A 72089-nucleotide genomic window follows, 5' to 3' on the forward strand; every position below is an offset into this window, starting at 1 on the left:
TAAGACGCTTTTCTGTCCCCCACTCGTTACCTGTATGAATGGCACCTGTTTGAACTCATCATCTGTATAAAAGACACCTGTCCACAGCCTCAAACAGTCAGACTCCAAACTCCGCCATGGCCAAGACCAAAGAGCTTTCGAAGGACACCAGGAAAAGTATTGTAGACCTGCACCAGACTGGGAAGAGTGAATCTACAATAGGCAAGCAGCTTGGTGTGAAAAAATCAACTGTGGGAGCAATCATCAGAAAATGGAAGACATACAAGACCACTGATAATCTCCCTCGATCTGGGGCTCCACGCAAGATCTCATCCTGTGGGGTCAAAATGATCATGAGAACGGTGAGCAAAGATCCCAGAACCACACGGGGGGACCTGGTGAATGACCTGCAGAGAGCTGGGACCAAAGTAACAAAGGTCACCATCAGTAACACACTACAACGGCAGGGAATCAAATCCCGCAGTGCCAGACGTGTTCCGCTGCTGAACGCCAGTGCATGTCCAGGCCCGTCTGAAGTTTGCCAGAGAGCACATGGATGATACAGCAGAGGATTGGGAGAATGTCATGTTGTCAGATGAAACCAAAGTATAACTTTTTGGTATAAACTCAACTCGTCGTGTTCGGAGGAAGAAGAATACTGAGTTGCATCCCAAGAACACCATACCTACTGTGAAGCATGGGGGTGGAAACATCATGCTATGGGGCTGTTTTTCTGCCAAGGGGACAGGACGACTGATCCGTGTTAAGGACAGAATGAATGGGGCCATGTATCGTGAGATTTTGAGCCAAAACCTCCTTCCATCAGTGAGAACTTTGAAGATGAAACGAGGCTGGGTCTTCCAACATGACAATGATCCAAAACACACCGCCCGGGCAACAAAGGAGTGGCTCCGTAAGAAGCATTTGAAAGTCCTGGAGTGGCCTAGCCAGTCTCCAGACCTCAACCCCATAGAAAATCTGTGGCGGGAGTTGAAAGTCCGTGTTGCTCGGCGACAGCCCCAAAACATCACTGCTCTCGAGAAGATCTGCATGGAGGAATGGGCCAAAATACCAGCTACTGTGTGTGCAAACCTGGTAAAGACCTATAGTAAACGTTTGACCTCTGTTATTGCCAACAAAGGTTATGTTACAAAGTATTGAGTTGTATTTTTGTTATTGACCAAATACTTATTTTCCACCCTGATTTACGAATAAATTCTTTACAAATCCTACCATGTGGATTCATGGATTTTTTTTTTCACATTCTGTCTCTCACAGTTGAAGTGTACCTCTGGTGCAAATTACTGACCTCTGTCATCATTTTAGGTGGGGGAACTTGCACAATCGGTGGCTGACTAAATACTTTTTTGCCCCACTGTATGTGTAATGAGAGTGTGAGTAATGTGAATGTCTAAGTTGTGGGATAAAATTGAGGCAGGGGCAGCCAGAAGGGGACGGGGGGGGGGGGGGGGGGGGGGGGGTGGCCTCCTCTGCACCCTGGTGACATACCCCTACTCCAAGGTCCTGCATGTGTGGGTGGTTGTGATGGAGCGGGAAGAGGGAGGCAGCTGGAGATGGGGATGGAAGGAAGGGAGGGGCAAGTGACCCCTCCCTGGGGCCAGCTCCCCCTGCTGACCCCAGTAGGCACCCCCATACTCCGCGACCCACCAGGGAAAGGGGGCCCAGGCCCATCCAGACCGGGGCCCAGCGCAGCAGCGCCTCCCGGCCCCACAGAGCCCAGGACAGTCCACCCAACCCCACCACAGAGAAAACTGCACCCACCCCACCATCCACTCTTCTTCCAGACTACATAAGACAATAAACACCCAGGCTGAGATCTTCCTCCACCTCTCCTGTATCTCCCCCTCCTGTAGAGAGAGCCCCTGAGGAGAGGAAAGCTCCTGCAAGATGTGACAATCTTCCCCACCAGTTGAAGAGCCCCCCAGGTGGCTCGATGCACCGGCGGCACCCTGCTCCAGGGCTGGGCCCCCATGCTCCCACCCGCCCACAACCCCGGCAACACACCAACCAGGACCCAAGCCCCCGAGGCCTGGGCCCCAGCCCAGAGACGGAGCGCCCCCAGAACCTCACGCCCATCCCGGACCCACCCAGGGGCAGCCAGGCTACCAGGTCAGTAACCCACGTCCGTCAGCACAGACCCTCCCCTAGTCCCGCTGCACGCAGCCGCGAGGAAACAGTCACCTGAGAGCCAACAGAGCCCCTAACCGGACATGACCGCTACCCCGGGTTGAGCCCCCCAAGGAATATGCCTCCGGGGAACCCCCCGACGCCCTAAGCCTGTCCCTGTCCAAACCAGGTTTTCTAACCAGGAGGTTCCAATTTAACAAAAATATTTTGGTATTGTGTGTTGAGCTAGAAAAGTTCACGTTTGAGAGATATGTAAATTCATCACACTGGAAAATGTCAGGGATATCATTTACATTAACTGCCAATTTGCATATATATATAAATAATTAAATGAAAGCTATAAAATTATATACAACAGTTGTAATGAATCACTAGCTTATTTATCAATCATTCATACCCCGTGGTAACTCTGGCCAGCTGGCAAGTTTCTACTATTGTATCTATATTTTTTTATACAAATGATATTTTAATGTATATGGATAGTATCACTTAAAACTTAACAATGAGTTGAGATTTTCAAAAAAGGCCGATGCGGGTTGAAACATTAGCATCATCAGTTCACTTTTTGTTGATGTCGACATCAGATGAGTTGTTGATTTTTTTTGTCACTAGGGCTGCTGTTTTTGCATTTTAGGAAAAGTAATAAAATATGAGATTATGGGGTTTTATTTGATTGAATTGACATGATTTTTAAAATACCAAAGAGTCAAAATGATTCCCTAGGCAGTTCTAGCAGATAACTTGTAAGATGGGGATGAAACGACATTGCGCTAATTTAGAAGCTCTTCAGCCTGGAAAAATAGCTTTTTCCTTTATTAAAAAAGGAAAAAAAAACATAAAGCTAGGACATACCATCTGCCAATGATTGAGAAAAAACACCCGGTTTTCTTTTCAGCACTGTAGCCAGGCTGACCAAGAGTCAAAGCTCTGTTGAACCAACTATTCAATTCTAATTAATTCAGTTTTATTTATACAGTGCCAAATCACAACAATAGTCGCCTCAAGGTGCTTTATATTGGTATGGTAGACTCTACAATAATAAATACGCAGAGAAACCAATCAATCATATGACCCCCTATGAACAAGCATTTTGGTGACAGTGTGAAGGAAAAACTCCCTTTTAACAGGAAGAAACCTCCGGCAGAACCAGGCTCAGGGAGGGGCCACCATCTGGCTTGAGGGGAGGGGAGGGGGACTGGCTCTCTTCCACATCATATCTTTTGTTCTGAAATTTATAACAAGTATGCAGAGACATTACATAGTAAGTAAGAAAAGTGACTGAAGAAGAAATACTCAATGTATCATGGGAATCCCCCAGCAGCCTACACCTATTGGAGCATAACTAATAACTAACTAAACGCCAGGAACGCCTCCTACAACGCGGGTTTCGCCACTGGCGATATGAGCGCCTACAAAGCGGCCTCATACGGCGTGCAGCGCGCGGTGAGAGATGCCAAACGCTGGTACCGGGAACGTGTGGAGTCCCGCTTCCACCAGGGCGACACACGGAGTATGTGGCACGGACTACGCACCATTACGGACTACAAAGCCAGGGACACTGCGCCGATCAACGCCGACTCTGCATTCACCAACGAGCTGAATCGGTTCTACGCCCGTTTCGAGGTTAGCCAGGCGGCTAATGCTATCTACCGCCTGACTACCGAGGACAGTGACGTCATCAGCGAGAGACCGGTGACCAGCATCGCGGAGCATGACGTCCGAGCGGCACTGAGGAGAGTGAACACAAGGAAAGCGGCGGGGCCAGACGGCATCACCGGCCGTCTGCTGCGCTGCTGTGCTGACCAGCTAGCAGGTGTGTTCACTTACATCTTCAACGAGTCCCTGGCGAAGTCTGTGGTCCCCACATGCTTCAAAAGATCCACCATCATCCCTGTGCCCAAGAACAGCAAACCCTCATCCCTGAACGATTACCGGCCAGTTGCACTGACCTCAGTAGTAATGAAGGTGTTTGAGAGGCTGCTGAAGAACATCATCTCCTCCTCCATCCCAGACACCACAGATCCGCTGCAGTTCGCCTACAGATCCAACAGATCCACAGAGGATGCCATCGCCCACGTCCTACACACCACTCTCAGCCACGTGGACAAGAAACAGGGTAACTATGTGCGAATGCTGTTTGTTGATTACAGTTCATTGTTTAACACAATAGTGCCCTGCAGACTGTTCACAAAGCTGAGGGATCTGGGACTTAACAGCCGTCTGTGTGCATGGGTGTTGGACTTCCTCACTGGCAGACCTCAGGTGGTGAGGGTGGGCAGGTGCTTCTCCAACAGCATCACCATCAACACAGGAGCACCTCAGGGATGTGTCCTCTCGCCACTGCTCTACTCCCTCTACACTTCAGACTGTGTGGCCACCCATGGCTCCAACACCATTGTGAAGTTTGCTGACGACACAGTGGTGTTGGGTGCCATCTCCAACAACGATGAGGCGGCCTACATGGATGAAGTGAAGAATCTGGCATCGTAGTGCCAGGACAACCACCTCCAGCTGAACGTCAGCAAGACCAAGGAGCTGGTGGTGGACTTCAGAAGGGGTCAGCACAGAGACTACAAGCCCATTATCATCAATGGAGCTCCAGTGGAGAGGGTGCAGTCCTTCAAGTATCTTGGTGTCCACATCTCCTCAGACCTGACATGGGCTGCCCACATTCAGGTCCAGACCAAAAAGGCTAGGCAGCGCCTGTATCACCTACGACAACTGAGGAAGTTCAGGGTCTCTCCAAAGATCCTCAGGATTTTCTATACAGGCGCTGTGGAGAGCATCCTCACACAGAACATGACATCGTGGTTCGGGAACAACTGTGTGAAGGACCAAAAAGCTCTCCAGAGAGTGATCCGTACAGCAGAACGCTGCTGCAGGATTGCTCTCCCCCCGCTTCAGGACACCTACACCAGGAGATGCCGGACTAGAGCAGCGCAGATACTGAAGGACCCGTTCCATCCTGGCAACAAACTGTTCCAACTTCTGCAATCTGGTAGAAGGTTCCGCATCTTCCGGGCAAGGACAGAGAGCGACTCAAGAGGAGCTTCTATCCCCAAGCCATCCGTGCCCTAAACACACACACCCGCCCTCTCACATCATCTATAATTGACTGAGACAGGACTCTTCCAGATACTAAACCAAGGCACAATGTACATTTCAATTCCTTTAATTTTAAATATGTTTATATTGTCTATCCTGTAAAATAGTCAGATGTCTATTCATATTAATGTACAGAATTCACCTGCTTATATATATATATTTTTTGCACATGTCGAGGAGCGTGTCAGGCTACATTTCACTGTGTGTTATACTTGTATAACACACAAATAATAAAGAACCTTGAACCTTGAACCTTGAACCTAATGGAGGATTCAGGGTCACCTGATGCAGCCTTAATTAGATGCTTTATCAAAAAGGAAAGTTTGAAACCTAATCTTAAAAATAGAGATAACCCTAGCGGAGCCCTTAGCCGCATTGCCGGCTATGCAGAACAAGCGCTTGCAACGGTTGTGTAGGGATCGAATGGCCCGTAGCAACTGGCCAGACACCCCATACTCCTGGAGCATCCCTGACAGGACACCCTGAGGAACACGGTCAAATGCTTACTCCAACTCCACAAAACACATGTAGACTAGTTGGGGAAACTCCCATGCACCCTCAAGTATCCTTGAGAGGATGAAGAGCTGGTCCAGTGTTCCAAGATGTGGACAAAAACCGCATTGTTCGTCCTGTATCCGAGGGTCGACTAACAGACGGCCTCTCCTTTCCAGCACCCTGGCGTAGACTTTTCCAGGGAGTCTGAGGAGTGCAATCCCCCTATAGGTGGAACTCACCCTCCGGTCCCCTTTCTTACAGATGGGATCCACCAGCCCGGTCTGCCAATGGTAAATGGTAAATGGACTGGTTCTTATATAGCGCTTTTCTACTCTGTCTGAGCACTCAAAGCCAATCCAGAGATACTACTCCTGATCTCCACGGCGTGTCAACAAAGACAGCCCTACAACATCCAGAGCCTTCAGGAACCTACACCTATTGCAGCATAACTAAGAGAGCTCTGCCACCAAGGAGTTGTTTAACTGCCTCAGTGACCTCGCCCCCGGAGATTGTCGGGTCATCCCCTTCGTCCCAGACCCTGCTTCCTCCACGGAAGACGTGCCAGTGGGATTAAGGAGGTCCTCAAAGTATTCCTTCCATCGCCCGACAATTTTCTCAGTTGAAGTCAGCAGTGCTCCACTCGCACTATACACAGTGCAGGTAGAACGCTGCTTTCCCCTCCTGAGTCACCTGACGATTTGCCAGAATCTCTTTGAGGCAGTCCAAAAGTCTTTTTCCATGGCCTCTCCGAACTCCTAACACCCCCGAGTTTCAGCCACTGCCTGCGCCGCGTTCCGCTTGGCCTGTTGGTACCTATCAGCTGCCTCCAAAGTCCCACAGACTAACCAAGCCCAACAGGACTCCTCCTTCAGCTTGGTGGTTCCCCTCACCTCTGGTGTCCACCATTTGGTTCAGGGGTTACCACCAGGACAGGCACCAACCACCTTGCAGCCGCAGCTCAGTGCAATGGAGATGCTGAACATGGTCCATTCTGACTCAATGTCCCCAGTCTCCCTCGGAATGCTGTTGAAGCTCTGCTGAAGGTGTGCATTGAAGATCTTGTGGACTGGGGCCTCTGCTAGATGTTCCCAGCACACCCTCACTATACGTTTGAGCACGCCAGGTCTGTCCAGCATCCTCCCCTGCCATCTGATCCAATTCACCACCAGGTGGTGATCAGTCGATAGCTCAGCCCCTTTCTTTACCCCGGTGTCCAGAACATATGGCCGCAGGTCTGGTGATACGAATACAAAATCGATCATCGACCTGCAGCCTAGAGTGTCCTGGTGCCACGTGCACTTATGGACACTCTTATGTTCGAACATGGTGTTCGTTATGGCCAAACTGTGGTTAGTACAGAAGTCCAAAAACAAAACACAGCTCGGGTTCAGATCTGGATGTCTAGATAGTTAATTGCAGATGAGAAATGTTGGTTCAGCATTTCTCATCTGCAATTATCCTGACTTCTTACTTGACAGGGAACCACTACACTTCAGGTCTTGGATATCAAAAAGAATCACCTGTCTCATATCACATCCAATAATACCCTATTATTGCTACTTTGATCTTGCTTTTGATGAATGACTGTTTGAAATATGGCACAGACAACAATCACTTTTTTGAATATTTACAATTTTAAAACTATCATTCTTGAACTCAACCCTCAACCCTCAAATTACGGATATAATAAATCGCAAATTAACAATATGTAGAAAATAATAAACCAATTTGATATTTTAATCTCATTATCCACAAAACAAGAATAATAGTAATTTTCATATGAGCGATAGATTCTAATACAAGAATTATTAATTTTGACACCGATTTCAATAGTAATTCATTCTAGATACATTAGACAACCATATTTGCACTTTTTTGCACTGCAAAGCTGTCCAAAACTTCTAGAAAAAAATCATTGCATTGTCTTCTCTACTTGACTATCACTGTGCCTTTGCCTCGCAAGAAACATTTCACAAGAAAATAACTGAAAAAAAGAATAAAACAGCTTCTCATAGCTTATAACTGTAAAGTCCTCAGTCATTATGTATAAGTTACAAAAGCATATGTTACAAATAACATCCTCTCCATTTTGCTAGTATGAAATTGCTAAAAGATGAACGCAAATAATGTATAAATATATGGTTATTCACACATGTGATAGAGACATTTGGGCCTAATCCATGCTACTTTTGACACTTACTTCTCAGTTACTCATCAGGTGGACTTGTTGCAGCAGATATTTTGTACAACTAATGAGATCCAAATGTCAGGTCATGCGGATCCCCTGCATCATATGAGATGGACCTTGACTTACATCGTTGACAGTGAGTAATTGCTGGCTATATACAACAGCTGAGGTAGGCCACATTTATTACTTATGTGTGCAGCTGTACATTACCATATAGTAGTGTGAAAAGTGTTTACCACTTCCTCATTGCCTATGTTTTTTTATATGTTTATCATACTTAAATAATAATAATAATAATAATAATAATAATAATACATTTTATTTGAGGGCGCCTTTCAGAAACCCAAGGTCACCTTACAAAAAACACAATTAATAAAAGGAACAGTAGTCATAAAATACATAAAATAAGTTAAAATTACAAAACAGAGCGTGACAACAGATAAAATCAGCATTAAAGCGAATAAGCCAGTTTAAACAGATGTGTTTTGAGCTGTGTCTTAAATACGGAGAGGGAGTCAATATCTCTTAGTGCAGGAGGAAGAGAGTTCCAGAGCCGGGGGAGCAGAGCGACTGAAAGCTCTGTTCCCCATCGTAATAAGGTGTGAGGACGGAACTGTAAAATGAATAGCAGATGATGATCTGAGAGGGCGGGAAACAGTGGTGATATGGAGCAGGTCACACAAATATGAGAAGTGGAACGAAGATCATACATGATTCCAAACATTTTTTTACAAATAAATAACTGAAAAGTGGGGTGTGCGTAATTATTCAGCCCCCTGAGTCAATATTTTGTAGAACCACCTTTTGCTGCAATTACAGCTGCCAGTCTTTTAGGGTATGTCTCTACCAGCTCTGCACATCTAGAGACTGAAATCCTTGCCCATTCTTCTTTGTAAAACAACTCCAGCTCAGTCAGATTAGATGGACAGCATTTGTGAACAGCAGTTTTCAGATCTTGCCACAGATTCTCGATTGGATTTAGATCTGGACTTTGACTGGGCCATTCTAACACATGGATATGTTTTGTTTTAAACCATTCCATTGTTGCCCTGGCTTTATGTTTAGGGTTGTTGTCCTGCTGGAATGTGAACCTCCGCCCCAATCTCAAGTCTTTTGCAGACTCCAAGAGGTTTTCTTCCAAGATTGCCCTGTATTTGGCTCCATCTATCTCCCCATCAGCTCTGACCAGCTTCCCTGTCTCTGCTGAAGAGAAGCACCCCCAGAGCATGATGCTGCCACCACCATATTCGACAGTGGGGATGGTGTGTTCAGAGTGATGTGCAGTGTTAGTTTTCCGCCACACATAGCTTTTTGCATTTTGTCCAAAAGGTTTCATTTTGGACACATGTTTGCTGTGTCCCCCACATGGCTTGTGGCAAACTGCAAACGGGACTTCTTATGGTTTTCTGTTAACAATGGCTTTCTTCTTGCCACTCTTCCATAAAGGCCAACTTTGTGCAGTGTGCGACTCATAGTTGTCCTATGCACAGATTCCCCCACCTGAGCTGTAGATCTCTGCAGCTCATCCAGAGTCACCATGGGCCTCTTTGCTACATTTCTGATCAGTGCTCTCCTTGTTCGGCATGTGAGTTTAGGTGGACGGCCTTGTCTTGGTAGGTTTACAGTTGTGCCATACTCCTTCCATTTGCAGTTATTTATTTGTAAAAAATGTTTGGAATCATGTATGATTTTCGTTCCACTTCTCAAGTGTACACCACTTTGTATTGGTCTTTCACGTGGAATTCCAATATATAAAATTGATTCATGTTTGTGGCTGTAATGTGACAAAATGTGGGAAAGTTTATGGGGGCCAAATACTTTTGCAAGCCACTATATATATATATATATATGTATATGTATATATGTATTAGGGGTGCAACGATACCCGTATCAATATTGAACCGTCCAGCACCACGCACGGGGCGATCCGCGGTAGCTCGTTAACGGAGATTTGCCGTGTTGTGGCGTTAACGTCATTTCAACGAGATTAACGCTGACAGCACTAGTGGGAACACAACGAATGTGACTGCACATTTACGCCGACATCATCCTAGTGCAAAGACAAGTGGAAGCAGACAAAAAACAACAAGCACGCATGCTACAAACTTTACCCGAGTCATTTAGACAGCCGTTAGCACATGATTCTCCTCATGGGGCCCTGATATGTTTAATATGCTGCTGAGAATATACCCCAGAAGAAGCGTATAGTATAGCTTTTATTTTGGAAAGAGCCATTTCTATGTAATAAACTCTCTTTTCCAAAGATGAGTGATTTCTCGATCAGATAGATTTTTTTTTATTACTTTGTTGTTTCAGCAACATTAAATGTAAAAACTGTACTTTTGAGTTAAAATATATATTTATAATTTTAATAAATGACAAATTAAAAAAGCATGAACTTTTTTTTGTATCGAAAAAATATCGAACCGAGAATTTTGTGTATCGTTGCACCCCTATATATATATATATATATATATATATATATATATATATATATATATATATATATATATATATATATATATATATATATATATATATATATATATATATATATATATATATATATATATATATATATATATAATCTGTATATATATAATCTGTATGTACTTCTTCATTTGGTGTGGCACACTTACAACACCAGTCATTAATTTACAATGTCCTCCTAGAAGTCAGACGAACAGCAACATCTCTGTCACAATAAATAACTTGGACAGCAGAGAGAAACAAATCTCCGGAGGCCTCTCAGTGTGCTTTGGAGGCACTGAGCTAAGTCAATTTAAATTTAAATTTCTGGCAAGACAAAGGGCGGAACTTAAGTTGTCAGGAGTTGATGTAAAGTCACGGCCAGCTACTGAGGAGTGGGGGGAGAACAGCTGCACTCAGTGACATCAGCTCGAAGTGATGATATTATGTTGAAGTCTGTGCAAAGGAAAACATGCTCAGCAGAGCAGGTACATAGTAGGTGGAAACAACAAGGCAGGCGGCCCACATGAATGCATTAACAACGCCATCATCATTTCAACTATACAACCTTTACTGCAATCGTCTGAATCCTCTTCAGGTGATGGTTTCACTGTGTGGTTTCTCCTCACTCCTCACAGTGTTGGCTAATTAATCAAATTGCTGTCATTGCCAAATTGTTTTCACCTAATGGACTCTTTCAGTGATGCAGACACATGAAGAAGATATATAAATGCACTCATAAAATAGAGGCATGAGAAGACAGTTAAGATGGAGTAAAAGGGAAAAGCTACACTAAAAGATAAAAAAGAGAAAACTCAAAAGAAGTTGAGAAGAGCCAGTGAGAAAAAAAAAAGAAATAGGAAATTAACAGAAAACAAGACTGTCTTAGGAGGAGATAATTAAGTGAGATTTAATTAGGAACTACAACTACTTATCAACACCAAGATTTATGTTCGAGCTCTGCAAACCAGCTGATTACCTTTATTGGTTCACATTCAAATCAATTTAGAATTCTCTTTATTCCCAAAGGTAGGTCTGCAGTTATTGCCGCACATTTCTCACTCTCCTCACTGCTGCCTCCCCCCCCCGCCCCAAACAAAATAAAAATGTGTGTAGTAATGGATAGGTTATAGCATCTCTAATTATGAAATTAACCACCAAGAGAAAATTGTCATACTGTCATAATGTTGTATGATACTATGACTGAGACTCTAATTAGACACGTTAATTAGGACTGAGTTTCCTAATTAATGTGATTACTCCAGTTTTCAAACTCAAAACAGCTGAGTCTTCATCCCTTATGGAAGTTTTAAGAGTTACTGTAACAGATACATGGGATATGTTTTCTGCATTTATTTAGGCTACCACCAAGCTTAGTACCAAAAACATGCGCTTGTCCTTGAGTGTGATGGATGTGCATGGCAGTGGTTCTATGATTTTGCTCTTTTGTTTCTGTGCCTGGCTGAGCCCCAAGTCTCAAGGCCCAACAACTGTTCCTTTGATTTTGCAATTTCACTTCTTTGAGATTTGGAACACTTGAGAACAAGTCAATGCGCCTCCAACTGACTTCTAAATCTGGAGTTCTGCTAGATGGGCTAGACGGATGTGAAGCTAGATTTATGGCCATATGCTCATGACCATTTGTTTAGTTCCATGGCTAAAAAGAGAGAAGAACAACTCAATTGTATCTAGTTCTCTTAAAATCCATTGGCATGTTATCTGCAATTTCAGATGAAAGCTAATTTTTTGAAAAGTTGGCTTGAACCGGAATGGGAACAACTATAGCACATTTCAGAACAATTAGAAACAAGCGCAGAAAAAAATGTCTGCAAAATGTCTACAACAGTAAATCACAACACTAATCTGAGGGAATTTTAATCATTACAATTCTGGATCATATCACATTATCTTATAGATATACACAGTAACATTTATACACAAAGAGACAACTGTTAATGCTGTGTACACAAATGCATTAATGATATACTAAAAAACCTATACAAACCCTGATGATATACATTTTCGTGTTTTTAGACAGAAAATGTGGGCCGTTGTTAGTCGCAAATAAGGTTATAAATCTTCACAGACTTACCTAAGATAGATCTGTTACAAGACAAGACAAGCACATACACTCTATTAGTAGCACATTTGTCAAAGCCAGACCTAGTTCCAGACCTAGGAGCTGAGTTGCCAGAGCTTGAGATGAACTGCCAGTCATGTAAAATTTCCAAACATTCTAATTCCACATTGACAATTTCTGGAAGTTCATCTTGTGCAGTCAGAAAACTGAACTTACACAGGAAACAACATTTTACTGCTTACTGAAAGCTGTGGTACTGTTACTGCAGTTTTCAGTGTATCTGACAGTGTACAGTATTAAGTGTTGGAAAACTGGAAAATTGATCCCTCATGTCTTCTATACTACTGTCTTCCTTTCTTCATCCTTCACTTCCCCTCACCCCTTCACATCACGCCTTCCGTTAAACCCAACTTCTCATTTTTTTCAGTTACAGTTTAATTCAGTCGCTGCTCTTGTTTGCCTGCCACTCCCCTCTCTCCATGTCTCCCATTATGCTGCCATTTAATGTGACAAGCTTTTTCCTGGAATAATGAAAGTTAAAGCATGCCTCACTCCCCAATACTACACTTGTTAAACAGTGTTATCTCTCCTCTGTGATAGCGTGTGTGTGTGTGTGTGTGTGTGTGTGTGTGTGTGGGGTTGCAGAGGCTGACGAGTGATGTGCGGATCTGTATGCCCCCTCAGCTATTTTAAATGATAGCGTGACTCATAATCTTTGTACATGCCCTGAATATGAATTACAGGCACACATTTATCTCTAGTCCTTTACATGGGGAATTAGTTGTACTCAGTTTGAATGAAAAGTGTGCTAATGCCTGAGGATTACAGCAGCTTTTCACTCAAGCACATTTTTGTACAAGAGAGGGAAGGTTACGATCGTGGTTGGGAAGTAGTTTAGCATAGTATCTTGTATCAGTTTTTTTTTTTCGAGTGTCTTTCTGCATGCAATCCCAATAAACAACATTTACTATTCACCTGTGAAATCTAAATTGAGTGAAACATCGTAACACACAACAACACGTTAAGGAAGGTGTGCCTGAAGTGGAGTACTATATAAACTCAATTCTATGATACTATATTGAGCTAGACACTTAAATTTTGCATGACAGACTGTGACCCTTTAAGGGGAAACATTGACTTGGATCGTGTGCTGAAGACATTTATCTGCATAATTTAAAGTTTGAAGGATAGGAAAGTGAAATAAAACTGGGAAAAATGCACTGTCAAAATTAAAGAGAACACCTACTGATGGTGGAATTATTCCTTGCCAAATGGCAACATAATGCATCAACATATGTTGATTGTCTTTAAATGCTCAGCCCAGACCTGTCCATGATCCCCCTACCAAACGGCATCACAGCATTTTCCTGACAACCATGTTGGGTTTTCAATTTTTTTTCTTTGTAGTCATTAGTATTACACTTAGATACTAAAAGCAGACAAATACCTGTTTGATTAATGATGGGAGGGCCTTCCGAAATTAGCCTTGACACTCTAATGGCAATCAGACAGAAAGTGAACTATAAAATTCTCATCGTAGCCCACTATGTAACAATTCCAATGACTGTAATGGTGGCGTAAAGTGCAGTGGTAATAGCGATAATGGCTGAGGAAAGAAGTGGCTGAATAATATTATCCATTGTGGATCCACAACAAATGCAAAGAGATTGCTGATTAAAATTTCATACAGTGGCAATTCAGTTTACTGACATTTTTTTACTGCATCTCTTTGATTGATGCTGACACCCCACTACACAAAAACAAACAAACAAAACAAGAAACAACACAAATAGTCACACCAGTGGATGGAAGATTAATATCCAATACTTGTTACTTTAGTTTTAAATTCTTCTGTCCAGTGTAAACCACACATCATTACCGACAGTTGTCTCTAAACAGCCTCCACTTAAACGAAGTAATGGGACTCATTACACAGAGTATTACACATGCAAATATAACAGTACACACACAAACCCACCCACAGACAAATTCTCCTTATAGTTAAAATAGTCATTTACACTCAGCACAACTGTTTACTCATTTTCATTACTTTAGACATTAGCATTCAGCAAGCTTAGGCCTTAGTCACATGGCCCTAAGATACTGGGCACTGACGATCTGGCAGTCAGTAGCTGCTAAGAAAAAAATGTGCATTTCCCAACTGAGTGGTTGCTCGAGGTTGCAGGCAGTCACTAGGTAAAATCGGCTGCCCACAGAATGCTGCACCAAAAACCTTGTGATTGCTTTGCTAGAAAATTTCTGTAGCCGCTTGTACACCGACTTGACTGGAAACACTTGCCATTTACTCTCTGAACTGTTGTGGAATTTGAAAAACTGTCATGCAAACCAAAAACAGATAATGTTAACCTTCAAAGTAAAAGTTGTCTTTTTGCCTCAAACAACACATTTCAAAAGGGGCAACTTTTACTTTGAAAGCAAGCACAGACATTGTTTGGTTTCACTGCCGCTTGGCAAGTAGTTTGCAGAGAGTGTAAAACTAAAGTAATATTTAGTTAGAGACTAAGTAATGAAGACTGTAGCAACCCACTAGTGAGAATTTTGAAATGTAAGAAATTTAACATGTCAACACAGAAATACTTAAGAATAACAAAGTGAAGGGGTAAAATGTACCTCAATTAAAAGAGAAACAAAAATGTCAGACTTGTATTTTAAGAGTTGCTTATTTGGCATTATTTTATTAGACTGAATAAACAGTCTAGCTATTAATAATGTAATATTGTTAATCATTAATTATTAATATTAATGTCTAGTCAGTCAGAATAGTGCCTTAACAGGCACTCACTAGCTTGAGTAAAAGCCACATAATAATAGTAATTGCGACATCAAAGTTGCTTTTAAGTCAAAAGAATACTTTAAAAAAAAATTAGAAACAATGAAAAAAAGAATAAAAGAAAATGTTTAAATGAAGAGAAGAGTAAATGTGTGGGTGGATGGAAGTGCCATTTGTGGAGGTGTGCCTTTGATTGGTTAAAAACAAAGTAAATTGTAAGAGACAAGAAACAAAAAAGCCAAAATAATCTTAACCAAAAAAAAGTCATAGCATACCCCAAATGCACACGATAAACTGTTCAGTGGAGCAAACACTTAACAAGATGTAGGTTGTAGGTAGGGTTCAGATTTCTACGCGCACATTTAAGGCTTCCTCAGAGAAAGCAAGACCCTGATTATGTTGAAAGCCTTGAAGTAGTTTCAAAGAAACAGCGATGCTTGGAAAGCTTTAGCAGACTTTACGAAAACAAAGGGAGGGGGCAAAAAAAAAAAAAAAAAAAAGTCCTTCATTGTGTGTATGTGTTTGACAAAGAGAGATTTGTGTGTGTGATTACTACTTTGTGGGGTCCAAATGGATTGCTGCCTACTTTTCTGTTCCTATTATGAAAAAAGTACTGTTCAGGAAGATCAAAAATTCTCTTTTATCCTGACACAGTGCTTCTTCAAGTTAGTGTCACGGTCTGCGGGGCAAGCCGTGTGGATTTGTAGTAAGGACCCAAAAGGCGGCAGCTCTGGTGCAGGTGAGTGTTTATTTACAGCAGTGGGTACAAACAGCAACGGGGTGTGAACATGAAACCGAAACTGGGTAAACTAACAACACAAACCAGGAATGACGGTGCAGGGAGGTCCGGGGAAATACATACAGGGAGACCGAGGGGAAACAACACAGACGAACCAGCAACTACTATGACAGAAGACAACTTAAATACACTCAGAGAACACAGGGGGATTACATACAGGTGGGAACACAGCTGGGAGTAATTAACATGACGAGACTAGGGAGGCAAACAGAAAACACTCACATAAGACACCGACCTTCACAATAAAACAGGAACTTACACATGAAAGGACACAAACTAAGAAACGCAGACTAGATAAAAGGAACACACGGGCAGAACAGAGTAAACACTAACCAGAGGAAGAACAGAACCAAAATCGCGAAGAGAAAACACAAAACGCTGGGTCAAAAGGACCAGGATCATGACAGTACCCCCCCCCTCAAAGGCTGGCCCCAGACAGCCCAACAAGAAACAAAACAGCCAGAAAAAACAGAAAACAACCCGACCAGGGCGGGCGGCGGGGGCCCAGGAAGGAGGGCACGAAGCAAAACAAAACCGGAGCACCAGAAGGCCAAAAGAGAAAAACAAAAAACGAGCCCAAAACCAAAAGAAACGAAGCACACCAGAACACAGGAAAAAACAGAGTCCAAAACAGAAGAGTTCAGGGGGCCGACAGCACAGGAGTCCAAAACAGTTCAGGGGGCCGGCCAGGGGGCCGACAGCACAGGAGTCCAAAACAGTTCAGGGGGCCGGCCGTGCGGACGGCAACGGCGGCGACGTGGACACAGTTCGGGGGGCCGGCCGTGCGGACGGCAACGGCGGCCACTCAGGCGATGGTGATCCGGACCAGGCAAGGCTGCAGAGGCTGGACCAGGCGAGGATGAAGACTCGGATGAGGCTGGACCAGGCGAGGATGAAGACTCGGATGAGGCTGGACCAGGCGAGGATGAAGACTCGGATGAGGCTGGACCAGGCGAGGCTGAAGGCTCTGAGGCTGGACCAGGCGAGGCTGAAGGCTCTGAGGCTGGACCAGACGAGGCTGATGATGATGCTGCAGCCGGCGAGGATGATGATGAAGCTGCAGCAGGTGGCTGGACGGGCTCCTCGGGCCCTCCAGCTGAGACAGGTGGCTGAACGGGCTCCTCGGGCCCCCCAGCGGAGACTGGAGACAACGGCCGGAGCGGTCCCTCGGACTCTCCAGCGGAAACAGGAAACAAAGGCCGGAGCGGTCCCTCGGACCCTCCAGCGGAGACACGGGACGAAGGCTGGACGGGCCCCTTGGACCCTCCAGCAGAAGCCATCACAAAGCCAGCAGGCATGGAGTCCTCTGGCAGACATGAAGGCAATGGGTGCTGTGCTGAGCACTGGCCCTGCTCAGACAGCACTGACACGGAGTTGTTCTCTGAGGGCTGCTTAATCTTCAGGGGTCCAGAATCAGCTGGGGACTGAGACCTAGCCTCTGGGGAAGCCCTGGAGTGCAGAACGGTGCCTGAAGCAGCTAAAGCGCGAGAAACTCCCTGACTGGACCTTAAATTTTCTCCCTGCATGGAGTGAATGAGTGGAACCGGTACTGCTGGAGCCAGAGCTACGGGTAGCGGGGGCACTGGAGCTACTGGGGCCTGCGCTACAGGCGGCACTGGAGCTACTGGGGCCTGCGCTACAGGGGGCACTGGAGACTGAACTGAAGGGGACACTGGAGACTGAACTGAAGGGGACACTGGAGACTGAACTGAAGGGGACACTGGAGACTGAACTGAAGGAGGCACAGGAGACTGAGCTGAAGGAGGCACAGGAGACTGAGCTGAAGGAGGCACAGGAGACTGAGCTGAAGGAGGCACAGGAGACTGAGCTGAAGGAGGCACAGGAGACTGAGCTGAAGGAGGCACAGGAGACTGAGCTGAAGGAGGCACAGGAGACTGAGCTGAAGGAGGCACAGGAGACTGAGCTGAAGGAGGCACAGGAGACTGAGCTGAAGGAGGCACAGGAGACTGAGCTGAAGGAGGCACAGGAGACTGAGCTGAAAATGGCTGCGGGGGAGCTAACTGAGCTGAGAGTGGCTGCGGGGGAGCTAACCGAGCTGCCGGTAGCTGCACAGGCGATAAGCAGCTCGCGTTGACATCCGCCACACAAAACGCAGCCCCTGAATGAACAGTCATGCAGTCTGAAAATGAAAAAGAGTCCTCACTCACCACAGCCGGCGATTTAGAAGCCCGAACGTCCGGCTGTGGGGTGGCGCGCTTGCGGCGCGATCGGCGCTTCCTCCCCGCAGATGGCTCCGACGGGCCGGGCAAGATCACATCCGGCGAGTCGGGCAGCGAGGCAGGAGTGGCTGAGAGAAGGTGAGGTGTGTGCCGGAGAAAAGCCTGTATGGTCGGAGGAAGTGAATTCAGTAGCCATGGCAGGCCGGAAAAGAGACGTTGTAGCCGACCTTCCACGGCGCGGTGAAGCTCGTACGGAGGATTCTCCAGCCACAGCCCGAGGAGGATCTCCACATTGTAGCCGATGTCATCCTGGAGCTCCTCGGACGGATTGACTGCCGCTGGGTCCATGGGGGCTGGTTCGTTCTGTCACGGTCTGCGGGGCAAGCCGTGTGGATTTGTAGTAAGGACCCAAAAGGCAGCAGCTCTGGTGCAGGTGAGTGTTTATTTACAGCAGTGGGTACAAACAGCAACGGGGTGTGAACATGAAACCGAAACCTAAACTGGGTAAACTAACAACACAAACCAGGAATGACGGTGCAGGGAGGTCCGGGGAAATACATACAGGGAGACCGAGGGGAAACAACACAGACGAACCAGCAACTACTATGACAGAAGACACAACTTAAATACACTCAGAGAACACAGGGGGATTACATACAGGTGGGAACACAGCTGGGAGTAATTAACATGACGAGACTAGGGAGGCAAACTGAAAACACTCACATAAGACACCGACCTTCACAATAAAACAGGAACTTACACATGAAAGGACACAAACTAAGAAACGCAGACTAGATACAGGAACACACGGGCAGAACAGAGTAAACACTAACCAGAGGAAGAACAGAACCAAAATCGCGAAGAGAAAACACAAAACGCTGGGTCAAAAGGACCCAGGATCATGACAGTTAGTTTGTGTTGTACATTACAGTTCGCAACCAAAACATTCTCTACTCTTACCTGTTTGATCCTATTTGTAAGCTCAATAACTAGAAAAAATTCTGTTACCTTTATCTCTAAAACAACGGTCCCTGACTCAGACACATCCTCAAACTGCAAAAATGTAGTTTTATGTTACACACCAAGATTTTCTGTTTGAACAGATTCAGTATTCTGTCTCAGAGGCACTGTGGTAGAGAGTCAAACAAACTATATTTACGAACCCATTCCTTCAAAACTTGAAAACATCTTCTATGAAAGGTTACCGGCCATCATGTTGATGTCATGAGGTGAATGCTTTCTAACACAAAGCAGATTTTGCTTTGTGAATAACTGTCATCTGTGAAACCCTCAACCTCTTGTGTTTGTTTTGTGGTACCCTGATTTTGTATGTTTGTGTAGGTATTTGACTAAGAATGTGTAATCACACTTCTGTACAAAGACCACATTACTGCAGCTACTGCATAAGTCTTCAATTTAATGTAGTGCTTGATTAATGGAGTGGTGTCCACCTACTATATCAAATTATATGGAAGCTTTTGAATAGTTGTAGCTCTCAACACTTCTGTGCAGGATAAGAAAGAGTATCTGAACACAGACAAACATACATTCTTCCCACAGATGCTCAATTGGATTGAGATCTGGGGAATTTGGAATTTTGATGGCACCAAAGCATATATTGGATATTGTTAGACTCTACAAAAATCCCAACAATCAGATGATCCCCATGAGCAAGCTGTTTGGCGACAGCGGGAAGGAAAAACTCCCTTTTAAAAGGAAGAAACCGCCACCAGAACCAGGCTCAGGGAAGGGCAGCCATCTGCTACGACCAGTTGAGGTACAGGGAGTAAGACACACTGAGGATGAGAGTCAGAGATTAATAATAAGTAATGGTTAAATGCAGAGAGGTGTATAAACACATAGTGAGTGAGAAAGGTGACTGAAGAAGAAATAGTGCATCAATTGAAGGCTTTTCAGGGAGTCTTGAGGACTTTGTGATAATCACAAATTACAGTAGTCCAGCCTAGAATTAATAAATGCATTAACTAATTATACTAACTCTATTGTGCAAATGGAAGAAAGCAGTCCTACATATGTGTTTAATATGGAGATTGAAGTTCCCCAAGTAAGTGATGTACACATACCTGTTCATCCATGTGATGTAAAAGAAAACATGATTCATTTGACAGGGACAGCTTCTTCCATTTCACTGTGGTCTAGTTCTTTTTTTTATTTTTTTTTTTATTTAACCTTTATTTAACCAGGAATGTCCCGTTGAGATCAAAGACCTCTTTTTCAAGGGAGTCCTGGCCAAGAGGCAGCACATTTCAAGACAAATACATACGAACAAACAAAGTTAAAATTACACAAAACAATTACACATTATTGAGGCAGCCTGTAGGCCTTTGAGTTTAGTTTTAAAAACATTTAAAGACAACAATTCAGTTAGTTTCCAGTCTTTCTGTAACATGTTCCATGAAAAAGGCGCAGAGTGGACAAAGGCTTTCTTACCCAGCTCTGTGCGGACAAGGGGAACAGACAACAGCAGCTGATCATTTGAGCGCAAGGAGTAAGAACCACTATTTGTCCTTGTGACCAAAGTACAAATATAAGGAGGCAGCAATCCAAGCATAGCTTTGTAAATAAAAGTGTACCAGTAGTTCTAATGCTCACATGCCCAGTGTTGGTGCTTTCATCAGTGGACAGGGGTCAGCATGGGCACCCTGACTAATCTGTGACTATGCTGTCCCATATGCAACATATTGCAGTGTATTCTAACATCTTTCTTTCAGATCCATCATTCAATTTGGGGGCAGTTTGAGCTACAGTAGCTCGTCTATTGGATCGAACCACACGGGGCAGCCTCCACACCAGCCTACACGCATCAGTGAGCCTCGGCTGACAATGACCCTGTCGTTGGTTCACACGTTTGGGAGATGTTCTGACCTTTTTCCTGTTTCTAATATCAACTTTGAGGACAGAATGTTGCTCCATAATATATCTCACCCACTAACAGGTGCCAAGATAGGTGGCACCTGTTAGTGGGTGCCAGATAATCCATTATTCACGTCACCTGTGACTTTTCATATTGTTATGCCTCTTATGCCTGTACAATGATGAATGATTTAGCTTAAAGTACATTTCCTAAACTGTAATATGATGTTTTCATGTAATATAACTTGCAGGTTTTAATGCATTGCATGCATCTGTTGCTGTGTGGCTGTAACACACAATAGGCAAAGAATGTAATGAATTCAGTTAAAACTTGGGATTTATGGTTTTGGCTATTCAGAAAGAAGAAATTATATCAGCTAATTGCCAAACCACCCCAGTGTTATACTCTCAGCTGTACAGTGTCACAGGTATAGTTTTTTTAATGGTGAATTATGCCACCTGATGCAGTACAGATAAGATAAACTGCGGTGACATTATTATACTTCATACATTCTAATGGCTTCCTGTCTTCCAGTGGTATTTCATTCCCTTCATCCTCATCGCCTACATCTGCTGTAGTACTAACTCCACTCTGACGCTCTCCGTTAGCAATCATTACTGGTAATCGTTAGTTGTAATTGTCTTAATTGTGATCTCATTTGTTTTAATTGTTTTCTTTGCGCAGAGAGAGTTTAGATTACTGTGATTGAAAAAGACAGGCTAAATCAATTTGCTGTTAAAATCCACTGCAGGGACACCTGCATGTATGTAAATAGATTGAGAACACTGGACACGTGTGTCCCCGTATTGAACCTGTTGTCAAAAACAACTCGGGAAGAAAGTAAACAATATTCAGTGATTACTGCTGCTGAGTAGTAATGATTGTTAGAAAGTGAGTGAGCCATCAAAAGTTTGAGAATGTCACCTGAAGTGACAGGGGTCTGCTTTGTTTCCACTCTAAATGTTAATGCTAATGATTACATTACAATCCCTGCTTTTTTTTTTTAAATAGCAGGCTGACACAAAATTTCTCTCACCATTAACATTTTGCTCCCACTTAAATTCCCAGCAGGAGGGTCTGTGACAAAAAACCTGCTAATATCAAAATGAAGAAACACATACAGACAAGGAGGGACTAGCTCTGTAACAAACTACACTATTTGCACTGCAGGAGCTTGGAATTAAAAAAAAAAAAAACCTTGAAAGCTATGACCACTGGAAGCTGAGACAAGCCTGTAGACACTCTACAGTCTATCTCAATTTATCAAGGGAAGAATACAGCTCTCTTTTATAAATATGGAGGAAATTCAGGAAGGATTTCTGACACTCCTCTATCAACCCCTGTTTATCAAGGTGAACATGAAACACTATATGCATTGCGGCAGAGAGGTACTCTCCACCACTGAGCATCTACTGTCCACTTTTACTCTTCCTCTTAAGCAGTATAGTTCTTCACTGTAGGCTCGCTGCACTGAAATGGGAGAATCCACCTGTTAGTCCTCATTTATAAAGTGCTCTTCAAACCCCAACATTATAGCTGTGTGGAAGAGACACTTTTTGTTTCCAGTGCACTGGACAAGCTGGAATCTGACACTGTCCCCTCTGTGTTTAATTTGTCCTTGTTGGGTCGGGTGTACAACCCAATTTGCACCATTGACTTTCAGAGCAGATGTTCACAAGATGTAATCAGCACTATGTTATGCAATATTAGGTGTAAAGTAACCCCAAGATATCTCAGGGTAAAGCCTTTATTTTCCCAAGCACACCAAAACATTTAATAAGATAACAGGTTACTGATGAGGGAGAATTATTATTAGACCCACTGCTGAATTTGTTTTCTAAATTTCCAAAAAATGTCTCTAACATTTATTGCAGTTTCATTTTTGTTGAACCAGGAGAATATCAGTGAAATCAATGTCAGTGCCAGTGTTGCATACAGATAACATATACATAGATAACATAACAGGAAAATATAAAAGTGACCTAGTGAACTACAGACCAAGGGGGAGGCTCTAGTAAAATGGATTGAGTGTACAGGATAGCCAATCACTACTGTTGAAGATGAGGACTTTGGTCTTATAATGGGGACGGTAGACAGGAAGCTGAAAACTAAAATAAGCTGATAGACAAACATTCTGATGGCGAATGAGAAAAAATCAGAAAGATATTAGCTTCAGCCTGGAGAGTATCTATTAACACTGACATGTGGACCATGTCAGTGTTAATAGTGTTTAAACACAAAACCAGAACATATATTGTTGGTACTTGAACAAGTAGCTCAACCCCCACAGTGCACAGTCAATCAACCATCTGCAGATATATGTATGTAATACTGGAGGAAAGCAAATGAGAAGATCATCACAACAACAGATAATGAAAGTACTTTGGTGGCAACTTTTAAACACACCAAACCAGAAGGAGAATAAACCAACTCTGAGGTGGTGTTCAAAAGACTCCCCCAGGATGGAAAGTGACCCTGAAACTGATGACCTGCAATGAGCTATGAAAAAATTTTTTTTTACATGACACATAGTGATTGCATAGATAAGAATGAAGTTAGGGACTGTGTCCTTCCTCCTAATCCTCTAAGATAAGGTGATAGTTTAAAAAAAAAGAAAAAATATATTGTTAATGAACTATTAATCTCACAACAGGGAAAAATTTGTAACATTACAGGAATGATTCAAAACATCAGTTCAAAAGCATCAATGTAAAACAGGATATAAACAAGATAAAATAAAAGCAATACAATCCAGAAAATGACTCAAGCAGCAATTCAAAAATTTTAAAAGGTATAAATTTATTTCTAAAATTAAGATTTTCTTACTCACGGTTATTTATCTGGGTTCATTTTTTGGGGTACCATCATATTGACATATATATTGAATGGACACCATATATGTTGGGCACCTTACAGCTCATCATCCACATGATACAGAAGGCAGGTCTTGATAGAGTCTATGACAGAGATAGGTCAGCGGTGAAGCTCTTTCAGAAGTCCTCTGGTGCAACACAATATAGCCTTGCTGTTAAAATCAACTGGCCTACAGGCTGGTCAAACACATTTTGCATAATTGCACGACACTTCAAAGTAAAACACTTAACCTCCCAAATCTCAAACAACATGGAATGGGAGAGCTTGCTCCCTAGTGAGTTTCCAGAGCTGAAGTCACTTGATTAGTTATTTATTTGTATTTGATGAAAAGTTCTCACCACTTGTAGCAGCTGCCTTATTCGTCAACCCCGAAGCGTGTGAAACACTTGCTGATGTGTCTGATGACAGTAATCAAGAACTGCAGAAACAGACAGAAGAATGTGTGTCCAGTCGAGTCAGTCACACTTACAACAGGAAGATCAGTCTGAAGATATTGGAGAGAACAATACAAAAGAACTAGAGGAACCAGATAGCCCAAACAGAGGGCCTCTACAAGCAGCGTGACACAGCAACTCAGAAAGTATAAGGAAGAGCATTTACAGCCCATCACTTGTGACACAGGAACAGGGCTTTTGGTTGGAGTGTTTTCAGCTCCATCTACTACTCAAAAGTTTTTCTTGATATTAGTTTAAAAATGGCATTAAGTCTTTCATTTGAAATAGTGAACAGTGAATTACAGAGAATACAGTTTTTAAATTTTTATACTACATAAAAGCTTCACCAATTATGTAGCAAGAGCAGGTCTGATGGCATTAACCAGACACTTCTTATTTGAATATTTTTGAGAGTTTCAGCTTTTTAAATAATCAACAATAAATAGTTATTTATTGATAGTCCATTTGTTTTTTATTTCTGGGTTTGCTTGGACTAATGGCACAACAGCTTTCACGGTATTTAGGTTTATGAAGAATGCCACGTGCACTTTATGAACAATGTGTATCTTACATAATGAAAGCAAGTCAGTGTTATGTTATTTTTGTTTTTTGAGATGTTAATGCCTAAAAAAGAAAGACCAGATAAATAAAGATTTTTTGTTTCAAATATGAAAAGACTTTGAAAAATGTATTACCTTTTATACTTCATGTTTTAGTCAACTGAATCACCTTTAGATTTAATCCACTATGATCCTATGATATTTTGTTGACTAAAGCTAAGGGAATTTAGATGCCTAAATTTTGACTAAAACAAAATGACGTTTTAGTCAAAAGTCTATTATTAAAACTAAATCAAAGTTTGATCTTGAAAAATCCTTGAAAGAGTAGTTGTCAAACAGCTAACAGATCATCTGCAGAGGAATGGCTTATTTGAAGAGTTTCAGTCAGGTTTCAGAGCTCATCACAGCACAGAAACAGCTTTAGTGAAGGTTACAAATGATCTTCTTATGGCCTCTGACAGTGGACTCATCTCTGTGCTTGTCCTGCTAGACCTCAGTGCAGCGTTCGATACTGTCAACCATACTATTCCATTAGAGCAATTAGAACATGCTGTAGGTATTACAGGTACTGCACTGCAGTGGTTTGTATCATATCTATCTAATAGACTCCAAGTTGTCCATGTAAATGGAGAGTCCTCTTCACACACTGAGGTTAATTATGGAGTTCCACAGGGTTCAGTGCTAGGACCAATTCTGTTTACATTATACATGCTTCCCTTAGGCAGCATCATCAGAAGACATAGTTTACATTTTCACTGCTATGCAGATGACACCCAGCACTATCTATCCATGAAGCCAAGTAACACAGGTAGTTCTAACTTTCTGCTTCTAAATTCAGGTGAAACTGAGGTTATTGTACTCGGCCCTCAAAATCTTAGAAATATGGTAACTAACTATATTCTTACTCTGGATGGCATTACCTTGGCCTCCAGTAACGCTGTGAGGAACCTTGAATAGGATGTCCTTCAATGCACATATTAAACAAATATGTAAGCTTTCTTCCACTTGCGCAACATCTCTAAAAATAAAAATATCCTGTCTCAGAGTGACGCTGAAAAACTAGTTCATGCATTTATTACTTCCAGGCTGGACTACTGTAATTCATTATTATCAGGAAGTCCTAAAAACTCGCTGAAAAGCCTTCAGCTAATCCAAAATGCTGCAGCAAGAGTCCTGACAGGGACTAGAAAGAGAGAGCAGATTTCTCCTGTTTTGGCTTCCCTTCATTGGCTTCCTGTTAAATCCAGAATTGAATTCAAAAACCTGCTCCTCGCATACAAGGTCTTAAATAATCAGGCCCCATCTTGTCTTAATGACCTTGTAGTACCATATCACCCTATTAGAGCACTTCGCTCTTGCACTGCAGGCCTACTTGTTGTTCCTAGAGTATTTGAAAGTAGAATGGGAGGGAGAGCCTTCAGTTTTCAGGCCCCTCTTCTGTGGAACCAGCTTCCAGTTTGGATTCGGGAGACAGACGCTATCGCTACTTTTAAGATTAGGCTTAAAACTTTCCTTTTTGCTAAAACATATAGGGCTGCATCAGGTCGCCCTGAATGGATGATGCATTGAGTAGTTCTTCTTCAGTCACCTTTCTCGTCACTATATGTTTATAGACCTCGCTGCATTGAATTACACTTGTTATTAATCCCTGTCTCTCTTCCACAGCATGTCTTTTGTCCCGTCTTCCTCCCCTCACCTCAAGCCTTCATGACAAATGGCCGCCCCTCCCCGAACCTGGTTCTGCGGGAGTTTTTCCTTCACGCTTTTGCCAAAGTGCTTGCTCATAGGGGTGTCATATGATTACTGGGTTTCTCTGTGTATGTATTATTGTAGGGTCTACTTTACTATATAAAGTGCCTTGAGGCAACTGTTGCTGTGAATTTATTTATGTGTATAAATAAAACTGAACTGAGTTGAACTGAATGTTAAAACTATCACTGTCTCCCAGTGCTCCTGTTTGCCACCCTCTTCCGTTGAATGCTTCCCTGTACTTCCTCATTCCACCACCAAGTTTCCTCATAATGCCATCAGACACTTTTAGCTGCATGTTTTAGTTTTTAATATTCTGCTTTTATCCAGAAAAGAGCAGCTGAGGGATTTATCTTATTTACTCTGTCTCACATGAAGAGAGAGCACGCACTGAATTTCTTCTTTTTAAATGCTTCATCCAAAGAGCTCACAGACATCCGACCATCCATTATACACTATATTTGCTTTCTCCCTCCCTCTTTGTTTAGCCCATAATCATAGAAAGCTTTTTTGTTTATCTTGTCCTCTTGTTTAAGCAGTCATTACAGTGAAGTAGCCAATTTTTCAACACCAAATTTAAAAGTAGTTTTAAGGTCTCCTCTCTCGACTCATATTAAAACCGCTCCCTAATGATAAGAAAGATGTTTCACATACATATTCAGGAGAACGTTATCCTTTCCCTTTTCTACTCTATATAGAATGATTGTTGTAAAATTCAAAATAGGTCATTATTAGTAGAATTACCACATTCAGCCAACTTTACAGGGAACTTCACACCATGAAGTTTTGATCTCAAACCGGTATAAAAGTACAGAGAGCATCTTTGTGCTTTTTTGTGTACGTGATTCACAACAGCATGTTCTGGACTGTCTGTTTATGCTCCCATAATCCTTTAATTCAACAGCTGGTGCGGATCCCTGTTTGAGTAATCAGAAAATATTTGTGTTGCAGTTTGTGGTCAAACTACATGATATCCTTTGTGATACTCCATCATAATGTCCAATGTGTTCAGCGTGTCCAGTTTGTTTTTGTTTTTTTAGTCTTTCAAGCCACTGACTACTCAGAAATGGTGAAGTCTGCCTTTCGTTTTGTACTCTTTAAATTTAATTATTTTCTGTATTCAGGTCAGTTCAAAATCTCTTAATAAGAGAATAGGGCTAGAGGGAAGATCAAAGTTATGGATTTCTGTTACATTATAGAGATTAAAGGATTGTCAGAATGTTAACAGGCTCCCCAAAATCTGGCAGTGTGCATAAAAATAGATGTAATAGGGAAGGCTTTAGGACCCAGGGGACCCAAGGGACCCAAGGGAGGGTATAAAAGAGGAAGTAGCAGCAGGTGCTCTTCTTCTCTCATTTGGCTGTGAACAATGGTTGTGTGAGTAGGTGAAGCGCCTGAGAAGTTTTGTCTTCTACACAAACGGTTGTTTTAAACCTCTACAGCAGAGGTTTGAGGTACAGGCTGTTTTTCTTTTAGTGCTTTTGTAAATTTGTTGAAATGTATTTGATGGTTATTGTATTTTATGTTTCTAGTAGTGTTTTTTAGAAGACAAGCCATGCGTGCAGCAAACACAGTTGTCTGCTAGAGGTATGTTAACATAATATATTTGACATTATAAAAAAGTATATTTATGCACTACAATCTAATTTATATTGTATTGCCTCCTACAGGACAGGCTGCACACGTGAATTTGTCACTGTTTTTTCTCTTTTTTGTTGCGATTTTCTCCCAAGTTGGTTTTAGAGTAGTTAAAACTGTTTGGGTTTTTTTTATGCTGGGTTTGTTTTTATTTCCAATGGGCTGGTGCAATATTAGTCAGACAATGTGCAATCCCTGAGCTGGGCACTTACGTTACGGGAATTAGGTCTTTTAGAGGTGCTCCGTGTGGATTTGCGGTGAATACGTTTTAAGAGTGATTTTTAGTGCCACCAATTATTGCCTGAACTTGAACACTTAGTGCATGCGATATGTGTTCTGTTGGGCTCGTATTTATTTGGGGTGGATTTGTTTCTCTTAAAGCAACGAGCATCTGGGACCGCCGAGGGAGAGCAAGCCCTCAGGTGATAGTTGCATTGCTGACAGGTTGGACCAATAAGACTATATTGTGGTCGTTAGTGACCTTTTCCATTTTGATGTTTGAGGCCTTTTGCAAGCCCTTTGTTTTCCTTTAAAATAATAAATTTTAACCTGACTGATATTGACCCTCTTGTTCCGTTTATTCTGGGCTTATTCCTGTAAGAGCTTTGGGCCTGAAAGTTTGTAAGAGTAGTATAGAGGCCCTTAGCGGTTACTTGGTGGCTTTTACTCGCGACATAGAGGTAGAGAGGAGGAAGCAAAAATATTAAATTCAAAGGGAACAACTTTTATCACCTCCATACGAAGTATAAAAGATGGATGCAGCCACAGTGGCATCACCCATTGGTTAGTGAAGCCCCTTTGTGATGCCTTGGACTTTTGCTAACCTGATGTCTGCCATTAGAAACTGTATGGGAGGGAGAGTTGTGAAACAGTGTAAGCAGAGTTTGACCTAAAACTGGCAATTAGGCTGTGACCACACGTACGCGGGTATGTTTGTAAACAGATTTTCCGTTTTGTTAAAAAGAATCTCGTCCACACGTAATCGCAAAAAACAAAGTCAAACGCTGTCAAGAACATGCCAAAGCAACAGGTGGCGATGTAATCCTAACTGGGTAGAAATGTTGGCCAATCAGAAGTCTAGAAGCCTGGGCGGGAAAGGGTACACAAAGATGGTGCATAGAAGCAGTTAGTTACTGGTATGTAAATAATTTTGCTCTTAATTAGTTATTGTAAAAGATATTGCTGTTGAAAAAGGATAAAGGAGGACTGCCTCACAATCCATTACTAAGCTAGCAAAAATAACTATTTTAAAACATCATATGTTCAATATTAATGAGCTTGCCACTGGCAAAGTTGAGTTAATTGTCAGGTGAAGAAAAATCATTTGTTAAACTAATATTTATCAAGCCTTGACCAATTAACCCAAATGACATGTGTAATAAAGCAGAAACTTGGAAACTCAGACAATGAAGTGAGTTGTAACTGTATTAATTATGAATGGACCTGTCATAATATGCCTACATACATAACACAGGAAGGAAACCCTGGTCACTATGGTTTGCTTCAAGGAGCAGTATAAGCCAAAATGGATGGATGATAAATTAAAGGAAAAAACCTTAACCCTTACACCAAGGAGATCTGTCTCTGTTGTACTGTGGTTGCATTTTGCTGAGATATTTTAGTTCCACTTGTCCCTTAAGAGCAAAGGGTCACCATAGATCAATACAAAGTTCTTCAGAGTCATCACCTTTTTCCTATGATGAAACCCCTGATAGGAGTCATGTCTTCCAAGATGCCATCCAAAGAGAATTCAGGCTCACTGAATAATTTGATTAAACAGCTCACCTGTCCCTGGGCTTAAATCCCTTTAATTACTGATGTGAGTCAGCTGTGTCAAAGAAAAAGGCGGTACCTCAGACAGAAGAGATTGAAGGACACGCCCACACAGGCACCTTCAGGAGGAGGCCTTGCAAGAGCTGTAACAAATGGAAAAGAGAATTTAAATTGATTTAAAACTAGCTTGAACTGCTTGTCAATTCCCAAGTGATCTTTCGTGGAATAGTGTCCTGTCAACGGAGAAGACATGGACTGGAAGCACTAAAATGACCAAGTGTCATCAACAGAAGGAATCGGAAGGCTAGATTGAAATCACTTTTGCTCTTTGAAAAAAAAAAGCTAATATTGAAGTCCTGACCTTTTGTGACTGACATGTTTCCTGTCTTCTTGAATGTAAATTAACTGCCTGCTAGCAGTGCTGTTTTAATTAAACTCAATACAGCTGCCACACAGTCTGTGACATCAAAACTTGAATCTCATTAGAATACCATAGACCTTTTATACCAGGTAAGGATACTATGATAACTGTACACTACACTACAAAGTGAAAATACAGCAGATGGCATTTTAGTAATATTTAGCAATTTAAATAAGACGGATGGAGCTGAAGCGTGTTACTTGATTTCAAAAATATTGATATTATAAAAACCAGTGCTTCTGACCGAGGTTTAGTCAGGTAGTGGGAAAAAATGTTTTGAGGATTTTGTAATTCAATTGATGTGCCTTCAATAGAGGAAGAAGGGTCTGGGCATGAGAGGTGTCTTGGCCATAAACGGGGGTGAGGTCACTGAGGTAGCTGTTCAAGGCAGTGGTTCTGCTTTTTTAAGAAGGGGGGGGGGGGGCAGAGAGTGTGTTACAGTTTCAGAGATCACAATTCTCAGCCTCCACTGGAAGATCTGTGCCAAGGTAGAGCAGTCCAGGATTTAAGAGAACCAGTACAGTTTTTGTTACTGACAAGGAGCACTGGACCTACTCTTTATTCTCTTTATTTTGTTCAAAGGTGCATAGGACGCTGTAGGTATTTATTAAAGTCAAAGAAAGGAATCTGTCTTACAGCAAACTGCAGACAACAGATTCAGCACAGTTTTTTTTTTTCTTTTTTGCTAATTCAGTGAAACCTGTTATGTCACATGCTGAAGTAACATTTCACTAGCTAGAATTACATGCTAATTCCCATCTTTAGCGTCTCTCATATAATGTGAATTCAGTGTCTGATCACCTGAGCAGACATTTCCTGAAAGCACCAACATGACCAAGCCGGCCATCAGTGGAACGATTTAAAGGGCTAGACTGCTTAAGATTTCTTTCTCTTTTTTTAGACAGAGAACATAGACAAGTGTTTTTTGACAAACCAGAAAAAAATGTATCTAAACTGTGTGACTTGACAATTTGCTTTTAATTTTTCTCTGTATTAATGTAAAAGTCAATCCCAAAACACCTTTGATTTGATCCTGAACTCTCTCATCTTTTCCTCACCACAGGGTGGCACTAGCAGTTTGAGGAGAGGAGACAGAGAGGAGCAGGAAAGAGAGGGAGAGCAGCAAAGATTGATGCAACACGGCACAAGTCATCACTGCGACAATGCAGATTAAAGCAGAGGAATGAAAAGAGGAAACAGCACGAGAAGAACCTGACAGGGCAAAAGAAGCGGAAACAAGAAAACAAGATGCTTTGTCAGGAGCTGTATTTGTATGCTGCTCACAGTCCCTGTAAATTAGAGAAGAGAGAAGTGTAAGGAGGAGAAAGGGAAATGTGTATATGTATCTGCGTTTCTGTGTTTTAGAGGTAGGATGGGGGTAGGGATACAAAGCTGGACAACACAGCTAATTCAGATAGCAACAATTCAGAGCTGGTTTTCTCATTTTAATGTCCATCATTGAACACACACAACAAATCTGTATTGGCAGACTGATTGTTGACAGTGAGCGCACACGTTTACAGGATATTCTTGATTCCACTTGAATTACTGCTGTCTCCTTCTACTGTCACTATGTAATCCCAGCAGTCTGTTGAAAGCCCTGTCAACTGAAACCTAAAGGGAGACATGAAGCCACTCCTTCTCGCCAGATGAACCTCTCTCATGTCAGTGTGCCTTGGGACAGGATACAAAGAGGAGTTCAAGAAAATCTACAAAAGCTCTATTTTCTTTCTTTCGGTATTTATAATGCAGCTTGCTTGTTTCAGCTGATCTTCACATGTCAGATAGCTTCTGTCACATGTTGTTTGTAGATGAGTTTCATCTTGAGACTTCCTGTGCCTTTTGACTACTATAGTAGATTTAATAAAATGGTACATGAATTCAATTCAATTTTATTTATATAGCGCCAAATCACAACCAAAGTCGCCTCAAGGTGCTTCATAGAGAAAAACCCAACAATCATATGACCCACTATGAGCAAGCACTTTGGCGACAGTGGGAAGGAAAAACTCCCTTTTAACAGGAAGAAACCTCCGGCTGAACTAGGCTCAGGGAGGGGCGGCCATCTGCTGCGACTGGTTGGGGTGAGAGAAGGAAGACAGGATAAAAGACATACTTGAAGTGTTTTTATATTACAGCTTGAAGTTCAGGCAAAGTTCATGTCCACAAATGAACATGGAAATGCTGATATTCAATACTGACTGAAGATGTGTACACTTGGGCCATGTTGGCCCAGCATTCGTAGTTTTCGTGTTTTGTATTTTGTTCTTTATTTATGCCTTCGTTCCTAGGGGGTTCTGTTAAAATGTTCCTCATTTGATTTCCCCATGTCACTTTACCCCGTGTGCCCCTCTGTGTATCGGTGAGCCCTCGTCTCCCCTACTTGTGTTTTATTCCATGTTTTCCCCAGCCCGTTATGTCTGTGCTCTCCCCGTGCTTTCGCTCTCCTCCTGTCTGCACCTCTGTGTACTTCCTGTTTTACTTTGACAGTCTCCCGTCAATATGAGTCTTGTTCTGTTTGCTGTCAGCTGTGTTCCCTGTGTGCTCCCACTTCCTTCTGTGTATTTATGTCCACGTCTCCCCAGTGTTGGGACTAACGCGTTATTAAGTAACGCGTTACAGTAACTACGTTATTATTGTGGTAACTAGTTATTATGCCAAAATCAGGAACGCGTTAGTCGTTACTGGGATTTAGATAGCCACCACACGAAGTAACGAGTAACGAGCCTATCGCGGAGCTTCCACAGATTCAGTAACATTAGCAAGTGGTGGACGGCAGCAGGTGGATGAAGGAAAAGGGACGCAGAAGGAAAAGAGACCCGAGGCGGCCGCTGGTCCAAGTGTGAACTGAACTTCAGGTAAGAAGTTATGACCTGCAGTCTATCTGGGTCAGATATAAACCAAGTTTAGGTGGAGTTTATTTTCGTTATTCTGACTTTTTCCGTACTGCGTGCTAGCTAGCGTGACGGAGTTTCTATACAGCTGGGTGGGTGCTATGAAGTTAATGATGTTGAACTTTATTTTGTTCATAAGTTATTAGAGTTGCCAACTGTCCCGTCTGGTATTCAGAGAAAATATTACGCGTTTCTTATTGAGGTGAAAAGGAACAGTTTGTCCCGGACTTCAGCTACAATGAAAAAGACACAAAGCTGGAGTTATTCTGTGTCTTTGCTGCACAGCTGCCTCTTCTTCTTTCATTCTCTCCCCCTCCCTCTCCCGTTTCTACTTCAATCATGAAAACTGATCAATGATCAGCTGATCGGCTTTTTTCTCTTGTTTGTTTATCGCTCACTTTGCGCCAAAAGAGGAAACCAGCGGATGTCGCGCTAAACAACAGCAGCACGTTTAAGCTTGGTCAGCTGTTGTTAGAATTTATTTAATATTAATTTCTAGTATCAGCTGATGTTTGCTGGAGCCACAGCTGCAAAAAAGCTGCTGGTCATGATATGGTTTGGTTATCTGGTGAGAGGGAAACATGAAGATGAAACCAGGAGATGTCCTTACTGAATCACCAGAGCTGAACAGGTAATGGAGAAACAGGTTTACCTTTTAGGTGACATGAATGAGTTGAAGGGAAGTTATGAACTGTTTCTGAGAGACAAATAACACCTGGATCCTTTTTTATGTAGCTGACAGCTGGTAACTGTGCAGGGGCGGGTCTAGCAAAGTGTTGCCAGGGGGGCATGTAGGGCATTAACAGGGAGAGGGGGGCACAAAGAAATACTTTTCTTTCTTATTCTCATTTAAAATGTCTAGCTTTTAAAAAATAATTATCTGAATCTTACAACAAACGATTGATAGATTGATGCATATATACCATCAAAACAGTGTACATCACTGTCACAACAGTGTTTATTTTCATTCAAAGGCTTTATGATTTTTCCTATAATGGTGGGCCGGTCTCTAGTCAAAATGCCCGGGCCAATTTTCTGTCCCAGTCCAGCCCTGTATGCAGCTCATCTGCAGTCTGGTGTTACCTACATCTTCCTATTCAGAAGGCAGAATTTCCGAGTTCTAAGTACAATCGAAAGCACCACGACTGCAGTTTTTGTGTTGGATGTAAAAGGCGCACATGACGCTGTGACGTAGGCTAGAATCATGGCAGCAGTCAATGACGGTCCAGGCGTGGGATTTCTCTCGTGGAAATATGCACATTATCTTTTCCTTTCTATTGGTAGGTGGCACAGCGCACTTGTGGCAAGTAAGCAAGCTAGAAGACTGGCAAAGTTATGGAAGAAACACATTAACAAGAGAATTCTGAGTAAAACCAAAGTTACTTTCCCTAGTAACTAGTTACTTTGAAAGTAACGAGTAACTTGAAGTAACTGAGTTACTTTTGAGAGAAGTAACTAGTAATGTAACTACGTTACTATTTTAAAGTAACTTACCCAACACTGCATCTCCCTCAGTTCAGTCTTGCGTCGTCAATGTCTCCTCCCTGAACCTGTGTGCCTTTTTGTGTTCCCTCGGTTCTTAGTTTAGTTTTGCCAGTTTAGTTCTGTTTCTTTGTAAGGCCTGCAATAAAGCAGTGATTATGAGTTCAGCTCCTGTCTCCGTGAGTTTTGCGTTTGTGTTCTCATCTGCCTCCACACAGCCAGTTCATGACACTTACCAGTTTAGACCACAAATGTTTTCCCAAGCTGGCTCATTGAGTACAAGATCAAGAATGATATGTAAGACTACTCTTACATATTTTCTTTCGCACTGCCTGGGGCTCTATTATTTGTACATTGTTGCTTAAATTCTACTGTTTGGCTGTAGAGGAGCACAAATATTACCGGTCCTAATGCATGAATGTTTTCAGGGTTGGTAAGGTAAAGTGCCAAAACATGACTGTCTACTCATGTTTTGGCACTTTACCTTACCAACCTTAGCAAAACTGAGGCACGTGTGGGGCAAATATTCACTGCAGATGTTGGTAAAAGATAACAATACTTTTTTTTTTTTTTTTACGGATTTACTTCACCAAATGGACCATCCCAGTCTTGCCGTAATGGTCTATTTGATTTACCTTTTATTGTTTATTTTATTTTATTTTCACTTGCTAAATGTGGGACAGACTTGAATGGGGAAAAGAAATGGGAGAAAGAAAAACAGCGGGGAAGAGGGACGGTATAAAGGGCAAAAAACAAAAACCAACAAAATAAGCAGACAAAAAATACATATATCAATCACCTGGATCACCTGTTGAGAAAGAAAAAAGAGAAAACAAGCAGAAGAAAAGAGAGCAATATAATAAACAACATCATGATGATCTATGGGAATATGACAGTAAATACTAAATATTAAACATTATTGTGCAGCACGTAAGATCGACAGCGCACAGTGTGCTTTGAGGTAGGAGCCAAAAAGGGTGTCATTTGTGTGTGTGAGCACCCGTGTGTACACCTATGAGCATGAGTGCGCTTGTATTTAAAAGGTTCCTTCATGTAATGATCTGCTACAGGGAGCCACAGCCCCGTCCTCCAGGGCATGAAGCAGGCATGGAGGAGATCAAAATTCCAGACATCCAGAGGCCCTCAGAGCACAAGAGACCAGGGCAGCCGCACCACTATCCCAGAAAGAGCTGAGGAGAGTCCCAGATGAGGGGTCACGGAGCAGAAGCCGGGGGGGGGGGGGGTTGCAGTGACAATACATTTTTAAAAACCATAGCTTATAAAGAAAAAAAATCTAAAATTAAAATCATAATCTGTTTAACATAGCATTATTCCAAAACCAATTTAACTTCTGAGACTCTGCAAACATGGTAGCTTATGCCTGGTCTTTGCCATATTATTGTGGAGGTCATCTCATTAGAACACTGTCAAAGAATATACTGAATAATGGCAAGGTACATGGTCAAACATTCAGTCGCTGACATCTACATTTTTAATCACCGATGACTCTAATTGAAGCTGTGCCCTACGACACTCAGGTATAGGACTGGCTATTAGTAGATGCTAATCATGAGTCAAATATAATATCAGTTAATATCGTTTCTTCCATTTATGTAACCTGTTGGTGTGCTTCAGTAAACTGATTTGTAGAACATTAGCAGTACATAAATACTTCTATGCGAACCAGAGACACAGAAGACAGAAAGGATTGTTTCTCCTCAGGGGAGGGCAGGTTATGCCTTTGTCATCCGAGGGAGAAAAAGCACAATACTGAATTATAAGCATCAGAAGTGATTTGAAAATGGGACTATGCATGCTCACTGACAAACGACAATGGTACAACACAACCATCTGAAATGAAGCTTAGACATAAGTTCAATAAGGAAGATCTGTAATCATACCTACTTTTCTGGGTCTTAGGCTGCTTTTCAGTTTACATGTCTACCACTTTCCCACGCTGTCATTCTCGATACTTGACATCATTGGTCTAGTCCAATCATCTTCTTACCCACAAGTTTTGAGCCAATCAGCTTCTGCTTTGCATGGTTTAAGTCCGTGTTTTCTGCCACTCTCCCTTTCTTCACAACCACCAGTGTCTAGACTCCAGGGGTCCTGTCCTAAAAGAGGTATATAAAAAAGAAAAGAAAGACAACAAAACAAATCACAACAATCTAAATTTTAGACAGCAATCTGTTAACCACACCTGAATCCAGTCCCTTTTGAATGAGTGCAGCAGAATGTCAGGTTGCCACATATCACTGTGGTGGCCTTTCTGTAGGTCCAGCAGCACAGCAATCCTTGTCTCCTCTCCTTCACCACTTTGTCGTGTTTTCTGACTTGCAGGTGTTGCTGTTGAAGCATTTTAATCATAATTTGACAAATGGATTATTTTCAAACAAAAATAAATACGTTTTATAAAATATAGTAAAATGTGATTCATTAGTTTATTCCGCAGTGTTTCTATTCTGAAAGATAGAAGAGAAGTAATCTCATCTGCCTGTTTGGAGCAAGCTCCTTTGGTATGTGTTGTTCATAACAGCCTTAAAGGAGCAAACATTATTTAGGCCCACAAAGTTCCACTTTCAATATTTTTATTTATTATTTTTTCAATATTTCATAAAAAGGAGCCCTTGCCTGGTTAGAGTAACACTGAAGAATTTAAGTTCATAGATTTGAACCAGAAAAACTAATTATGAGGGTTAAACTAGGTTAAAACACTGCATGTGTCGACAAACTGCCTCATGTTTGAAATTTTTGTACTGTAATACTTTTTGATGTCATAAATCATAACCCCTTTGTAGAGGTTTTGCACAGCACTTACAAAAAGCTTTTCCCTCATGAAGATCCATCACAGCAGCTGCTGTAACGCAGGTTTGAGGTTTACATTTGAGACAGTGTTCTTATAATGAAAACAAAATGTGATCCTCTGAAAGGAAAGTAATGTAGCACAGTCACGGTCACAATTCAGCAGGGGTTAAAGAGGCTCTGTAAAAAATGTGGAAATGTCTGCACAAAAGCCAACACCATAGCACACAGGCACCACGCAGACTTGTCTGGGAATGGAACCCAGTATTTCTAACACTATAGCAAGACCATTCTACTAGACCAACAAGCCCTTATGTGGTGCTAATGTCCTCCAACCTAAATTTTACTGTTAGGTTCAAATTTTAATTTCTATTATAATTCTGACTTTAATTGGTCACGAAAACAAGATAATCAGAGTAAAACTCTGACTTGTTTTCAGTTACTTTTGGTAGAACTGGAGAAGGTTTTTTCTTTTTGGTGGTGCCAAAAGACCATAAAGGTGGTTGGCTGCCAACTCGTCATTGATTTCTGGATACTACTGAAGCCTGGGCCATTAAGAGATAACTTTATTTTTCTCCCATAAAGGGCTATTTTGCTAGTGTCCCTGACCACTAAAGATACATGTCTTTTATCCTGTCTTCCTTCTCTCACCCCAACCGGTGGCAGCAGATGGCCGCCCCTCCCTGAGCCTGGTTCTGCCAGAGGTTTCTTCCTGTTAAAAGGGAGTTTTTCCTTCCCACTGTTGCCAAAGTGCTTGCTCATAGGGGGTCATATGATTGTTGGGTTTTTCTCTGTATCTCTATGAAGCGCCTTGAGGCGACTTATGTTGTAATTTTGGTGCTATATAAATAAAATTGAATTGAATTGAATTGAATACTGAATTTTTTTGCCACTCTTCTTATATATTTCCAGTTTACTTTTTACTTGGATAAATATTACAGTCTTCACCAGAGTAGAACACTTTAGCCAGATTTATGAGCTCTACATGACTAAATAGCAAATGAAACCATGGTGCATGGTAAATCAGCATTTCAAAATTTCAATAATAAATGTTGCTGTTTCTAAGCTCTCAGCTATTATTAACTCAAGTTTTACAAACATGCTGTATAACTCAACTTACAGTGTGATCTTAGAAAAAGTGAGAAATTAGTTTAACAAATGCTCAGTTCAACTGAATATATCACCACACAGCTTGGCATTTATTTTGTCATGGCAGTTCTCTCATGTTGTTTCCTCTCATGTACTAAATTGCCAACTTATATGACACAGCTCAATATCTATTGAAGCTTGGTTTTGGATAAGATGGTGGTCAGAATTTATATCAGAACAGACACAAAACCAGTTTCAGAATGATTACACTCTTTGTAACAGTGGCATTCCTTTTCTTATATTTTTATGTATTTAATTTTTTCACTTTTTGATTATACAGTCTGTATCTCCTTTGAGAGACACACGAGTAATGATTTCCAGGAAGTAATATAGCAGGTGCCATTTAAAAATGTTCTGTTGAGTTATGGACAAATAACCTCTGACTCTTAAGGGCCACATCAGGCTCTTCCATCATTCCTGTCACTCTGCATTTTGCATGCTGTTATTAAGCATGGATGTTTCAAAAATAAAGCTTTATAAAATGATGACTATAAATGATGTATAGCCTACAGTAAGTCCAAGATGCCTTTAGAATTACTTTAGATCAATATTGCATTGATGTAACCTTTTTTTGCATGCACATCCAGTGTTGGTGAATCTAATTGTGATTTTATTTTTCCACCATGTCAGTTCTACTGCATAGTCTGCCATACTGTCTGATATTTGCACTATTGTTCCAGCTAGACTGAACGCTGGCCCTGCAGTAATTTCAGAAGGTTGCTGCTGGGAAAGAGTCAATACTTGGAGTCAAGCTCACACCTGTAATAAATTTGAGAGTACATGGAAGCAATCGATATTTAAAATTTATTTCCTGCACGTATACTTAGAACTGCCTGACAGAGAGTGATACTTTTAAATCCAGCACGAGAACCAGCCAACAGGTAGTGTTGTGTGAGTGTGCCGATGATAGAAAATAAAATAAGTGCAGGAAAAGTTATTACTGATTTTATATGTTATTAGCTCACATTTGTGTTAGTTGGCTGACATAGACAGCACAAAGTTCATAAAGTGATTGTTTTAATTTAAAGATAAATTTTTATCAATTATTTACATTAGAAGCTATCCTCATTATTTTTGCTGTTTTTCTAATCGTCACCATCTGCTTGTTATTTTCTAAACTGAAGGGTGACACTGTAATAAACCCACAAAAATTAAGGAAAATAGGGATGCTGGTTAAGCTCACTGGAATGAGCAGATGTGCTGCACGGCTGCGAGCGGCCGGCCGGCCAGGGTTAAAGTTTGGCCCTTTGCCGCATGTCTTCTACTCTCACTTTCCTCCACTTTCCTGTCAGTCTTCACTGTCCCTATCAAAAATAAAGCCATAAAAAAAATTAAAGAAAATATGCAACTAAATGCATGATCCTGGATATTTTTAAATTATGTTACTGCTATTAATGTTACATACTCAGTGTTTTGAAATAATATGGATACAGAGCTAGATCAAAGATGACAGTGACAATACTTTTTAAAAAAATTTTTTTAATGAAGATGGTACGTCTCACTGCTTCAGTGGCCATAATGTAACTTCCTGGTGGGGAAATTGTAGCAGCACTGGAAGTGCCTGACGAGAAGACAACCTTGATGGTAATCAGTTGGTTTAAATAAGGAAATGTTTTGTATTTTGAATACCAGAATATTGTGATCATACCTCTTCATCTAAATTGGGTTGCAAGAAAAGACAGTGGAGTTGTTATTGTGGCATAGTGGTGCACAAGGAAAAGGTTCTCCTGCTTTGTTGGGGCCTTTCTGTGTGGAGCTTGAATGTTCTCATTGGTTACTTCGGTTTCCTCACATAGTCCAAAGTCAAAAAAAGTTTATAGAACTCGGTTTTTGATGACTTATTTCATACCACCAGTTAATTTCTGTATCACAGTTAAGTGAAATAAATGCTATTTTTTGATTCAAGAACAGAGCTTATACTGTAGAAAGGACAGTGTGTTTTCATGTGGACAGAAGCAGCAGGGACTCTCAGGATGTTTTTTAGAGGGGTATAATTGAACAGTAGGAGTGCAACCACTGGACTTTAATCTTAACAATGTAGTCATTATCATCTCTTTGATTTCATGTGCACTCGGGGCACATTGTTGTTTTAGAATCAATGAGGGAACTACATTTTAGTGGCGTGATTTGTCCCAACAAGCAACGTTTTTAGAGGACAAAGCGTGAAATTGATTTTCATCTAACCCATCATGACTTTACACAAAGATCCATGAAGAATATGTTTTTCAACCACTCGTAATGAAAGACAATGAAAGGTTTAAGGAAAACTTCCCTTTTACTTTAACATAAAGTATATACAGATATGTAATTTTTGGACAACTGTACCCTCAAACACACAATAATAACATGGACTGAACCACCACTCACAACCACTAGCACTTTATATAGTCTCTGTAGAAATTATCCACATATCTCACTTATCTTAACTGCACTACTGTATAGTTCTCTGAAAATAATCATTCTGTACATACGATAATTTTTAACCCTACAACTGTTTACAACTTGCATAGTTCCCATTTCTGTATAGCTGTATATCTCAGATTTCTGTAAAGTTATTTATTTCATATTCTGTATAGTTTTTCATATTTATATCCTGTTCATATCCTGTACATAGCTTGTACTCACTACAGCCTGTACATACTTATAGTTATAGAATATTCACAACATACTTCATACCGTGTACATTATAACATACCATAATAGACCCATTTCTGTAATATACTTACATATCTATATTATTGCTAATAGATATTGTAATATATCTACATACTAAAGCACTTCTGGATGGATGCAAACTGCATTTCGTTGCCCTGTACCTGTGCATGTGCAATGACAATAAAGTTGAATTCTATTCTATTCTATTCTACTGTAAATCTGACAGCACAGGTATACAAATACCGCACTCGTCGCTTTCCTATGAAAAGTCATGGTATTGTTACTTGTTCAGAGCTTATTAACATGACATTGTTATTTCAACACAACATGAGATTGATGACCTGGTACATTAACAGTTGTTATATCTCCAGTGTCATCCATCCATCCATGTTTTTCTGCTTATCCAGGGCTGGGTAGAGGGGGCAGCAGCCTAAACAGAGAAGCACAGACCTCCCACTCCACAGCTACCTCCTCCAGCTTATCCAGGGGAACCCCGAGGTGTTCCCAGGCCAGCTAAGAGATGTAATCTCTCCAACGTGTTGTGGGTCTGCCCCAGGGCCTCCTCCCGGTGGGACATGCCCGGAACACCTCTCTCAGGATCTGCCCAGAAGGCATCCTATATGCCCGAACCACCTCAAATGGCTCAAAAGGAGACAGTTGAGGTTTCCTTTCATCACAGGTTTCTACTGAAAACCACCCAACTAATTTAATGCAAATGTTTAGTTTGTCTAATAGTTTGTTTGTTTTTATTCAGTTTGGTCTACAGTTTGACATCTATTAGAGAGTAATAGCTTTGACAAAACATTAAGAGAAACAATTTTATTTCTCTTTATTACATACTTGGAGCATCTGCCAGCTATAATGAGAGTTAATCTGTTCAGTTAATTTCCATTTTGTATTGATGGCTTCTCATCATCAACATGTAGGATGTGGCATTATTAAAGAACCTATTAAAAGATAACTAGCAAGTTATATAAAACTCTCAGAAAATCCGACCTCATTCACTGTGTCACATACGGTAGCATGAACCCTCCTAAATAATAACCTGAGAGCTTGTGTCGACTTAACAAACTGATGAATCCAGCATGTTTGGTATCCAATGTTTGAAATGGGCTTTGTGTTAATTTTCTCACATATTACTCTGATTTATTACAAAACTGTATAAATCGTTCTACACTACAAAGCACTAAGCAGTGTTTTATTAGCTTCTAGTTTATACAGCTTAGTCTCATATAATTTTAGTAAAATGATTTATGTTTATTATTATTATTATTATTATTATTATTATTATGTGTGATATTAATGTATGAAAGCAATTTAAATTTTGCCTCATTTTTGTGAGTTGTTAAGACCTTTTTTTCTCCTAAACCTCTAAATAAATTCATTTTTAAGCAATAGATCGTACAAAAAGTCTTCATGTGGCAAATATTATGAAAATTAAAAACTCATGTATGCAAATTCATAATATGTTTTTTTTATTTTAAATGTTTTCCAGAAGGTTCAATAAACACTCCAGTTTAACAAAGTTTCTAGCAATTGTTTCATGGTTGAGGATTCACAGAGATAAAATTACTAAGATTCTTGGTAACTTAGTAATGCCAACACGTGGAATCTAAATGTCAGCACATGGGATCAACTGCAGATTTTTTATCTGCTTAACCTGTCATGCAATAATGAGTGAACAGGTTTTGCCAGATACGCAACGACCTGTCAGTCTATCGTCCAGTTAATTTTGAGCCTCTTAAAAATGTATAAAAATAGCTATGGTTATGGCAATTCCTATGGTTAATGTAATACTTTTTCTGAATTTAGAAAGTTTTAAACTGTAAGTCTGTACTTTAATCACATCTTGATTATTTGATTAAAATCCATGTTGGTGGTGTACAGAAAAAATACTAGAGGCAAAGTACTTAAGGACCTAGCTGTAAATCCACAGGTTGACTGCGGCAGTATGAAACACAGAACTTCAACTCAACATCTTTTAGTCTCAGGTTATTGAAAATCCAATATTTAGTTGATATTTTTACATATCTAAGCAGCTTTTTCTTGCTTTAACTTAATTTTACAACAATTTCATGCAAGCTTCTGGTCAAAATGTCCCTTTTGTTCATTAAAAACCTTTTAAAAAACCCATAAATAGCTCTTTTTGGATGCTTTTTGTTACACTGTAAAACCTAATAAGTTCACAGAACTCAAAAATTGTTGTGTAACAGATTACACAACAATTTTTTAGTGATGTTTTTAAAAGTTTTAAGTTTAACTAAAATAAAAATTATAGTTGCAGTTGCCTTAAATTACCTCAATGTTAACTCATAAATGTTGATATTCCTCAACTTATAATTAGGGAGTAATAAACTCAAAATGTTCAATTTTTTCAACTTAATTAAGGTGGGAAATACACTCAAAATATTTTACATATTGCAACTCATACGATGTGGGAAATAAACTCAAACTTTTTCATATTTTCTAACTTATAATATGGGAAATAACACTTAAAATCTTCAATATTTTTTAAAATACTGTGGGAAATACACTTACAAATAATTCTAAACTGTTTACCCAGTAAATTATAATCAGCTAAAAGTGTTAGAAAACATGAAAGTAACAACACTAACAATTTAACAACTTTTTATTAAACACAATGTGCTTTTAAAAAGGCACAAACAACAGAGCTCACTCATAAAAAAGTGCTTCATAAATAAAACAAGAGAAAAAGACTCCAAGGGTCTCCATCTCAATTCTAAAATTCAATAACATTTTCAGTATTAACAGCAATTGCAGCTATTAGAACATTGATGCATTTAACACTTACTGTACCTTGACAGCTGCAGCTCACTTTCTTTTTTAAAAATACATAAAAAAAACAGTACTGGTTTCCACTGCTGTACTTATAGGGAACAAACATCAAGGCAGTGCATTTACGTATTAGGCAACAGAACATTAAACATGAATAGTGAACTGAACAGTCATTCATCTTAAATGTGAGGTAGAAGAGGCAAATGATTAGGAAAAAAACAAACAAAAAAGCTTCCTCAATACTCAGCTTAACAAGTAGTCCATTCTGAGTGATTCACTCATTGAACAAATCATTCTTCAGCATCAGTAGACGCCCTTTCAGTGGTTTGTTGTCCTCAAGGCACATCACAACCTTCTGGATAAATGTGAATGTAAGCTCAAGTTTCTTTGGGTATTGTAGGTCTAATGCATAGATGTACCCAAAGAGCAGGAGAAATGACTCAGCCAGATTTGTGGGACCATTCACAAGTATTTCATCCTCAACGACAATGCAGATGCTTTCGGGACTGAAGAGGGCCGAATCAGTAGTGTCATCCGTGACAACTGTCAGCAGAGCCACAGGAGTGTCAGTGAGGTCTGGACCATCTGCTGACTGCAAAACAAAAATAATACAAGAATGAGTTCAGCCCCACAAGGACACAAATCATGCTATTGATTAGAGGTGTGAATCTTCATAAGTCGCACGTTTCTTTTAGGATTATAATGTCAACGATTTAATTTGATATTGCGATACATCATGATGCATTACAATAATCTTAATTTGGGTTTGGTTTCAAAACATATGTGTAAATAAATGTTTTCAATAATAAATATATGCCAAGATATTTGTTTTTGTTATTTACCAAACATTTCTCTGACCACAACATGGCACCTCCAAAAAAATAGAACACTTGAATTTTAAAAAGGGAGATAGTTTTTATCTGCAGATTTTTTTTGTATAATAATCTTTCAACTATTTTCATGTTTTCTGGTTTATGCGTAACAATCTTCTTGCAATCTTATTCAACAATAGTTGATATATGGGAGAAAACAAGTCAGATGAGGACTGTGTTGAACATCCTTCCTGATATACACCCTGGTTCTCCTTGAGTTCTGAGCGATGTCATATGGTTGATGCTGAGGCCAGTACACTTACATCACAAGTCCTGAATAACGTGGAGGCATCTTCACGCAGGTACACAGGAAGTGCACGAAGGACGAGGGCCCGTCTTGTATTTACATCATGCTGTTCCTAGATGAACACACAATATCTATTAGAATAGTATTTACACAAATGCAGAGTAAAAACAAAGTGTTGGATAGCCATGTTCTGATTGTCATTGTTATAGATCAGGGGTGTCCAAACTTTTTGTGTAACGGGCTAAACCTGTCAATCTAGAAGGGTAACCCAAAAAAAATCTAAAAATTTTGAATAATTCAAGGCAAAATTCTCTAGTTTCTTTGTATTTATTTTTTATTTAAATTGGGACACAAATTATAAAACTCACCCACTGACAACTGGTGAAATGTTGACTCTCTGTAGCGCTCTTTGCAGTCTGATATCTGTAAACAATATGTGCACAAAGACGACTTATTAATGTTCAAAAACATTTTTTGCACAGCACACACACACAAGTAGTCAGCTGATCTCATCTGATGCAGATCTGCTCCTTGATCAAGTGACATTTGTCCGGATTTTTGGCACGAGTGACGTCGAATCAGCACCGCAGCTGGATGGCCCGATTTACATACCCAGCGCAGCTGATACTCACTACAATAATTTACTAAGATTATATGCACTCCTGTTATTAAGTCCAGTTCAGTCTGTTAATGTTAACCGTTTCAAACTAATGTTGATAGGTGTGTTGCTAAGCTTAATAACTTAAATAACAAACTTGAAATTTACCCGTCCTATTTTCCCTTTTATTGTTTTTTCTCTGTGCTGTAAATCTTCTGTCTAAGAAGAAATCTGAGGCTGCTGTTCTGAAAATAAGCTACCAAAGCTTTTTCTGAATGAATCAATAAAGATCCATTTATGGAAAGCTGTGATGAAAGCAGTTTTGTCTTTAATTATATTCAACAATATAACATATTCGACCACTTTTAAGTGATTTTGTGATCTTTAATACACTTTAATACACTAAAGTTAAGGTTATTTACCTAATTTCTAGTAAGTAGCCCTCAGTGAAAAAAGTTTGGACACCCCAGCCTTACAGGTTAGGGAGTATTTGTGATCCGCACAGTCTGCGTCAATGATTCTTTCTTAGCCTGGGAGCAGAACGCGGCTCTTTATTTTCATTTCATTTCAATTTATCTAGCAAAGATCGATAGGGTCTGGCTTAAAGGTGTCAAGGAGGCGCCTCAGTCTGGCTGGTTGAGCCTTGTCGAATTAGCGCGAACAATTTAGCTGAACTTCGTTCGTAGCACCGAGTTCGACCAGTGTATAATGTTAGGCTGAATCAGGCGATGCATTTTTCCGCAAGGCTTGACTTGTAGAGCTCGCTTAGTGGAATACCCCTCTAAACTGTTAAAAGGATTTCGAGATTATCTCACAACCACACATTTGAGACTACGAAAAAATACAAACATGTCTAATTACCATCATGATAACACACTCATGTTGTTTATTATTGTTCGCTTCATGCTAGCACACACACACAGCTCAACAGCGTAAACTACTGACTGTGTAACACGGACACTTATTGAAATAAGTATACTCACAATACGCACGTACATTACCGGCGAATACGACAACCAGTGGAAAGTTTTAGTAGAAAGTTCAAATGCATGGAGCTAGAACTGCCACCGTCAACTTCCCGGGCAAGAATACAATGCATTATGGGAAATGTTGTCCCCCACGGAAAACCGCCAAAACGTTACATCATTCTAATTTGAAATAACATTAGGTATTTGTCACATTAGAAAACTTCTAAAATTACAATTACTTGGATTCGAATTCATTTATAACAAACATTCACTGTGCACAAAGTACGAATATATTTCCAGTAAAAAATAAAAAAGAATGTTTATCGAAATTAAATTTAAACAAAACAAAAACACGTTAGACTTACCAAATTTAGGGCAGTTGATGAAAAAAAATAAGGTGGTGGTCGTGGTGGGTTGAAGTTGGGGACTCTTAATCCACACGGGCTGGCCAAAACTTCCCCGTATCAAGGTAAATTCAAGATGGCTGACTAAGCTTTCCTGAGGGAGCGACAAGACTCCACCCACCAGAACGTCACTAATATATGCTTCTTAAACTTTTTGAGCGTTCCAAAAAATTTAGCTAAAAAATATTGAGCCCTATTCAATTAAAGCTGCATAAAAGCCAACAGAGCTCAATACTTTATAGTTTGCTCAACTACAAAACGACATTTGAGCGTTATGAGCTTATTAGTTATGAGCTAGAACAACTGTTAGGGATTACAGTGTAGTTTGATGCTATTTTTATCCTGATAGCTTTCAACACTGAGATAAACATTGTCCTTTTTATAGAACTATTGGCTTTATATGAAAATAACCCAAATATATAAGCAGATAGCAAAAATAAAATAAATATTAGTCATATTAGTTAGTTAATATTTATTAAGTCTTCCTAAAGGATACAGGTACTCAGACAGACTCTTGAGTCAACACACAGCAGGGCCATCTTGGTCATTTCAGTATAGTTTAGATGATGGAGACGTGCCATTATCTGTTCTGATTGGCTGAATGTGTGATTAATGTAATGTGATTGTCAGAAGGTGAGACAGATTAGTTTTGATCAGTTGTGCAAGTGGTGTCACGATCTGTCTCGCCGTGGCTGTTTACAGCCGTTTGTCTTAATTGCTGTATCAGTTGGCATTTCATCAACTGCTTTCACCTTCTGAACTCAGTTTCTTTCTCTTCCACCATCTTCCCTCATTTCAGCTTCACTAGCCCATGGTCTTCAGTGAGTGGCATGGTTGCGTGTTGAACCGATGCAAAGCCTGCACAGATCTTTGCTTTCCTCCGTCCACATGTTTTAGCTGTGTACCATCACTGGATACACCACAAGAACAACTGTTCAAGAAGTGGATTTCACTGTACCCAAAGATGAGAGAAAAGATGATAGCACAATAAATACAGAAATAGTTTGTTTATGCTGTTCCTGGTCCTTTAGCCTGGCCCTGTGGTGAATAACAAAGCCAGAATAGAAAAAGCTTCTTTCCAGTGAAGTGAACAGGAGCGTTAAAGACAATGGAAAGTATTGACTTTGATTCTCATGCTACTTTTTTTTTGTAATATTTGATTTTTTTCAGCCTTCTTCACCTTTGGGATGAGGTCCTCTGTCACTCCTTTCCTATACAAGCCCACCTTTTTAATTATTCACCATTCTACCTAAAGACAATTTTAACACTACATGTAGGAGAGTATAGAAAAACGGACTTCGATTGATTTGATTGATTTGATTTATTGATTAGAATTCAAATTCAAATCTCAGTGAAAACAGTGAAAAAAAAAAAAAACAGTGAAAACAGAACAAAAATCTACCATAAAGAAAGAAAGCATGAGACAAGGCTAATCAAAAGGTATTGGCTGAAGCATTTGCTTATTACGCCAACCCTTCTCAATGGGATGAAAATCCCCTCCAGAATTCTATAACAACTTCAATAACATAATGACGCAGGGCAGAGAAAAGCACTGAAAAGACCAAAAAGACCAAAGACCATTGCTCTTTAAACGCTGTTTGTTTCTCCATGGGTTTTATTGTTAGTAATATTTAAAAACAAATAATGTTTTTGTTTTCCTTCAGCTCCACTGTTGTCTAAAAATAGTAAAAAGTGAGAAATAAAAAGAACAATCCATGAGCCACACTGGTTGACATGTTCTTTCACTCCTATAATTGGACACTGTGTTTGGTACAACACAGGACAACAAATGTTTGTTGTTCTTTGCACAGCCACACATAGTGTGCACATAAAGTCACTGATGGCTTTATTATTTCCTGCTTGCATCAAAGATAATACTCCTCCCAGTTAGAAAGTTAGTTAGTTAGTTAGTTAGTTAGTTATATTTCAATACAACTACTTTTTATTGACATAATAAACAGAATAGTAATAGTACCGTAAGTGGTTTAAATATAAACAAATATATATATAAATTACTAAAATGAACTACCTCCTGTCTGTCCTCACTCACAAAACATACCCAAGAACAACCGTGCTCCCCTCCCTACTCCCCTCCACACATCTGCTCTCAGGCATGATTTAGACTTCTGTTTAGCAGAGGTGGTTCGAGCATCTGATTAGTATGCCTTCTGGGCAAAGTTTTCCAGCGATCTCCAACCAGCAGGAGGCCTCAGGGTAGGCTCCGGAGGAATTATGTTTCTCAGATGGTTTTGGAGTGCCTAGGTGTTCCCCTGGATGTGCTGGAGGAGGTGGCTCGAAAAAGATAGGTGTGGGTTTCTCTGATTAGGCTGGTGCCCCCACAACCCAGTCCCAGATAGACGGATGGATGCAATATGAATAAATGTCACCGATACATATAGTAGCAGAATCAAGTGATGGAAATAAAGAAACACCTGTGAGCCAAAGCTCAGGACACAGGAGTGGAGCTCACTGAGGAGCTAGCCTCGGCTCACAGAGAAGAGAAGAGGGAAGGAGCAACAGCAGGAGAAGACAACAAAACGCTGATTAAATGAAGAATCATTTCCTGAAGTCTCTCAGTTATAATTCACTCAGTCTGACCTGTTGTGGTTGTTGTTTAAAATGAAAAAGCTGCTGTGTAGATAACCCAAGAATGCAGTAAAGGAGAGAGGGAAACCTGCAGCCTTAACTGTGCTGGCCCTGGATTATTTACAGTATTATCGTATGCAAATTTTACACAGATGTGATTTTTTAAAAAGTAATTTTCACATATCTTGATTATGATCAATACTGGGATATCATGACACCAGTGAATTAGTGGTGGTTACGATTTAAAAGGATGTGCTGAGAGAGAGGGCCGGTGTTAGCATTAGTTTCTATCAAAAGTACAGAGTGTGTGTGTGTGTGTGTGTGTGTGTGTGTGTGTGTGTGTGTGTGTGTGTGTGTGTGTGTGTGTGTGTGTGTGTGTGTGTGATACATAGACAGACAGTAATCACATTGTTAAACAAGATCCCAAATGTAACAGGGAACTGTCACAATGCTCAAACAGGAGTACAGATACAAAAATGTGCACACACACACACACACACACACACACACACACACACACACACACACACACACACACACACACACACACACACACACACACACACACACACAGTGCAGATGCAAAGTTAGCAGTTTCCCCGGGCTGTTTTGGGATATTCTGTGGACAAGAGCCTGCTGTCAGCTCTTTGGCTCAGTCCTTTGGTTTATCCTGATTGTTTTATCTCCCTGGGTCTCTTTATACTCCACCCTTTGTCTCTGTGTCACAGAAACTGGTAATATCTGTCTCGTTCTGCCATAGACCAAAGAAGGCTCATGTTACTGTGTTAATGTTTTTTTTTCGTTTTTTTTTTCTTGGTGAATAACAAAACCAGTCACCACACACCCCTGTCTTCAGCTCAGATTAAATTTTGTCGCAGCATAGCTTCGCTGTTTTATCAACGAAGAGGTACGAATGCACGTCAAGGAGAGCTTTACAAGAGGTATTTTTGTTACCCTAGAATGAGAACAGCTGCTAAGCTGTACTTATTGAATTCAGAAGACTCTGACATCTGAGACAAGTCGAAGGAGTGGATCACATCTGCCTTTCTCTCCTCTTATGTTTCTCCGTTATGGCACTCTGATGACGGATCACAGATTTTCTTTCAAACAACTGACAAATAGTATAACAATGATACCATAGAAAGTGAGCTGTGAATGGTTACATGGTTATTAGTTCAGTTAGAATGAGCTATAGACTGGCATGTGCCTGTACCATTGTCAACAAGACTGATCCAGAAATTAAAAATAAAACAAAACAACTACAAAGCGTGAAACATGGACATAGCTACCATGACATCACCCACTCATTTGTGAAGTCCTGAAGCCTTGTGGAGAGCACTTTCACTGCCGCCATCTTGGCATTATGAAACAGATCTGTCACTGTGAAATAGTGCGTGCAGGATTCTGCAGGGTATGCTTAAAGGCTACTGTCTTGACAAGGTAGTAGGAAAGGTGGATAATTCTAACACTTAGAAAGGGAAAAATCTACTAAATAAACTCAAAGCTTAAAGAGCTCCTGGAAGGCCTTTAAAAGTATATAAGTTTAAAGCACTAATATGTTGAGTATGCTCTTCAGAACCAGAGGGTACATCTAGTTATGTCTTTATATTGTCAATGGCTTTTGTCAGTGTATTTCAAGAATGTTGGTCAGATGAGCCTATGCACCAGTGCTTTTTTTCTGCTGCCATTAAGCCAGCTAATGTTCCTTGTTGGCCCAATACTCTAGCTGATGTTTACCAGATTTTTTTTAAAATAAAGAACTTCAATATTAGAAAACAAATGAACAAACAACAACAAAACCACGTTGATATAATACAGTTTTATTTGTTCTGTTGATTTAATTTACCTGAACAAGTAAAGATATCAGGTTTTTGCTCCAATTCTTGTGTGTGAAAGCTCAGCAGATCTCACAATAGTTTATTAGCATATTACTTACATTTATGGGAAACACAATGTTTTGACATGCCAGTATGCAGTCCTGTGAAAACCTAAGCATGTCCAATGACTCAGTAGCTTGTAGAACTACCTTAAGCACCAATGGGTGGAAATTATTGTTTTTGATTCAACTTTTGGTATAAGTTGGCATCGTCTGTCCAAAGTACATTGTATCAGAAGTCTTGTGGTTTGCAGCTTTGTAAAACTGAGATGTTCTGCTATATTCTTTGAAGACAAACTCAGGTTTCTTCTGGCAAGCCACACTTGTTCATTATTTTGCAATCATGAACTTTAACATATAACAAGCTACCTGAGACCCATAAAGTCTGAGATGTAGCTCTTAGTTTTAGTTTTTTTCCCGTTTTGTTACTTAGAATATTGCACAATCTGACCTTGGGGTGAATTTGCTGAGGCATCCACCGCTGGAGGGATTGTGGCATTGTGTAAAACAGAAACCTGAATGCTAAAGAGCAGCAAACTACCCAAAACGTTTGATTTTATAAAGGTGATTACACTTGCAGATGATCAATTAGCTGAATTTGATTTGATTTGAGTGCTAGTTACCCTGCTATTTTGCATTGAGAAATAATAGTGCACTTAGTTTTTGCTTCAGGGAAGAGTTGGTATAACTTTTGAGTAAAACACGACACTAAACTCAAATCTGGACGTGCGCCACTTCCTCTGTAACCCTTAATTTGTTAAGTGCTGAAGCTAATGGATCAATCACTACATTCACCAAACATTATGTTGTACTTAATTTACTTGTGCACATTCTACTGAACTACAGTAAAGAAGTTTATACAGTTGCTTTATAAGTATACACTATGTGTCATCTGGAGGTATCACAATATTGAAAAAAGCCTTTGCCAAAGGACATGTGTTAGGTCTCTACAGACTTTGCAAACTTTAATTTTGGCAGTTTATCCCATTTTTTCCTGGAAGATCCTCAAAATCCACTTCACAGAAGTCTGTGAACTGCTCCTATCAGGTTTCTCTAAGCTAAAGTTTAGAAAGTATGTAAGACTTTAAATAAATTAAGAGCCTCTGAATGTTAAAGATGTTATAGGGCAGCACGGTGGCACGGTGGTTAGCACTGTTGCCTCACAGCAAGAAGGTCCTAAGTTCAATTCCACCATCAGGCCGGGGTCTTTCTGTGTGGAGTTTGCATGTTCTCCCCGTGTTTGCGTGGGTTCTCTCCGGGTACTCCGGCTTCCTCCCACCATCCAAAGACATGCAGCTTGTGGGGATAGGTTAATTGGATAATCCAAATTGCCACTAGGTGTGAATGTGCGAGTGAGTGTGAATGGTTGTCTGTCCCTATGTGTTAGCCCTGCGACAGACTGGCAACCTGTCCAGGGTGCCCTATGACAGCTGGGATAGGCTCCAGCGCCCCCCACGACCCTGAAAAGGATAAGCAGAAGCGAATGGAATGGATGGAATGTTAAAGAAGAAATATGGTTTGTGTGGGTCAATGTAATGTAGGACCATTAATGTAAAGCCCAGGCTAACACAATATGAACACAGTCATTTCAGTGAGTGTGTGTTAGAGGAGAGAGACACAGGCTTTTAACTGTTTACTCACTAAATATAAAGAGATAACCCAGCAGTGTTTGAGATGGATGTTCCAGCACACAGTAAATATTGTCCCTTAGTCATATTATCCATATTAATCTGTTAATCCCTCAGCTACTTATCTACTGTCACGTGGACACTGCCCACAATATCATCCCACAAACATCCACACTATACTTGACACTTCAAAAACAGTGTTGATGTCAGGCAGAATGAGCTTCATACCATATACAAACACCAGAGGAAACCGAGTCTTTGAGATCATAATTCATTCTGGTCATGTGATCGTCTGCACTGCCAACTGTTGGATTACCAGCGGCTGAATTTTTCTTCAAGTGTTAATTAGATATGGCTCCAGAATATTACCACATCCAAGACACACATTTCTATGTATGTCTGTTTGCTTTGAACAGCTGAAACTACAGGTTTTTGTTGTATTTTTATTCTAACAGTGTTTTTAAATAAGCACAGCACAGCTTGTTCAACACATAACAAAGAAGTGAAGCAATCAACCAAAGAGCAAATGACTGCCAGATTAGCTTTCCAGGTTAAGAGACAGTGAAAGAGTCATCTTAGAAGACATCAGATAGATAGATCCAGCACAGACTATGATCCAGATGGGATGACCTGGGAAATGACTGTATCTGATTTAGAGCCTGATCTGGTTTAAATCTGTTTCAGATCCATTGCGCCAGAAAACTCCAGTGCATGCCCAGTTTCCTGATCTGTTATAGAGCCTATGATAGCTTCAGAATCTCTGCTATCTGGTAGACCATCTCTCTGTTATCTGTAGTTACCACTGATGTCATTTAGATGATTTTCAGTGGAAAATAGCTGCAGGTTCAGAGTTTGAATTTCAAATGGTGGAGAGTCCCAGATATAAACCTCCCACTAGGTTTATATCTGGGACTCTCCACCATTTGACCTCAGAACTGAAGAAGCTTCTCGGATGAGAGGTGAAACATCTTCAAGTAACTTAAAGAAGTCCAGACGCTTTTCTTTGCAAGCTCCTTTGACATGTAAGCCTTATATGATTTACTCATGAAAGTGGCCACTTTCATGAGTAATCACATATAAGTTTTTACTATTTCTTTTCCATATGGGGATGTTTGACTAATGCCATTCTCCAGTGACATGCGGCGAGTGCTACGCTGTGGGCTCTTGCTGAATGAAGCTAGGACAGCCACTGATGTTTCTTCATTAGTGACAGTTTTCTTGCATCCACAATTTGGCAAATCCAACACTGAACCAGTTTCACTAAACTTAGCAAGCAGTTTGCTAACTGTAGCATGGGAGATGGGTGGTCTCGTAGGGTGTCTTGCATTGAAATCTGCTGCAATGACCCGGTTACTGCGTTCACCAGATATCAACACAATTTCGATCCGCTCCTCACGTGTTAACCTCTTCGAACATGTCAATGGCTGTGAACAAAGAGAAACTCATGAAAGAATAAAGTTACGTTGAAACCAAGCACACTATTGTGTTTCTTGTGACATTACCAATAAGTTTGATGTGTCACATGGCCCTCTTCCTTTTGAAAAAACAAAAGTTGTATCCAAGTTGGCTGACTTCTAAATGGCCACCATGGTCACAACCCATCTTGAGGAGTTTGCCCCCTGACATATACTAATGTGCCACAAACAGGACTTTAATATCACCAACCATTCCCATTTTATTACGGTGTATCCATATAAATGGCCCACCCTGTACATATACATTGAAATTATGGGTGCCCCACACCAACTATGCAGGAATAAAATAGAAATAGTAAGACAGCAGGAATGAAAAAACAGGAGAAATATATACAATCAACAGAAATATATACAAACTAGAGGAATATATACAAAACAAGAGAAAGGCACATATTGGCGAACCAAGTGTTTGGAAGCAGCGCCAAAGGACTTGTTCTGAGTATAGAGTCCATATGTCAGTACTGAGACCATGGCTCAGGTTAGTGAAGAGAGTGGGCAGGGGTGGAGTGTGGGGGGATATTGTTTCACCTTTGTTGGAGGTGTGGGATCTGATTGACCTGAGGTGCTAACCAGAGGGCAGCAGGTCAAACAGGTGGCGGGCGGGGTACAAGGGATTTCCTGGTGATGGCCTCCAGGGGTGGCAGAGGGCAGTGAATGATTTTTTTGGGCAGTGTTAATTACCCTCTGTGCAGCCTTCCTGTTCTCAATAGTGGACCCTGCTTACCAAACACCCAGGCAGTATGAGAGCACCCTCTCCACTGAGGAATGGTAGAAAGCCAGCAGCACCTTCCGGTCCAGGTTTTTCTTCCTCTGGACATGGAGGAAGTGCAGCCGCCATCTTTACCAGGGTGTTTGTGTTGTGGGTCCAGGTGAGATCAGTGGAGATGTGGGTGCCCAGAAACCTGAAGGTGGAGACAAATTTCAACAGTTGTCCATTTATAATGAGAGAGGAGTGGACCTGTCTGTGCCTCCTGAAGTCCATTATGAATTCTTTTGTTTTAAGGTACAAGTTCTCTACCTCCACCCTGTATGCTTTCTTATCTCCATCAGAGATGAGCCCAACCATAGTGGTGTCATCAGCATACTTGACGATGATGTTGGTTAGGTGGGTTATTGTGGAGTCATAGGTGTACAGAGAATTACATCCCTACGGAGATCCGGTGCTGAGTGACTGTAGGGGGGGAGTTGAGGATGAGTCGAACTGATTGAGGCCGGTTGGTTAGGAAGTCTTTGATTAGGAGCAGGTGTCACTGGGGATCTGTAGGTGATCTAGTTTGTTGGTGAAGATGTGTGGGGTTATGATGTTGAATGCTGAGCTGTAGTAAACAAAGAGCATTCTCAGGTCGCTCTTCCTGCACTCTGCAAAGGGTGATGGTGATGGCATCCTACGTGGACCAATTTGCTCTATAACAAACTGGTGGGGCTCAAGAGAGTTTTGGTAGAAATTCTCTGATGTGCTGAGACACTAGCCACTTGGAAAACTTCAGGACTACAGACCTATAGCCCTCATGTCTGTTGAGGCTGCCTATACCAGTTTTGTAGGGAATGGGAATGATCCAGGAAGCCTTAGACAGAGGGTAACAGCCTACCGAGCCTGCCAGCTGGGCACAGGTGGTATGGGGGGAGGGGCGGCCTCAAACCGAGCAAAGAAGGTGTTGAGCTCCTCTGTGAGTTAAACGCTGCTATTGGGGCTTGAAGGGTTCTGCCTCTCCACACCTGGTGGGGGTTGTTGTTGGTGAGAAAGCCCTCTGATGTTACTGTACACATGGTCCAGCATCCAGAGTCTTTATTGCAGTCCTGACGGTGAAATGTCCGGCTTGGTAACTCCACTGAGGATCAGGGATGTTTGGATGGAGCCAGGATTCAGTTACAATCACTAGATAACACTCCTGGTTGTAGTAAATCCCAGATTTTAGCTCCTCTGTGTTGTTTGTGGGGGATCTGGAATTGTTGAAGAAGATGGATGTTTTCGCACTTGGACGCGATACCCAGCTCTGCATTCCCGCTTTTGCTTCCTCTCCCTGCACCGTCTGAATTGCCTACTGTTTCCGACAATAACCCATGGAAGGCCCATAGTCTCTCAGGTGGGATAGTTTCAGTCCACTCCCAAGTAAAGTCCAGGTTCAGGCCAATGTCTGTCAGTTCCTGACAAGTGAAATCGATGAACATGTTGCATGAAGATGCAAAGAAAAGGCATAAAGAACACAAAAAGGTGCACTGAGCACTGTGCTGCTGCATACAACCGTATGCACCATCATCTTCAATTCTATTCAAGATATGAGGTAATTAAAGTACTTGTGCATAGAACAAAGTGCTGTATGAATATGTTGTTAAGGTATGACTTGTAGTTAAAACACAAAAATGTGAATATAAGATATTGCATTTGCAACCATATTCGTTTGCAATGAGCTTTTATGTTTCTCTTCTAAGTTTTTATTAATACCATTGTTTATAGAAGGTAGCTTTTACTTTTACTTTAATATATTAGATCATTCTGGGGTTTTTTGTGTTAGATAAAATAAGACCTGAGACAGTGTGAAAACAGATGTTTTTCTTCAGAACTGGGGGTTGTGAAACCTGAAATAATAAAAAAAAAGATTCTCCCTGGTCTCTAAAATATTAAAATCCCAGATTTACTGCAGAGCAGAAAGGTGTTGGGTTAAGCAGAAGCACTGAATAAGGAGTTACAGGAACAGAGCCAAATTTTTTGACAATGCACTTACAGCTTTGAGTCATCCAGCCATGATGATTGTGCACTCTTCTGATAACATTTCCCCTGCGCATTCCAAACAAATAAACATAAATATCAGTGACTATCACACACATATCAGGTGCAAAATAAGACAGAGTTTTCAACGTTTCAGTAATTTTCCAGGTATAAATTAAATTTATTGCAAACATTTGTTTGATTCATTTGATTGTATCTTAACTTGCAGAAACAATTGATGTAGGATATAATCATACACACACACACACACACACACACACACACACACACACACACACACACACACACAGAAAATCAGTCAAATGTTTGGACACATCTTTTCATTGTTAAACATTGTAGATACATACTCAAGACATCAAATATATGAAGCTAAATGGAAGATGATTATGTAGCAAAGAAAAAATTGAATAAGAAATCTAAATATATTTTATAATTTAGATTCCGCAAAGTAAACACCCTTGGCTTTGTTGACAGTGCTGCAAACCCTTGGCTTTCTCTCAGTGAGCCTCATGATGTCGTCAGTGGTTTTCCCTTGACAGGTGTGCCTTGTCAGGGTTCATTTGTGGATATTCTTGCCTTCTTAATGGGGCAAAATGTGAAAGAAGTCAGGTTGGTACACAGCAGGAGCCCTATTTGTTTAGAATTCATATTAAGGCAAAAACTATTCAGCTAAGTAAAGAGAAACCAAAACCCATCATTACTTTAAGAACTGAAGGTCAGTCAGTCCAGAAAATCACTAAAACGTTGAATGTGTTCTCAAGTGCAGTCTCAAAAACCATCAAGAGCCATAGCTGGAATGGTCATCGGGTGGGCCGCTGGCGATTTTTTGTTTTTATGGGCCGATCATTTTTTAAAAAATTTTTTTTGGAAGGCTATAAATAATGAAAGGTGTTGGATTGGCCAATTGGTCATGATCGACTCTGGGCTGGACCAATTACAGCCGAGGAGGTCGGATGCACCTTCCCCCTTGTTTAGCAATCTTATAGATGAACTAAAGAAAATGGAGAACAAAAAAAGGAAAGGAGGTGCAGAAAAATTTAGGGCCAAAAAGAAACAAGCCCTTCAGGCAGACGCTGCCAAATGTGTAAAAATAACTGAATTGTTTGGCGGTAGCTATGGCATAGCTTCCACAGATTTAGCAACATCAGCAAGTGGTGGAGGCCAGCAGGTGGATAAGGGAAAGGGGAGGCAAGAGGAGGAGAGACCCGAGGCGGCCGCCGGTCATAGTGGCAGAGGAACTGAACTTCAGGTAAGAAGTTATGACCTGCTGTCTATCTGTGTCAGATATAAACCAAGTTTAGTTGTAGTTTGTTTTCGTTGTGTTGACTTTTTACAGTCGCTTAGAATAACTGGTACTGCGTACTAGCTAGCATGACGGAGTTTATATACTGCTGGGCGGGTGCTATGAAGTTACTGATAGTAAATTTTATTTTATGCTTAAGGTTAGTTTCTCAAACTCCTCAAAATCTTAACAAATTGTGCCAATCCTTACATGTTGCACCAGGCTGATTTATCATCAAAAGTGGAGAAGTCTGTGACAGAGGAGACAGAAGAGCAGCAGAGAGAGATGAAGATGGAGAGATGACTTTATGTCATCCATGAGGGATGCATTTGACATATGTTTCACATATTATAGCCCAACAAGTTACTTATAGCAATTTAAATACGAGCAATCAGTTTTTGGCAAATACCGGAAATCAGTTTTTGGCAGACAATCACTTTTTGGCACAACACCGGCTATTGCAGTTAATAATACAACAGCTTCTTGCCATTTTTTGTGTTTCTTTTTATCGCTGTGTAACTGAGTTCAATTGAAAGCCTGCATGCGCTAATACCTCTTTCCACAAGTTCCCAGAATCCTTTGCGGTTTTACCCCTGAATGACGTCACATTTTTGGTGGGCCGGTCTCTAGTCAAAATGCCCGGGCCGATTTTTTGTCCCAGTCCAGTCCTGTCAAGAGCTACGACAAAACTGTCTCACATTAGGACCACCCCAGGAAAGGAATACCAAGAGTCACCTCTGCTGCTGAAGATAAATTCATCCGAGTCACCAGCCTCAGAAATCACAAGTTAACAGCACCTCGGGTTAGAGCCCAGATTAATGCAACACAGAGTTCAAGTTGCAGACACATCTCTACATCAACTGTTCAGAGGAGACTGCGTGAATCAGGCCTTTATGGTCAAATAGCTGCTAAGAAACCACGACTAAGGAAAACAACAAACAGAAGAGATTTGTTTGCGCCAAGAAACACTAGGGATGGACATTAGACCAGTGGAAATCTGTGCTTTGGTCTGATGAGTCCAACTATGAGATCTCTGGTTCCAGCCGCCGTGTCTTTGTGTGATGAAGAAAAGGTGAACGGACGGTTTCTGCATGGATGGCTCCCACCATGAAGCATGGAGGAGAAGGTGTGATGGTGTGGGGGAGCTTTGCTGGTGGGATTTATTCAAAATTGAAGGCACACTGAATCAGCATGGCTACCACAGCATCCTGCAGCGACATGTAATCTCATCCAGTTTGCTCGGTTAGTTGGCCCATCATTTATTTTTCAACAGGACAATGACCCCAAACACACCTCCAGGCTGTGTAAGGACTATTTGACCAAGACACACACACACACACCCAACAATTCCTGTGTAATATTCACTACAATGTTCCCACAATGCTGTCAAATGTAGCATTACTTCATACTACAAAACACTAGCATAACTTGGTATGATATTCAATATTTCTCACACTATGACTGCCGTTATCTACCGACAAATTGAATTTCCCTTTATTCCTTTTAGTAGAACTGTATTTTACTGTATTTTATGTGTATTTTACTTTTATATTTGCTATTTTATTGTGTGGAATGAGGAGTGAAAGCATGTATGTATGCTAGTGTGCTGAAATATAAGTAAGCTGCACTCCAATTACACTGTATATTGTCCAAGGGCATGCCTGGCAAAAAAAAACCTCCCAACAACTGTAGACTAGTCAGCACTAGCTAATACAGATGAGATGATGAGTACCGACTACAAATGAAGCCAATGCTAAAATGCTTTAAACTTGAATTCTTCTTGATCAGCTGGTTGACATTCCTGTGGTTATTGCATGTGTTTGCAAACAGATTGCATATGACTGCTATCAGGTTGCAATTCAAAGGGATCAAGTTGGCAGACTGACTCCGTCTAATAGCTTTTTTTATTACCATCGTTATGCACCAAATCCACTTTTAAGATGACAACTGATTGCAAGTAGCTGTAAATCTGCCTCTTTGAAGCAACAATTTTTAAAGGAAAGTAGATCACAAGTTCACTGTGCACGGTTTCAATCATTTTGGTCACGCTGTGGTCTTTAACCATAGTGTTTTCTTAGGGTGACTATGACAATGACTAAAAACCTTTTGGCTGATGCCCTACATGCTGATTTTAATTTTTCTGCTTAGAATGCAATAAGTAAACAAGAGTAAGTACAGCCATTCTCCATCATGTTAAACAGTAATTTTCTTTGGGAAAACAGAAAGGCACCCTGTAGCTTGAGTTATGTAAGCCTTTCTCTTCATAGTGTTTGCATCACAGCTCCTTTGTGCAGATATATATATATATATATATATATATATATATATATATATATATATATATTGCTCATTTCACAGTTCCATGCTGTTTCCAGCACCTTCCATTTTTTAATATATACACAAAGATAAGTGTAGTGGAAGAACAGTTGTGGAAAATCTGTTTTTTGGCTATTGGAATAATATAGCTGAGTGTGTTTTCACGATTCCCCCTGTTTCTTACACCAATGCTATTATTGATTTACATTACATTGCCAAGCGATGGCTTGGTTTCCTGGCACCTTATGGCATTTCGCCTCCTGGTTCCAATTTAAATCATGGGGCCTGTGTCCTTGACCCAGTGTGAAGTTGCTCAGCACCCCCTAACCACCTGCTCTCAAGTGGCACAAGGCCACAAAAACTTCATTAACCACTTCATTTTAATGAAGCAGAGGCAGGGGAAATGAACCAAGGGCTTAAGAGGATAAAAAAGAAAAGTGGCTTTTTAATATTCATCTGTCAGTTTATGAATGCACACGTATATCAGCTTGAGCTGACTGACTCAATTGTGGGACTTAACATTAAGGCATCAACTCGTTTGTAGTGATCAAGTCATTTATTTTCAGCCAGATCTGAAACAATTTTTCAAACTGGAGCTGCAGAGATTGTTATCTGTCTTTCTAATCTAACCTTTAAATGCATACAGTACCTCCGGTTTTCAACAACCTAGCTAACATATTCCCTCCATTGGTGTTTTGTTGTTGTTCGTGGACAGGAAGAGATCTAAAACTTTAATTTGAAGCATTTAACTAGGCCAAAATTTCAATTTACATTTGACTAAATTTCTGATAATAACTGTACTAGGTTTACAAGAAATTGTTCATCAGTCACAATCTACAATCTATTGCCGCAGGCTCAAAACAGAAAGGATCACTAAGGGAGTAAATTTCACTGGCTGACTGCTGAGATCGCATTCCCAGGGGGGTATGTCTACACTTTCCCTTGATGGCTACACTTTCCCTTGATAGCCAAGATTTATTCTGGATGTGAATTGTTTATTTGTAGCTTATGTGTCAGGAACTACATTTTCAGGTACGGCTTTGAGAGATATTGCAGACAGGGAATTTGAAATAAAATTAAAAAAAAACCCTGGACAGTGCAAAAGTCAGTTGTTTTTAATTGGGTCATTGCTTGGATGTTTTTGGCTGAGATCTGTGGTTTTCCATGCTGCATCACATATGATTAACATAATTTTCATTGTAAATCATTACATGAACACCGTAAAGTTGGATTGGAATTGGGTCTTTGTCAGGTCGGCTAATCTCCTTCCTGTTTCCTATTGTTCCATTGTGTTTGCTTTTGGCTCTGTACCTTTGTTTCCTTCTGGTTGTCTGTTGGGATATTGTTTTCCTGCTGCCTCAGTGCACTGCTTTCTGTTCTTGCCTTAAGTTAAAAATCAAAGATTTTTGATATTTACATCTGCCTTCAGTCTCGTGGCTTCAACTCTCATCTCCTTCCTCCGGTTGTGCTCACCCCCACTCCCCCTTACTTTAGTGTTCCCAGTCAGAATTGATCGGTCAGTTTTAACAGCTCTTAAATTAACATAAGAAACATTTTTCACCACCAAATTCAGTTCAGTGGGTGGGTCAATGGGTCGTTCCGTGGCCATTCAGTGGGTTGTTCAGTAGGTCATAAAAGTTGTTCTTTCATTTTGTCATACAGTGGCCAAATCAGGGGGTCAGAGGCCAAAGGGAGAGTGGGGGGTGGATTCCCATTCATTTTCTATGGCACTTTTGACCGAGAACACCACAGATGTAACAAAGTTGATTAAAACACTCAAAATTCAACGAAGGAAGTGCTCATCACAAAAGGTTTTTGTTTTTATTTATTTATTTATTTAATTTCTCCAATTCTTAAAGACCAAATGCCTGCAAACAAATTACAGGTCCATCAGTCTCAGTTCTACTGCCACATTCATTGAATGAAGATGAAATCAGAAGCACCAAAAACTTAGCAGTGGAGAGTGGCGTTAAGAGGTTGCTGAATTTTAATGACCATTTACTCCTTTGAGGTTGAGGTATCCTTAGTTCAAACCCTAACCCCAATTAATAATCTCTAATTCTATGCCTATATGTGAGAAATTCAACATTTTGCATTTCTCAATTATTGCTGGATTACAATTGCAATACAAAGTGCCCTGAGGGGACTGTTTTGGGATTCTGTGCTATGTAAATAAAATAAAATTGACTCGAATTAAAGTAATCAAAAGCCTTTTTTTTTTTTTTTCAGATATAGCACTAATCCTGTCTTGGGTTAGACCTTAAGAGGATTCAGACTGACTAATATTGATAGTGTAAAATCATATGATGGCAATGGTATTCGCCTTCACAGTCAGTTCATTTCAGCCACACAATGAATCAACCATGCATCAGTTTGTAGTAGCTTACCTTACAAGCAGCTTGAGCATAGTAACAATGATTTCACTCATCTTGATTGGCATCAACCCCCCCCCCCCCCCCCCCCCACCCTCCCTCCACATACACACAAAAAAAATCAATTACACTGTGACATTTACAATTTGATGTGGTTACTGATTTCTCTCAGTATGTGGCATGCAGCACTCAGTGCTGTTGGGTTTTCTTGCTGAGATCATATGTTCATCTGAAAGCAACATATGTGTTCATGTGTAAATATAACGTGCTGTATTCACCGGACACTCAAATTGTTCTTTCCCAGTACTCCACAAATATAGCCAGACTAGTGTGTTTGTGTGTGTGTGGGAGTGTGTGCTTGAAACAGCCAAGCTCATCCAGCGGCGATGGGAGTTCTATTCAATAAATGTTATTACCTTCTCTCCTGCACTCTCCTGTTTATTATGCAGTGGAAAATGATACTTTCCCTTCGAGGGGGTTAGGAAATGGTGTATAAATTGCACTTTCCTTTGGGATAGGTGAGACTGGTGTGTGTACGAGACAGCTGTCAGCTTCCTCTTATAAACCTTTCTCCCTCTTCAATTTTTTGAAGTCTCTCGTGCTGTCTGGTGTTTATGTGTGTGTCTGTGTTAACGTGTCTCAGGGGTTAGGATGTGCTTGTCAGTTCTTAGAGCAGCATCTGGCTGCACTACAGTAACTTCTATCCAACACACACACACGCATGCGCATGCACATGCACACACACGGAGTAAAACCATCAGAGCAGGACAAAACATTCTGCTCTGTGGGGGATTGTGTGTGTTCAGGTGTTTGTGTGCATGTATGTGTGTGTGCTTCACATCTATGAAAAAAACAAAACAAAACCAAAAAAAACCCCAGCATCTAAATGACCCAGAGTTGTGGTCATCTGACTGATACCAAGCTTCAGTGCATTGTGTGTGTGTCTCCATGCTGCAGTTCAGAATGCTCTTGTGTGGTTGTTGCCTCAAATGTGTGTTTTCTTTAAAAAGTGAAGTACTTTTGCTGAACAATAATGCTTTGTTGTACCCAACATAATAGGCTTTGAACTGAGACACAGTTTTTTTTTTTTTTTTACAGGAAAACATCTCTCAGTTTCCTGAGAGTCAAATGCAAAGAAGAAGATGTGTGTAGCTCCAGTCCAAAAATCATTCAATAAACTACGATGAATGCTTGGCAGACATTTAAATGATGCCTTATTAACATTAGGTTAATAGGTGATCACTTGGCTCTGTCTGAAACTACAAGCTCATAGTCTGTGCTGCAGTTGCACACCCCTCTTTCACAAGGGCTGTAGCTGCAGACAGGACTTTATTTAAATAAATTATTCTTTGAATTGCATGCTGTTCCTTTGTACCATTGATTTCTCTCACTGAGACACAAAAGAATTAATTGGATTGGTTTGGAAAGATTGCTTTGTACACTCCAAGGTGAGCCAGACACTGGTGGTTCTAACTGGAAAATGCAAGCAATACACAGAAGGTCACAGTGAATTGTGCTGCATTCATGTGTTCTTCACAAAAGCAAAAAAAGAATAGATTCCATTGTACATTTCTAGTCCAAATGTTAACATCATGGCATGCCATCTGTGACTCTTTTTATCATTGTGAATGTAGTCCTAAAAATAAAAAATGATTTAAATTTTACCACCACCTCGTACATATGGATAGCTTCTAACATGACACCCCCCCCCCCCCCCCCACACACACACACACACACACACAAAAAATAATCTGTAAAACTGTAATTGTTCTTGGGGACTGCAAAAATCAAGTCAGTCCCTAGGTACCTTGTTAAAATGTCCAACTTTATAGCATTAAAAAAGAGTATTTGAAAACTTTTTAATGAAAAAAAAAGTCAAAATTCAACATTTTCACAGTTATGAGAAAAACGGATTTCTCTCATTAATGTCAGGCTACAACTTGCTAAACCAAGCTAGCTAGTATTAGCTTTTAACTTAGTACTCCCAGCTCTGATGGTGAAACATGGTGGATGCCATGTGAAATGGTAAATAGACTGGTTCTTATATAGTACTTTTAGTTTTTCCTCACTTTTAATGCCATCCGAGTTCCAAGGTGTCTGGAATGCAGCACTAGAGTTATCATTTGCTCCCACTGGTGACTCTTGTCAGATTGAGGGACTATTTCTTATTAAGTGACACTGTGATTTTGTGTGTTCCTTCTAACACAAGCAGCTGCCTTTAGCTTTACAATATTGTGTAACAAACTAGTTACACAAACCAGTGATTAGGAAAAATCTAAAACTATATTTCTAACACCACTCTCTCTATTTTGGTACTCTGTTGTCACAAGGATCATCACAGAAGTTATATATAATATTGTCATCAAAGTCACACAGCAGCCCCACCCAGCCGTTAGGGATACCCAATAAGAAGAAAGATGGAGAAGAAGGGTAGATAGAGGAGCTAAAACTGCTTTTTACAGACACCAGTTCAAACGAAATTTGATATATGGTAAAGACAGATGAAGTTGAATTTTGAATACCGGTAACTCAAAAATACTTCTGATAGAGTCCAAGAATAGAAATATAGAGTTTAAAATAGGCAGAAAGGTACTTTTTAAAGAGGTATTCCAATATCCTTCTAATATCCAAAAACTTTACAAAGGCTCATAGGGCCATAACAACATTACAAAAGTAAGGAGAAATCCTTCCAGTGTAAAGAAATAAATCGAAAATGAAATCCCTGCATACATTTGTCACAAAGCTTGTGACTATCAAATACATTATATGTATGAAAAAGTGAGACATATCCACAGTCATGTTTATTTCTATATCCATCCATCAGTTAAACTAAGCAGTCAAATGTCAATCAATGAATCCCCCTAGTTAATGTTTGAGGCAGTCAATCAGGCAGCCAGCTGTCATTCAGGAGCAAATGAAATCTAAAACGTCAGTCAAGCCAGTCAGGGAGGAAGGAAGCCACTCATCCGCATCATACCATTTTACCTGATGCATCTGTTTGACTTCAGAATATTGTACTGTCAACACAGTGTAGATAGAGGTAGGTATAACAACAACGCCACACTAATTGTGATGGAACTGAATATAATATAATAACTATTTTAAACAGGAAAAGAGCAACAATCTGTCCCAAATGAAAGGCCTTCTCACATGCAGCATGGAGCTCCTTCTGTGAGTCTTTAAGGCAGTAATTCATTGATGTGGCCAATTTATTTGACTAGTCATCTTTCCAAGCACTCAGCAGCAAAGTTGTACGAGACACAATTCTGCTTTGTGAAGCAAAACAGAATTGTGTAATGCTATGCAGCTGGCTGATTTACAAGCATGCAGACCAAGTTGCCACACTGCAGAACAAATTTACATGAACTAGAATTGGAACTGTAAAATGAAAAAAAAAAATGGCATAAAAGAATAAAATGCACGAAATAGGCACGGGGGAAAAAACAACCTCTATGCTGTAGACTGCCATTATTTTGTAAATATAATCACAGCCTAATCACCAACCCTAACCCTGACCTTAATCACCCCGTGTTTTTGGAGTTTTTCCTGAGTGGACATCAGCAGGTTTTTTTCCAAAGCTATGACATCAAAACAATGTGATTGGTCAGATACACTGTTGATCCTGGACAAATGTTATTATGTTGATCCAGGAACAACAACAACATGAGGATATCAGATAGATATCTATTGGTTTGTTTTTCTTTAGGCTGTTGTGAGCTCTCTCTCTCCTCAGCCAGAGGTTTCTGCACCTGCTGGCCCTGCCTCTCTTCCACGCTTCCACAAGGCCAGCCTCCGGACCTGCTAAGTGGCCGCCACCGTCTTCCTCATGGCCGGCCTCCAGACCTGCTAAGTGGCCACTGCTGGCCACCTGGCTGCCGACCAGATTGACTCCAGCACCACCGCTGGCCACGTGGCCGCCCACCAGAACTGATTCGTCTCAGCCGCTGGCCATGCAGCCGCCCCCAAGGGGGCGCTGCATGGCCTTGGGGGCCAGATCACACTTGTCTGTAAGTGTGATCTCTCTGTCTATTCCTGTTTGGTTTGTTTGATTCTGGTTTCCTCTGTCATCTCGACGTACCAGCTCACCTGAATAAAGGTGGTTTTACGGCTGCTGTGAATACTCAGAATAAGATCTCTGACTGCAGACTGGATACATCTCAGAAGGGCTAGCCCGGAATAACATCTCTGGGCAGAAATTGGGTGACATCTCGGGGAAGCACACTACCGTGAGTTCTCGATATATTGTTCGTTGTTGATCTGCACAGAGCTGTTGTCACGAACGTCGCATTTGCTTACGTCACTGTCATGAGACATTCTCGCAAAAAATCACGGTTTTAGTAACGCAGTAAAGCAGCGTTCCTACAGGAAAGTAACGGTAATCTAATTACCGTTTTTGCAATAGTAATCCCTTACTTTGCTCATTACCTGAAAAAAATAATCAGATTACAGTAACGCGTTACAAGTAACGCATTACTGCCCATCTCCGCTCATCTCTCATCTCATCTCATTTTAGTGTATGTATTTGTTTCAGAGTCTGGGTTTTGGATCCAAACTCCACACACATCATGACACGTGAATATTTCAAAAAAACATGAAAATGATCAAAAACAGACTAAAGCAATCACACAATAATACTTTCTCTTCTAAAAAAAAAGTGTACCATGGCTTCAGTCCATTGAAAGATGTTTTAAAATTGAAAACTTTCTATAATGAGCAGCTGAAAACAATCATGTCTGAAGAATGGCAGAACATCTCTCCACAGATCCATGACAGAGGGGCATAATACGTGCCCAGGAGGATCCAATCTGTCATCACAAGTAAACGGAGGATTGCAAAACATTAAGAAACAAAAGAACAGATGTGCCTATGGAATTGTTTTCGTAGGGACGGACAGATGGGGTCACAGAAAATAAAATGAAATTAGCTATAACTAAACTTCAGGAATTCTTTTATCATTCAGTGGCGTTTAGGTAATGGAAAATATGTAATTATAAGACAGATTGCCAGCAACCTTTTTCTGAGTTATGTATAATTAGTGTTTTGTGGTGAATGAAAATTAGATTCTTCTCTTCAGTAAAAGTAGTTTTTGCAAAATATGAAAATATTTCACTAAAACTGCATACTCCTCAAAACTGTTCCCATCAGTATTACATGGATTATTCCTGCTACAAATATTTAACAGTTTTAGTTCCACAGCAATCCTGTATGTACTTATTAGAATCCTCTTTATTTTAATTAAGCCTACAAAGTGTAGAAGGTTAAAATGTCTAAAAAAAGTATGTCAGTAACTGGTAATAAAGACAAAACATTTTTGTAATTAAATTTCGAGTTAAGTCATCAACCTGTGCTTACAGACATAACAACTGCCAACTGCACCTGTGTGAGTGAGTAGGCAGGTTTGTGTGTGTCACATGACCCTCCTGTTAACTGAGAGCCAGCCAATCACATGAACGGAATCACATGACAAGCAAATGAAATACATGTTGTATTTAAGTTCACAGATCTTCTACTTAACTAGAAGAGTGTTTTTGACTTCCCCATGCTGGCCATTAGATGATGCAGATTTAGGGCACTTCTCCATTAGCCTCACTCTTCAGACCAAGAACAAACATTCGTCTTATAGAGTCACACTTTGACCTCTTGGTAGTTGGAGTAGTTGTCAGTGAGTGCAGTGCTGCAATGACTGAACTTGTGTTGGTAGTGAGCAATTAACCAATGGGATTTCAGGGGTAGCCATTACTACAAACAATGGAACGTCAGAGAGGCTGGACTCACGTATCTTTACGAGGTTGTACTGTGGGACCTGCATCTTCAGTGTAGCCAATGTGATCATACATGTAACCACATGTGATTACACATAAGATTAAATACCCAATTCTTTGGCTTAAAAATACAGTTTCTGGAATATTTAACATTTTAGCAATGTTGCAAAGGGGTGTATTCGGTTTAGTTGTATACAGAATAATCTTTCATGCTGATACTGCTGTCCTTAATTTGCTTTCAGTTCCTCTCTTGGTGATGAAACTGCACAATAGGTGCCGCATCACTACAAGGCCATTGGAAAAAGCTTAAGAAAACAATGAGCGTACTCAGGAGCTGTGAAAAGAATATTATTGAGTGGAGCACTGAGGCTTGAACAGCAATCATTGCTTAAGCTCTTCTCTGCAACTCCTGACATATCAATCCCAGTGCCAGCTTGTCAGGAGGACAACAAGGCTATTAGGTGCAGGAAAAGATGCATTCTGAATAAGATTTGTGTGGGAGAAGGACCTAGACCTATTATTTTTCCACTTTTATCTCTTAAGTGTTATTTGTTTTTTGTTTCCTAACTTGTGGAGCACTTTGTAACTTTGTTTTTTTTTAATGTTGGCATATAAATTGAATTTAGTATTATTAAATTCCCACTTCATTATAATGATTATTATATATTATAGAGAAATTAATTTTTTTATCTAGTGTAAAAAAAAATCACAGAATGAACATTTTAACATTTAATGGACCAATGATTTTATTCATGTATTATTAATTTAAAGTTGTCACGGGGAGAGTTGATTTAGATCATGCTTTAACACTAGAATGGCAAAGGAATTAATTTGAACTCTTGACAAATCATGTAACCCCATCATCTCATATTTCATGACTTTTCCTAAATTGGGTTATTTCAACATATAGTGAATTTTTGCCTGTGCAGGATAAAAAGAAACCAGTATAAATGCTGTACTCAACATTTACAGTATGAGGGGTTGCCTAGAAACACACATTGTTTACGCAAACTTTGATATGATGGCTACTGTAACACGAGGCCGACCAGGCTACTTGTGATTGTTAAATAAATAAACAGGGGACTGTAAAAAGATAAAAGTGAATAATTATTGCAGGGATGAGCAGGTCACGGGGGAGAGTGTGTTTGACTCCAAGGAGTACCAGGTGTGGAGAGCAGTGGGGAAACTGTAGCTGAACTGAGCAGTCCAAAGTGGGAAGTGTTATTACTAAGAAATAAACTTGGGAAAGACGAGCAAAATCAGACAAGCCTCTGGAGTGAGGAGAAGAGGTGCGCATGTCTTATTTTGTTGGAGCCAAGAATGACGTTGGTTTTAAAATGGGGGCAATGACCTGTTCAGTCTCTTTCAGAGTGAGTTTTGTGTTTATTTTAGCATAACTAAAACCACAAATTATCCAAAATTAATTTTCAACTTTTCCTGTGATAATAAAATAGAATACAATACAACAGCCCAGTATTGTCATTATACATGTACAATGAAATTATAGGTGCTCCACGCCAACTGTACATGAGTAAAACAGATATAAATAGTAAAGACATCAAGGAATAAATATCAAACAGAAGAGACATATACAGTCTAGAGGAAGAAATACAAACTAGAGGAATATATATAAAACAAGAGAAAGACACACGATGGAGAGCGAAGTGCTTGGAAACAGTGCAAAGTGAGTTGTTCTGAGTATAGAGTGAGGTGAGTGGGCAGGAGTGGAGTGTGAGGGGATAGTGTTTGTTAACAGTCCGAATAGCCCGGGGGAAGAAGCTCGTAGTGCATCCTGAGGTGTGGGATCTGATTGACCTGAGGCAGTAGGAGAGCGCGGACTCTACCGAGGAATGGTAGAATGCCAGCAGCACCTTCCTGGTTATTCTTCCTCAGGACACAGAGGAAGTCAAACCACTGCTCAGCCTTCTGTACCAGGGCGTTTGTGTTGTGGGTCCAGGTGAGATCAGCAGAGATGTGAGTGCCCAGAAACCTGAAGGTGAAGACAAATTCCACCTGTTGCCCATTTATAATGAGAAGGGAGCCTCCTGAAGTCCATTATGCGTTCTTTTGTTTTAAGGATGTTCAGCTTCAGGTTATTTTCTGAACATCAGCCGGACAAGTTCTCTACCACCACCCTGTATGCTTTCTCATCTCTATCAGAGATGAGCCCAACCGTAGTTTGTTTGTTCTTACCAAACATTGCAATGTTAATTCTGTAACAGGTGTTAAATACTTTTTTTTTCCTTTGGCACACTCATACCTTTGGCATCCAGCTTCTAGAACACTTGCCAGACAAAGTGAGATTTGTCTTCAGATTATTTGTGGATCCTTGCTTTGCTGTCAACAGTGTACTTCAAGTCAATACAATTAAAATTGACCAATGTTGTCACTTCCAGCAGGGCCTATAAAATCCAAAGACAGGTACTTATTGTTTGTGATCAGCCATGAGCCAGATGGCCATGATTCTGTTAAAAGGTCCCAGATGTTGATGAAACAAGTCTGGTGGATAAACAGCACAAACACAGTCTGATGACCTGACCACCTGAAATACTAATGAGACACAACAGAGAGGTCTTGTTTGCTATTTGGACTTGGTACTCTGATGACAAGGGAAAACATGGCACACCATATTGAAC

At 40.6% G+C, this 72089-nt stretch overlaps 1 protein-coding gene and 1 long non-coding RNA gene across 7 annotated transcripts; one reads left to right on the plus strand and one right to left on the minus strand.

The window, feature by feature from the left end:
* The first annotated feature begins 28093 nt into the window (after window positions 1-28093).
* Window positions 28094-32483, plus strand: LOC308409263. The gene is made up of 3 exons (XR_013973992.1): window positions 28094-28180; window positions 28259-28313; window positions 31622-32483. It is a non-coding gene; the product is annotated as an uncharacterized lncRNA (long non-coding RNA).
* Window positions 32484-44154: 11671 nt separating this feature from the next.
* LOC308408231 (uncharacterized protein) lies at window positions 44155-47589 on the minus strand. 6 transcript variants are annotated; one of them, XR_013973765.1, is made up of 4 exons: window positions 47390-47589; window positions 45831-45881; window positions 45475-45570; window positions 44155-44931 (listed from the first exon to the last, which is right to left on the minus strand). XR_013973765.1 is itself a non-coding variant. In XM_080900402.1 (4 exons), the coding sequence occupies exons 1-4, from the start codon at window positions 47052-47054 to the stop codon at window positions 44614-44616; spliced, it is 480 nt and encodes a 159-aa protein (XP_080756528.1). In that variant the 5' UTR covers window positions 47055-47166; the 3' UTR covers window positions 44155-44613. The 6 variants fall into 6 exon arrangements, 1 of the variants encoding a protein (XP_080756528.1); XR_013973766.1 differs by having other exon boundaries at window positions 45827-45881; window positions 47390-47566; XR_013973767.1 differs by lacking the exon at window positions 47390-47589 and adding an exon at window positions 47040-47155 and having other exon boundaries at window positions 45827-45881.
* Window positions 47590-72089: the final 24500 nt, after the last annotated feature.

The sequence above is a fragment of the Rhamphochromis sp. 'chilingali' genome (genome assembly GCF_963969265.1).
Source record: "Rhamphochromis sp. 'chilingali' genome assembly, chromosome: 13".
Classification (NCBI taxonomy): Eukaryota; Metazoa; Chordata; class Actinopteri; order Cichliformes; family Cichlidae; genus Rhamphochromis; species Rhamphochromis sp. 'chilingali'.

Bases quoted from the DNA above. Each gene is read 5' to 3' on its own strand.
- LOC308408231 (XM_080900402.1), bottom strand. The intron at 45,571-45,830 runs GTGGGTGAGTTT...GTGTTCATCTAG, and splicing joins CAACATTTCACCAGTTGTCA to GAACAGCATGATGTAAATAC. The intron at 44,932-45,474 runs GTAAGTGTACTG...TTTGTTTTGCAG, and splicing joins CGTTATTCAGGACTTGTGAT to TCAGCAGATGGTCCAGACCT.